The following is a 72,089-nucleotide window of genomic DNA, read 5'->3' as shown; positions in this document are numbered from 1 at the left end:
AATCTGACAACATTCACAATGTCAAATCAATATTTTTTATATTCATTATGAAATATAGTTTCATAAAGTAGATACTTGGTATTATAGATATTGACATTTTAATATAAATTTGGTCAAACTTTAAAAACTTTGGCTTGACACAAATCTTATGCGGAGTAAAAGGACCAGAGGGAGTCTCATGCATGCGGAGTAGGGATTTTTTTTGCTCATTTATAGTCATTCAAAGTACCAAAAGGCATGACCGACCGAGGGGGGCAAAGGTCGTGGGAGGCGCTACGGTTGACGACATGGCGCCGGCATGGCGGGCGAACACGCATAAGCTATACCATCAGGCCTACGATGTGGGTCTAGTAGACATGACATCTAGCGGGTCCCACATAGTACTTGAGAACTCTTTGAGGGCATGCCACCGTTTATCCACCGGACAAGCCACCACCCCATGTTGTTTGCATTCCCTACTTGTCCCCGTATTCTACCTTACAATAGTTCGCTCCCAGTCGTCGCATCTGTTCATAATACACCAGTTCCACTTCTCCTAACCCGCCTAAAAAATCCATGGCCTCCCAAATTTCAATGATTGGTCGCGAGTACAATGTTAGAACCATCAGGGACGATGAGTTCATCATCATCTACACCCGTAGATCCGCAATGGTGGAAGCATGCCTTGGTCGCTTCCTGTCGTGGATTTTTCAAGACAGATGTCCTAGCAAAAGTACTTATGTGTGGAGCCATTGCGGCGTAGTTAGCTTGAAGGTGTTGAACGGGAACAAAAAGACACACATGATTTACCCAGGTTCGGCCCCTCTCAACGAGGAAAAAGCCTATGCCCTGCTTCTAGTTGTATTGATGGAGTTACGATTACAAGGGGGAAACTACGCTTGACCTAGTTCACGATCATTTGTTTCTTGAGTTAACCCACCGCCAAGTCTCGCCTTTATATACACAGGTCGAGGTCCGGCGGTTTACAAGAGTCTGAGTCATATTACACAACATAACTGACCCTATTACTAAATTACCTCGCCTTGTTAGGCAAGATATCATCGTGTGGCTCATGCCTTCGGGTCTTGAGTCGCCTCGGTTCATGGGCCTTCAACAGCCAGCTTCTAAGCCTTCCCGAGCCTTCAATTATAAGTCACCGACAATATGACCCGGCCCCTCCTGGGCAGGTCATACCACGGGGTTATATCGCCAACATTAGGCCCCAGATTGATTTGAACTTGTTCATGACAATATTCAATCTTCCCTCAGCAACTCCTTTAAATTTCCTCAACTCTTAACCTGACAAGGTTTTTTATATAACCCGCCATAACAGACAGATGACATCACATTACAAATCCCCAAAAAAAACCTTATGACATCATAACGGATCTTTGCAAGTTTGCATTAGTCCTTCATTCAGAGAATCGAGGCGCCTTTGTTGTTAACATAATGATCATGCCTCCTTGATTTCCGTGCATGGCATTTACTGTTCACTGTTTCCCTTATAAATATCATGGGGGGGGTCCTCTTTTCCACTTTTTACCCTTGCCCCTATCTCTTCTTCTTCGTCCTCATGCAACAGAAGCCTCCGGAGGTCCGCCAATGCAGTGGACCTCCACAACAGCTCCGACCTAGCCGCCGCATCAACCTGATTCTGTTCAGAAAATACGGTGCCCCTCCCCTGTTCAACAGCATCGACAGGTTTTCACCTTCCCCTGCTTTCAATTCTGCATTAGGGTTTTCTCCGTTCATTAGTGTTTGTCGACGTTCATCGCGCTCACCTATAGTTCTTCCAATACACTACTTGTTTGGATCTCAATAAAACATAAAAACCATGCAGCAGCAACTTTTAGTAACTTCCTTTCATCGCAGATCCATTCCTATATTCCAAGATTCATCTTTCAACACAGTAGCTCGTCCTCCATGTTTTAGTTTTAAGAATAACTTTTCTGTTCTGAACTGTCATAGATCCATGAATATAGCTGCGATCTAGGAAATCTGTTTATGCAACACTTACCTGAATTTCTAGTACTTTCATCTTCATAAATTGCTGACCCGCCGTACCACACACGGCGGCTTATATAAACTTCTTATAACCCGCCAGCTTCTGGCCGTCTTAAACTTAGAAACAGCTCTGTGCTGCAATATTGTATTTACTGTATTTATTTCCTGCTCACAGCTTTGTTATCTCCGACTCCCCTTGACTAAGACACCCGTAACATGCGATTGGATCCCTTCCCAAGTTACTGAAGGAACCCTCAATGAGTAAGTGTCCATGGGTGTTTTACCTGCCAAAGAAGTCATTCATTGGCGGGTTCCTGGTCCTGAATGCCCCCCCAGAACCTAAAGAAGGTGAAGTCATAGTTTTCACAGATCATTGATAAGCCACAAGTATGGGTGATCGCAACAGTTTTTGAGGGTAGGGTATTCAACCCAAATTTATAAATTCGACACAAGGGGAGCCAAAAAAATATTTGCAAGTATTAGCAGCTGAGTTGTCAATTCAACCACACCTGGAGATTTATTATCTGCAGCAAAGTGACCAGTAGCAAAGTAGTATGATAGTTTTGATAGAATGGCAACATCAATGGTAACAGTAATAGTGACAGTAACAGTTTCATAGCAATAGTGATAGTAACTTAGCAAGATCAATATGTAGGAAAATCGTAGGCATTGGGTCGGCAATTTGTTGTATGATATTCATCATGTAATAGTCATAACCTAGGGCGATGCGACACTAGCTCAAGTTCTTAAATATAATGTAGGCGTGTATTCTATAAATAGTCATACGTGCTTATGGAAAGAACTTGCATGACATCTTTTGTCCTACCCTCCTGTGACAACAGGGTCCTATTTGAAGCTAAGGGATATTAAGGCCTCCTTTTAATAGAGAACCAGACCAAAGCATTACCACACGGTGAATACATGAACTCCTCAAACTACAGTCCTCACCGGGAAGTGTCCCAACTATTGTCACTCCGGGGTTGCCGAATCATAACACATAGTAGGTGACTATAACTTGCAAGATCGGATCTAGAACATAGATATAATAGTGATAACATAAATGGTTCAGATATGAAATCATGGCACCCGGGCCCAAAGTGACAAGCATTAAGTACGGCAAAGTCATAACAACATCCATCTCAGAACATAATGGACACAAGGGATCAAGCCCTAACAAAACTTACTTGATTACATGATGAATCACATCCAACTCCTCACTGACCAGAGAGCCTACGAAGGAATTACTCACTACCGGTGGGGAGCACTATGGAATTGCCGATGGAGAAGGGTTGGTGATGAGGAAGATTGAAGATCGCTCTCTCTCGAGCCCCAAACGGTCTCCATATCTTGCCTCCTGATGAAGAACATGAGGCGGCGGCGGCTCCGTCTCGTGAAATGCGATAATTCTTTCTCCCCCATTTTTTTTGGAAAAATGTGAATTCATAGCGTCGGTTTCAGGGTCTGCGGGGCCACCAGGTGGGGACAACCCAACTGGGCGCGCCTGGAGGGGCCGCCCTGGAGGGCTGTGCGCACCCAGGTGCTACCTTCCGGTGGTTCTTGGCTCCATTAATTTTCTTTTATTGTGAAATAATTCTCCAAAAAATTTCGTTCCAATCCGAGAACTTTTATTTCTCCACAAAAAAGAAACCATGGTAGTTCTGCTAAAAACAGCGTCCGTCTGGGTTTGTTTCATCCAAATCATGCAAATTAGAGTCCAAAACAAGAGAAAAACATTAGGAAAAGTAGATACGACGGAGACGTATCAACTCCCCCAAGCTTAAACATTTGCTTGTCCTCAAGCAATTCAGTTGATGAACTCAGAGTGAAAAAGAAAAACTTTTATGAACTCTTTTGCTCTTGTTTACATAAATAAGCTTAAGTAGCACCCAGGCTTTCAACCAAGATTATAACTAACCATGTCGACAATACCTCGTAAAAATTATATTGACTCATATCAGTGACATAATCAACTAGCAACCAATAATAAGATATCTCAAACAACAACATGTTGTCAAAACAACCAAGATATAATATGAAAATAGTGGTATCTCACTAGCCCATTCTAAGACCGCAAAATGTTGGTGCAACAGACCCTTGGTATGTTGCCCTGACTGTGCACAGGTGCGGGAACAAGATTGTGGCATCAGGACAAGCCAAAGTACAAGAGATCAAGATCTTCAGTGGACCAGCATGGAGAACAAGAGGACCAAGATCCAGCCAGAGGAGCCAGATACCACCGGGAGAAAAACCTCCCTTGCCGGGAAAACATACCTGGAAAGGGAAGAGCTTCCCATGGAAGAAAGCAACCAAGACATCCCGACAGGGCCTATCGGGACTCATGGAAGCCAGAGACACCTCATCAACCACTCCCCCGCAACCCATGTCGTGAATCAATGCGGTTTTAAGCCGCGAAGTGATTAATTGGCAATCACTCGCCACATGGCAGCCCCTTTCTACAGGAAAACCTACAAATGACACAAGGGGAGCCAAAGAATATTTGCAAGTGTTAGCAGCTGAGTTGTCAATTCAACCACACCTGGAGATTAATTATCTTCAGCAAAGTGACCAGTAGCAAAGTAGTATGATAGTTTTGATAGAATGGCAACATCAATGGTAACAGTAATAGTGACAGTAATAGTTTCATGGCAATAATGATTGTAACAGCAGCAGTAGTACCTTAGCAAGATCAATATGTAGGAAAATCGTAGGCATTGGATCGGCAATTTGTTGGATGATATTCATCATGTAACAGTTATAACCTAGGGCGATGCGACACTAGCTCAAGTTCATAAATATAATGTAGGCGTGCATTCTATAAATAGTCATACGTGCTTACGGGAAGAACCTGCATGACATCTTTTGTCCTACCCTCTCGTGACAGCGGGGTCCTCTTTGAACTAAGGGGTATTAAGGCCTCCTTTTAATAGAGAACTAGACCAAAGCATTAACACACGGTGAATACATGAACTCCTCAAACTACGGTCCTCTCCGGGAAGTGTCCCGACTATAGTCACTCCGGGGTTGCCGAATCATAACACGTAGTACGTGACTATAACTTGCAAGATCGGATATAGAACATAGTTATAATGGTGATAACATAAACGTTTCAGATCTGAAACCATGGCACCCGGGCCCAATGTGACAAGCCTTAAGCATGGCAAAGTCATAACAACATCCATCTTAGAACATAATGGATACTAGGGATCAAGCCCTAACAAAACTAACTCGATTACATGATGAATCACATCCAACTCCTCAACGACCAGCGGGCCTACGAACGAATTACTCACTACCGGTGGGGAGCACCATGGAATTGCCGATGGAGAAGGATTGGTGATGAGGAAGATTGAAGATCCCCCTCTCTGGAGCCCCAAACGGACTCCATATCTCGCCTCCTGATGAAGAACATGAGGCGGCGGCGGCACCGTCTCGTGAAATGTGATACTTCTTTCTCCCTCATTTTTTTGGAAAAATGTGATTTTATAGCGACGGTTTCAGGGTCTGCGGGGCCACCAGGTGGGGATAACCCACCTGGGTGTGCTTGGAGGGGGGCGCCCTGGTGGGTTGTGCGCACCCAGGTGCCACCTTCCGGCGGTTCTTGGCTCTAGTAATTTTCTTTTATTGTGAAATAATTCTCCAACAAGTTTCGTTCCAATCCGAGAACTTTTATTTCTCCACAAAAAAGAAACCATGGTAGTTCTACTAAAAACAGAGTCAGTCCGGGTTAGTTTCGTCTAAATCATGCAAATTAGAGTCCAAAACAAGAGAAAAACATTAGGAAAACTAGATACGACGGAGATGTATCAATTCCCCCAAGCTTAAACCTTTGCTTGTCCTCAAGCAATTCAGTTGATGAACTGAAAGTGAAAAAGAAAAACTTTTACGAACTCTTTTTCTCTTGTTTACATAAATAAGCTTAAGTAGCACCCAGGCTTTCAACCAAGATTATAACTAACCATGTCGACAATAACTTGTAAAAATTATATTGACTCATATCAATGACATAATCAACTAGCGACCAATAATAAGATATCTCAAACAACAACACGTTGTCAAAACAACCAAGATATGTCGGATTTCGGGTTCCGGTAGACCCTCTAAATTCGAACACTGGGGTGCGCACGGAGATTTCGCCCACCACCTACCTGCACCTCACCGCCTTGCAACGATCTAAGCAATCAAAGGAACAACACAAGCACAGAGTTTATACTGGTTCAGGCCACCATTGTGGTGTAATACCCTACTCTAGTGTGTGGTGTGGTGGATTGCCTCTTGGGCTGATGATGAATAATACATGGAATAACAGCCTCGCGAGGGTCTATTCTTGGCTAGTGCGATGAACTGCTAGGGAGAGTTCAGTCGCCCTTTCTACTGGTTTCCTGGTGATGATCCCATGCCTCTACCTTGTGGTGGCTAGTCCTATTTATAGGGAAAGGCCCTGGGCCTCTTCCCAAATATTGAGCGGGAAGGGCGCTAACAATTGGCCATTTTGAAGGGGAACATCTAGTACACTTATCCTGACTAAAGTTGGTCCTCGCCTGTCAAAGGCTCCGATGATGACGCCTTCCTGGGCTCCACCATGACCTCCTTCCTGCCGTTCCGACGGTCTTGGTCTTGTTGCACCGAAATGGATGCCTTTGCTTGATGCTCTCGCCTGCGCTTGCTCCCTTTGCACCAAAGAGGAAAGGAGGACATTGCGCGGGCTGGCACCCACCTGGCGCCCTTGGTCGTCATGGCTTGCGTCATGGGCACCTCGCGAGGTACCCCGCCTTGATCTCTCCGCCTCCTCGCGAGCCAGCCTGACGAGGCCGTGCCTGAGGAGGTTCCTTGTCGTCCACCCCGCGAGGCTTGGCCCCTCGCGAGGGTCTTGAGCTCGTGCTGATGAAGATGGGTCGTGCTGGGCCACCCCTAGCCATGCCGCAGGCCGCAGGCAGGCAAGTCTGGGGACCCCCGTACCCAGAATGCCAACAGTAGTCCCCGGGCCCAAGGTGCGCCCGGACTTGGCTGAGCAGAGAAGCGAAGGGGCAAGTGTGAAGCGCCGCGGGCCCTAACAGCCTGCAGCCTCGGGCGCTGCGTAGCGATTGATTGGACGTGGGAGGCCCCGCTCCCCCATGACGCCTCGACAACTATGCGAACTGACAAGTCCCTACATGCAAAGCGGGTCATGATTACCTATGGTCGTGGAGGCCAGCGGTTGGCCTCCCCTGGCCATAAGTACGGGGCGATGCCTGCCCTTCCGGTCCATCCCTTCTTGCTTCTCCTTTTTCTTCATGGCTCCGCCAAAAAGGTTCTCGGCCACGGAGAAAGGGAAGGCCCGCCAGGTGGAGCTTGACTCTCCTCCACCCAAGCGCGGTCGAGGCCGTCCCCGCAAACACCCTGCGACTCCCATGGTGGCTCCCTGTGGTCGCGGAGGCGATCCTCCGCATGGTGAAGGGCAGCCGGCCGCCGTTGGGGGACGTGCTACGGCCGTGCGACCCCCTAGGACGCGCTCCCACTCGGCAGAGGTACTGCCGGAGTTTGTTGTGTGGGCGGCGGAACCGGCCAGCACCCGACTCCAACTTCCTCGCTTCCTCCTAGGTGAGCTTCTGGCTGGCGCCCCGGGCGGCCTCTGGCTTCAAGCAGACGGTTGCTGCGGCCGAGCCTCCTGGGCTTCGCTGGAGGTCTCTGCAGCCGGGAGCTTGGCCCTGACCCGCGGCTGGCAAACATTTGCCCGCGCGCGTGGTCTGATCCGGCAGTGCACCCTGCACTTCAAGTTCACCGGCGATGCCACCCTCTACGTGAGGGTGTTCGGGGAAGACGGTCGCCGCACTGGGTGTTGCCCAGAGAACAACGACTGCGGCAGTGGGTCCAGCCCCGGCGACGATGAAGACGACAGCGCGCGTGTGGTCGGTGGCGGTCGAGGTTCATCGAGCTTCGATGGCTCTTCTTCGGGCAGCGGCTCGTCCAGCGGTGGCCGCGATCAGCCTTCACGTCGCCGCGCCCGCATGGAGGGAGGTAGCGGGTCCGCCCGTCGTCGCGCCTCGATGAAGCGCGAGATGGAGTCCTCCTAAGCTCCGGAGGCAGTTCGAGTCTCCCCCGCGAGTTGGTGTCGGGCGAGTCGCGCCTGTTTTGTTCTTTTTTCCTTTCCCTGAGCAAAAAGATAGTAGTGTAGGGCCCCGCGAGGGTGTGCTTGGACTATTGTTGTTTAATTATCGTATTGCTTCTGCTATTCTAGTATTGTGCCTTTGTGCCGCACGCCTGCGTGCAGAAATTACTTAGCTCGAGGGGAGGGCTTGTCGTGACCCTTGCTTCCCGAGGCCGAGGCTTCGTCGAACGTTCCATGTCCTGCGAGGGTTAGTCTGGAGAGGTAGTTCCCGGCCTCAGCCGTGGAGGCGATCGACCCAGGTCCTGTGTTCGTGTCGCAGTGCACGTGGGGCATGGACTGGAGGGGTGCTCCGGTAGTGGACTCGGGTTGGGAAGCCTCGAACGACAAGGGCAGAAAACACTCGCGAGGGTGCCCGCGGTGCTCCCTCGCGAGACTTGCGCGAGAGAAATCGGGGCAGGAGAGCGAAAAAGGCAAAGAGTCACAAGCCAAAGACGAGAACAACTTCAGCAAACCCTCGAATGGGGATGAACAATCCAACTTCAGAAAGAAAATGAGAAAAGCCGCGTCCGGCTCCTAATCTAGTCTTCGACGTCTTCTCACCAGCGCGGAGCTAAGTGCTGCCACTTGGTATGGGAGGGAGCCCCAGGGCCTGAGGCCGGCGCTCCTGAGACTCCGGGGCATGTACAGCCCCAACTCATTATTATGTGAGAGTGTCACGGGCGGCAAGCTTCACAGGCATTGGCCTTCTTCACAGGCTCCGGGCCTTTCTCGGAAAGATAAACCTCACAGACGTTTGCCTTCTTCACAGGCTCTGGGCCTTTTCCAAAACGCAGCATCTTCACAGGCGTTCGCCTTCTTCACAGGCTCTGGGCCTTTTCCAAAACGCAACATCTTCACAGGCGTTCGCCTTCTTCACAGGCTCTGGGCCTATTCCAAAACGCAACATCTTCACAGGCGTTCGCCTTCTTCGTAGGCTCTGGGCCTTTTCCAAAACACAACATCTTCACAGGCGTTCGCCTTCTTCACAGGCTTTGGGCCTTTTCCAAAATGCAACATCTTCACAAGTGTTCGCCTTCTTCATAGGCTCTGGGCCTTTTCCAAAACACAGCATCTTCACAGGCGTTCGCCTTCTTCACAGGCTCTGGGCCTTTTCCAAAATGCAACATCTTCACAGGTGTTCGCCTTCTTCACAAGCTCTGGGCCTTTTTAGGGGTAAAACCTCCGGAGGTGCTGAATGTTCCACGCGTTCTGGATGGGTACCCCCTCCTGAGTCTCCAAGCGCGCGGAGCCGGGCCTGGAAACATGAACAACCTTGAATGGGACCTCCCACATGGGAGAGAGCTTATGCAGTCCCTCCCTGGAGAGGACCCGCCTGAGCACGAGGTCCCCTACCTCGAGAGTCCTTGGGCGGATGTTGCAGAAGTGGTATCGCCGCAGCGCTTGCTGGTATCTTGCCTCTCGGAGCGCGGCTTCCCGTCGACACTCCTCCCCCAGCACGAGGTCCGTCCCCCGCATGGCATCCTGCTGCACCTCGCTGAACGCCAGGACCCATGCGGAGCGACGTCTGACCTCATGAGGGAGGACTGCTTCAACTCTGTAGACCAGGAAGAATGGGGTATCACCGGTTGGCTTGGTCGCGGTTGTGCGGATGGACCACAACACGGCCTGAAGCTCATCTTACCAACCTCGGCCGCAGGCCTCCAACTTCTTCTTGAATGTCCTGGTCTTGAGTCCTCTCAGGACCTCCGCGTTGGCCCGCTCGGCCTGACCGTTGCTCCAGGGGTGCGCCACTTAAGTGTAGCATATCTACGTCCCAAGGTTAGCACAATATGTTTTGAAGAGGTTACTGGTGAACTGCGAACCATTGTCGGTGATGTTGCAGTTCAGCACCCCGAACCGGCTCACGATGCCCTTGATGAACTTGACCGCAGAACCTGCGGGGATGGTGCAGACGGCTTCCACTTCAACCCACTTAGTGAACTTGTCCACGGCGATGTAGAGGTAGCGGTAGCCCCTAGCACCCGAGGAAATGGGCCCAGGATATCCAGCCCCCAGACTGCGAATGGCCATGAGAGGGGTATAGTTTGCAGACCTCCAGCCGGCTGATGGATCTGCTTGGCGTGGGATTGGCAAGCCTCGCAAGCCTTCACCAGTTCGACGGCATCATTGAGCGCAGTGGGCCAATAGAATCCACTGCGGAACGCCTTGCCAACGAGGGTCCGCGATGATGAATGATGCCCACAGTCTCCATCATGTATATCCGCCAGCAGTTCCTTCCCTTGCTCCCTGGAGATGCAGCGCAGGGACACATCATTCGGTCGCCTTTGGTAGAGCTCTCCATCCCTGATGCAGTATGCTGTGGCCTGCCGCGCCACGCGCTCTGCTTCCTCCTCCTTCTCTGGCAAGGTCCCTTGCATCAGATAGCTCCGGAGCTCCGTGATCCAGCACCCCTCCCGAGGCTCCATCGTCAAGAGCAGACGCGCCCCTGAGGCCGGGCCACAGACCGGGGCTCCCGAGGCTGGCGGCTAGGGGAGCTCCTCTCGAGGCTGCACTGCGCTTGATAGTGATGGCGTGGCCGAGGGCTTGAAGAGCCGCTCTTCGAAGACGCCAGGCTCCTGCGGTAATCACCTGGATGCTCGTTTGGTGATGTCGTCGGCCTCCTGACTGGTGCCACGGGGCACGTGCTATAACTCTAGCCCCCAGAACTGCTTCTCCATCCTCCGGACCTCCGCAAGGTAGGCTTCCATGTGCTCATCCCTCGGCTCGTATACTTTGTTGGAGAAGTTGACGAGGAGTTGTGAATCACCCTTGATGGTAAGATGCTTTACGCCGAGGGCGGCCGCGGCCTTCAGGCCTGCTATCAGGCCTTCATATTCTGCTATGTTGTTGGAGACCTTTTCTCTATGCTGGAAACAAAGTTGCACGACGTAGTAGAGCTTGTCTTGGGTAGGAGATATAAGCACCGCACCAGCCCCCGCACCGTGCCTGGAGAACGCCCCATCGAAGTACATGACCCAACCGTCCGGTTCCTCGCTTCCCAGGGAGAGGGATCGATCCTCATCAGCCTTGAGGCCCGGCACCTCCGTCCACTCTGCCACGAAATCTGCCAAGGCGGCCCCCTTGATGCCTCTGGTTGTGCTGTATTCGAGCTGAAACGCTTGCAGTTCAATGTTCCACTTAGCGACTCTTCCAGCTGAGTTGGGGCTCCTGAGCACTCTTTCCAAAGGGTACGCTGAGACGACCTTGATGGGGTGGCCCTGAAAATAATGCCGCAGCTTGCGCGAGGCCACCAATAGCGCGAGGAGAAGTTTCTAAGGCATGGGGTACCGCGCCCTTGCCTCCCGCAACACTATGCTGACGAAGTACACAGGATGTTCAACGAGGTTGGGAATGCTGGTGTTGATGGCGCCCTCCGGGGACCGTGGCGCCTCCTGAGATAGGGGAGCCCCCAGCGAATGGTTGCTAGGGGGAGGGTTTCCGCTGTCTCGAGTGTGTTCCCCAGCGGCGGCTGATCCTTCTTGGCTGTGGCAGCAGTCTCTGCGGGTCTTCCTTGTTCACGCTTCGCCTCGACCCGGGCAGATGCCGTGGCTTTGTTCCGACACTCCTCCCTAACCGCCACCAGGGCTGCGCTGGCGGAGTAGGAAGTGGCTGCAAGGTAGAGCACCAGGGGTTCCTGAGGGCGCAGGGCCACCGTTACCGGAGGGCTGGTTAGGTACCTCTTGAGGTCTTGGAACGCCTTGTCGGCCTCTTCAGTCCATTCAAAGGGTCCCTTTTTCTTCATCAGCTGGAAGAAAGGCAGCACTCGCTCCCCCAACTTGGAGATGAAGAGTCCTAGTGCTGTCACGTGCCCAGTGAGCTTCTGCATTTCTCTGAGGGTCTTTGGTGGGCTCATGTCCTCGACCGCCTTGACCTTTTCTGGGTTAGCCTCGATGCCTCGGTGGGACACAAGGAAGCCCAAGAGCTTGCCTGAGGGGACCCCAAACACACACTTCTCTGGGTTGAGCCGCAGGCTCACGGCGTTGAGGCTCGCAAAGATTTCCTCCAGGTCTTGTATCAGGGTCTTGGCCTCGCGAGACTTCACCACAATATCATTGACGTAAGCCTCAACGTTCTTCCCGAGCTGCGGGCCCAAGTTGATGTGCATCAGCCACTGAAAGGTCGCCCCTGCATTGCGCAACCCGAACGGCATGCATGTGTAGCAGTACACCCCACACGGGGTTAGAAAGGCCATTTTTTCCACATCTTCTACCGCCATCTTGATCTGGTGATACCCAAAGAAGGCATCCAAGAAACACAACAGGTCGCACTCGGCGGTGGAGTCGACAATCTGATCGATGCGGGGGAGCGGAAACGGATCTTGCGAGCAAGCTTTGTTGAGGTTGGTGAAGTCGACACACATACGTTCCTTCCCCCCTTTCTTTGGCACAACGACTGGGTTGGCCAACCAATCCGGGTACCGGACCTCGCGAATGACCCCTGCAGCTTCCAACTTGCGGGTCTCTTGAACAATGAAAGCCTGCTTTTCCGTGGACTGCCGCCTTGCTTTTTGCTTCACGGGTCGGACATTGGGGCACACATTGAGGTGGTGCTTGACTACGCCACTAGGGATCCCCGCCAGCTGATCGGGCTCCCATGCGAATACCTTCTTGTTCGGGCGCTGGAACTTGACCAGGGCCCCCTCCTGCTCGGGCTCGAGGTTGGTGCCTATGGTGAAGGTGGCGTCAGTGGATCCGTCCTTGTCAACCAGCATTTGCTTGGTTTCTGCCTTGTCTTGGGTGAACAACTGCTTCTTCTTGGCCGGCGCAGCCCCCTTGGGCTCAGGGGCATCCGAGTCGGCAGGCTGCGCTGACGCTGCCGCCTTGAAGGCGAGCTTGAGCACTTGCAACGCATCCCCGGTGTCTCCGCACACGGTGAGGACGCCGCTGCTCCCGGACATTTTCATGAGGTTGTACGCCGGGTGAGTCGTAGCCATGAATCGGGCCGGCACCGGGTAGCCGAGGATGGCGTTGTATGGGAGGCCGATGGGGGCGATGTCGAAGTCGATTAGCTCCGTGCGGAAGTTATCATAGGTGCCGAAGGTTACTGGGAGACGGATCTACCACAGGGAGCTGGAGGACCCACCCTCGACGCCCAAGAAGGGCCGGCTGGGCCAAAGCCGCTCCGGTGGTACGTGGAGGAGGCTGAAGGCTTGAATCGAGAGCACGCTGAGGCCCGAGCCCCGTCGATGAGAGTCCTAGTGACGGCCACCTGGCAGATGGTGGGAGTGCACAACATCGGGAGCACGCCCGAGCAGGCCGAGTTGGAGGGGTGGTCCTTCGAGCTGAAGGCCAGATCAGCCTTGGGCGCCGACCGACCTGAGGAAGCCCCCTGCCGCGTGGAGGCGGCGCCGACCTGGCGGACGAATGGCTTGACGTGGCGGCCCGAAGGTGGCGCCTGCGAGCCGCCCAGGAGTGCCGCGACGACCGGGGGTGCCGGCGCAGTGTGTCTGGTGAGGAAGAGGCTGCACAGCTCTTCCCAAGGCGCCACGGAAGCCGCCGGTAACTTGTTCGGCCACCGCACCTGTCGCAATGCTGGGGCCAAGGCTCGGAGCCCCCTGGCCCCCGCGCTAGCGCTAATGACCAGAGCGGACGGCGCCCCGCTCATCGTAGGGCGAGTCGTGGTGTCGACGGAGAGCGTGTCGGCGGAAGGAGAAGCTCCGACGCACCCCTACCTGGCATGCCAAATGTCGGATTTCGGGTTCCGGCAGACCCTCTAGATTCAAACACTAGGGTGCGCGCGGAGATTTCGCCCACCACCTACCTTCACCTCACCGCCTCGCTACGATATAAGAAATCAAAGGAACAAGACAAGAGACACAGAGTTTATACTGGTTCAGGCCACCATTGTGGTGTAATACCCTACTCCAGTGTGTGGTGTGGTGGATTGCCTCTTGGGCTGATGATGAACAATACAAGGAAGAACAGCCTCGCGAGGGTCTATTCTTGGCTGGTGCAATGAACTGCTAGGGAGAGTTCAGTCGCCCTTTCTACTGGTTTCCTGGTGATGATCCCATGCCTCTACCTTGTGGTGGCTATTCCTATTTATAGGCAAAGGCCCTAGGCCTCTTTCCAAATATTGAGCGGGAAGGGCGCCAACAATTGGCCATTTTGAAGGGGAACATCTAGTACACTTATCCTAACTAAAGTTGGTCCTCGCCTGTCAAAGGCTCCGACGATGACGCCTTCCTGGGCTCCACCATGACCACCTTCCTGCCGTTCTGACGGTCTTGGTCTTGTTGCACCGAAATGGATGCCTTTGCTTGATGCTCTCACCTGCACTTTCTCCCTTTGCACCAAAGAGGAAAGGAGGACACTGCACGGGCTGGCGCCCGCCTGGCACCCTTGGTCGTCATGGCTTGCGTCATGGGCACCTCATGAGGTACCCCGCCTTGATCTCTCCGCCTCCTCGCGAGCCAACCTAACGAGGCCGTGCCTGAGGAGGTTCCTTGTTGTCCACCCCACGAGGCTTGGCCCCTCGCGAGGGTCTTGAGCTTGTGCTGATGAAGATGGGCCCTGCTGGGCCACCCCTTGAGCCACGCCGCAGGCCGCAGGTAGGCAAGTCTGGGGACCCCCGTTCCCAGAACACCGACAAGATATAATATGAAAATAGTGGTATCTCTCTAGCCCATTCTAAGACCGCAAAATGTTTGTGCAACAAACCCTTGGTATGTTGCCCTGACTGTGCACAGGCGCGGGAACAAGATTGTGGCATCAGGCCAAGCCAAAGTACAAGAGATCAAGATCTTCAGAGGACCGGCATGGAGAACAAGAGGACCAAGATCAAGCCAGAGGAGCTAGATACCACCAAGAGAAAAACCACCCTTGCCGGGAAGACATACCTGGCAAGGGAAGAGCCACCACCGGAAGAAAGCAACCAAGACATCCCGGCAGGGCCTACCGGGACTCACGGAAGCCAGAGACACCTCATCAACCACTCCCCCGCAACCCATGTCATTGATCAATGCGGTGTCAGGTCGCGAAGTGATTAGCTGGCAACCACTCGCCACATGGCAGCCTCTTTCTACATGAAAACCTACAAATGACACCCGTTCCATGACGTGTCAAACAATCAGGTGTGGAGGTGGCACAATAAGCCCAGCAAGGCTTGCCGGGTGAGCAACAATGCGACGTTGAGTGGTGCATTTAAAACGCCCTATCAGCCTGTAGAGTTAGGTATGATAGCATTGTTTGCTATCTTATTAGTGTCTAATAACTGATTTGCCATTGTGGTGAACCCTTAGCCTATAAAAGGAGGCCCATGGCAACCGTAGAAGGGGTTCGGTTCGGCCCCTTCGACTCGCGAGGCTGAAGAGTTAGACGCCCATATGCGCGTAGCCACTGCCTCCCCTGCTGGGCAATTGTACTATGCTCCACCACCACTCTTCCACCATCAATCCACCAAAGCAGGACTAGGGTTTTATGCCTCTCGATGGCTCGAACCTGGGTAAAATTGCTTGTGTGATCCCTGCCATGCTGCCCCACACTGCTCTGCTCTTTGTGCAACACGACATCCTCCCTGCTGAACCAGCAAGGGGCCGCTTGGTCCCATAGGTGGCCATGGTTTGCCGCGACACAAAACATAAGTGCAGAGCACCTCCAAAGTTCAATCAGCGAGTAAACATTGTAATTAATGGTAGAAAAGATCCAGTCATGACGCACCCAACATTAGGTAAACACAATGCATCAAGATGACAGTAGTGCTCTCAGGTTTTGGCACTTGTTTGAGAAGGTGATGACACAACATAAAAGTAAATAGATAGTTCCTTCGCAGAGGGAAGCAGTGATTTGCAATGGTGTCAGAGCTCAAGTTTTTAAGACAGACGTGTATGAAATTTTGAGAAATGTACCCTTCTTGTTTACTGCGTGACCATTAGTTATCGGTATCTTCCATGCTAAACACATTAGTGGCGGTTCCCAAGCACTAAAAGTAAAGGTTTACTCCCCCGCCACCAACAATCACACTCCACGGCTTGTCCGAAACAACGAGTGCCGTCCATACCAACAATAGTCCCGGGAGAGTTTTGTTTAATTATTTGCAATTTGAATTCGGGACTGGGAATCCCTATTAGCGACCCTCTCGTGCAAGGACGAGTGAATAAACAGTCATCTTGAGAATAACCCGCTTAGCATGGAAGATACTGACTACCTCCTGTAGCTCTATGAACAATCCAGGAACACAAAAATGATATTTATTTGAAGTTTTAGAGGTGGCACATGCAAATATATTTAGGACAGCAGGGTAATACCGCATATATGTAGGTATGATGGACTCACCTGGAATAACTTGGGTTTCATGATATTGATGCACAAGTAGAATTCCCGCTTAGTACATGCGAAGGCTAGCACTTAGGTTGGGAAGAGGCCAACTAGAGAGCGAAACGGTCTTGAACATGCATTATGCATAAGTAACATTGGATACTAGCATGAGCAGGATAGAACACCATGAACATAAATATCATAGAGGTTATGTTTGTTTTGATTCAACTACGTGCATGAACATGTGCCATGTCAAGCCACTCGAACATTCAGAGGAGGATACCATATCGTTATACTACATCACAATCATTTTAACACAATGTTGATATTCAAGATAAATCATTATCCACTCCTAGCTACTTATGCATGGCATGAGGAACTATAATCTCTAATTGTCATTACAAATATGCTTTATCATAATAGGCTGAATCATGGATACTAGGTTAAACATATTTAAAAAAATAGAACAAGTCAAGTTCATACCCATTTCTCTCTGCCACATCCAGTTCATCAAATATCATCATTATTGCCTTTCACTTGCATGACCGAACAATGTGAAAATAATAATAGTGCAACAGTGCCATGGACTAAGCTGGAATCTGCAAACCTTTTATTCCAAAGGAGAAGATAAGGTAATATGGGTTCTTTATTAGATCAACAGTAATGCATATGAGAGCCACTCAACATTTTCATCGTGGTCTTCTCCTCAGTATGACTCAATAGAAAGAAAAGAAATTCAGTGAAACACACTGAAATATTTTTGGAGTTTTTGGTTTTTCTTAAACAAGCAAATAAATGGAAAATGAAAGCGAGAAAAACTATTTACAAAGGAAAACTCCCAACAAGCAAAAGAAGAACCAGGAAATCTTTTTGGGTTTTCTTTTTAGATACTACAACTAACTACTCTAGAAAGAAAAATAAAAAACAAGGATGAAATGTTTTTGTATTTTCTCGAAGTTTTTCAAGCACACAAGAAGAAGGAGAGAAAATAAATCTAGCATGGATAATATAATGAAAAAGTGTGGACACTGACAACTGGAATGAAATGTGTGATCATGAAAGTAATGTCAGTGGAAATACGTACTCCCCCAAGCTTAGGCTTTTGGCCTAACTTGGTGTAAGGCCACTGATAGAAGCCGTGAGGTCCTATGTTGAAGTGCTGGGGAGCGGGGACCTGAGGGTACCACTGCTAAGGCTCCTCCTGTGTTGCAGCTAGGTTGTTCCGGTAGGTGACAATGTCCTCAGGCATAATCCTGTATCCACCCCTGGCAATAGGGTCAAACAAAGCAGGTGCAGGTAATGGAATAATATCACGAGTGTCCACACTGAAAACCAGGTTATAAGGAACATGAATGTTAGTGTTCCTGCCATCAATAAACTGATGGTGTTCCATAGCCATGTGATCTAGGTAAACCTTGGGCAAAGGATAATCATGCTGGCGTATCTGAACGTTAAAGTGACTCACTAAGTGAGTAGCATAAATACCACCATGTATTTTACCCTTGGATCTATTAAGGTGGAGGCGACGTACCACTATAGCCCCCAAGCTATTAGTGTTGTCGTCGTAAAGTGCACGACGTAAAGCCGCAAAGTATGGAGCACTAAGTGCACCTACTTTCTCTCTAGCAAGTACACCCTTAGTAATGAAAAGAGCAAACTAATGCGCAACAGGAAAGTGTAAACTAGTGGCAGTGATACTCGATACCCCTGTCTCATCCCCTACTGTCAGAGTACAGTAAAAACCATCAATCTCTGCGGGCCTAGGTTCTACTAAACTACCATCGGAAAGAAGCATGCTTATGTCACAAAATTCAGTAAGTGGTATCTGATGGTGTTTAGCATATAAGTTAAACTGCTCCACGGGGGATTATTCCTACTCAAGAAATGAAAACTTTGCACAAAGGAATTTGTGTGGAGATGATACTGTTCACATCCAGCTGCGATGAAGTTGGTGAGGCCGACATTAGCAGCATATTGTGCAAACTCCTGAAGGATTCCGACCCCTTCCATGAACGAGTTGTGCGGCCTTTCACACGATCGTACCTCCGCCATTCTCTGGGTATGGAGATCACTGTCATATGACTCCCCAATAACTACCTTGGAGTTCTTCTTGGAAGCAAGCTTCCTAAAGATACTCATATTTTTCCTATGAACATAATTCTAAAAAATTTAGTCCCCAAAATTTTCTCAACAAAGCTTCAAAAAGTTGAAAGCAACTACTCATAGGCATGCATAGAGGCCATAGCAAGCATTCAAAATACATAGAACTCTAAGAATTCAACATGCAAGCTCATCTACAGCAGCACCAAGAGTAACTAATTATTCAAAATATAAACCTCTAAAGCAAAAACTAAATGGACCAATGGAGGAGTCACATACCAAGCAACAATCCCCCAAAATAGTTTCAGAAACGAAGCTTCGAGCAAAGAGATCGAAATCGCGCTTCCGGGAGCAAGAACATGAGAGAGAGAGAGAGAGAGGAATGGTGATTTTTTTCTGGAGGTAGGTGGTGATGTGGGATGAAGAGATAAGTGAGGGGGGCCACATGGGGACCACAACCTACCAGGGCGCGCCTGGGAGTCCTGGTGTGCCCAGGTGGGTTGTGCATACCTGGTGCACCTCCCTCTGGTATTATTTGCACTAGAAATTCTTAAATATTTAGAAAAAATCGTATTAAAATTTCAGAGCATTTTGAGAACTTTTATTTTTGGGTCATTTTTTTATTGCATGGAAAACTCAGAAACCAGACAAAACATGGCATTTTATTTTATTTACCTAATAAAAACAAAAAACAAAAGGTAGATATAGAATGTAGTGCTCACTAAATTCATCAACTTCATACCTCTAAAAATGATTCATTAGTAAGGTTGATAAAATCTTATTAACAACCACTTTCGATCAGCATGAAACTGAAGAACTTCCATAAATCACTAAGTTACCTCAACGGGAATATGAATGTCCCCAACAATGAGCATTTAATATTTATTTTTAATAGTAGGTAGAGGTAACTGAAAACTTCCAATAGTGATTGTCAGAGATTTTTTAATAACATTGATACCATTCACTTGGAATTGTTTCTTCGAAAAGTGCACCGTATGCTCATTACCATTGATATGAAAAGTGACCTTGGATTTATTGCAATCAATAACATCTCCTGCAGTATTCAAGAAGGGTCTACCAAGGATAATCAACATGTTGTCGTCCTCGGGCATCTCAAGTATAACATAGTCAGTTCAGATAGTAACATTAGCAACAACAATGGGCACATCCTCACAAATACCGATAGGTATGGCAGTTGATCTTCAGCCATTTGCAAAGATATTTCAGTTGGTGTGAGTTTATTCAAATCAAATATTTTATATAATGAGAAAGGCATAACACTAACACCAGCTCCCAAATCACATAAAGCAGTTTTCACATAATTTGTTTTAATGGAGCAAGGTATAGTTGGCATTCTCGGATCTCCAAGTTTTTTAGGTACTCCATCTTTAAAAGTATAATTAGCAAGATGATGTCTACTACACAACCTTCTTCTTATAGACGTTGTTGGGCCTACGAGTGCAGAGATTTATAGGACAGTAGGAAATTTCCCTCAAGTAGATGACCTAAGGTTTATCAATCCGTGGGAGGCATAGGATGAAGTTGGTCTCTCTCAAACAACCCTTCAAACAAATAACAAAGAGTCTCTTGTGTCCCCAACACACCCAATACAATGGTAAATTGTATAGGTCCACTAGTTCAGCGATGAGATGGTGATACAAGTGCAATATGGATGTAGGTTTTTGTAATCTGAAAATATAAATATAGCAAGGTAGCAAGTAACAAAAGTGAGCGAAAACGGTATTGCAATGCTAGGAAACAAGGCCTAGGGTTCATACTTTCACTAGTGCAAGTTCTCTCAACAATAATAACATAATTAGATCATATAACAATCCCTCAACATGCAACAAAGAGTCACTCCAAAGTCACTAATAGCAGAGAACAAACGAAGAGATTATTGTAGGATATGAAACCACTTCAAAGTTATTCTTTCCGATCAATCCATTGGGCTATTCCTATAAGTGTCACAAACAGCCCTCGAGTTCATAGTAAAATACAGCTTAAGACACACATCAACCAAAACCCTAATGTCACCAAGATACTCCAATGTCACCTCAAGTATCCGCGGGTTTGATTATACGATATGCATCACACAGTCTCAGATTCATCTATTCAAACCAACACAAAGAACTTCTAAGAGTGCCCCAAAGTTTCTACCGGAGAGTCAAGACGGAAACATGTGCCAACCCCTCTACATAAGTTCACAAGGTCACACAACCCGCAAGTTGGTCACCAAAACATACATCAAGTGGGTCACGTGAATATCCCATTGTCACCATAGATAAGCGCATGCAAGACATACATCAAGTGTTCTCAAATCCTTAAAGACTCAATCCGATAGGATAACTCCAAAGGGAAAACTCAATCCATTACAAGAAGGTAGAGGGGGAGAAACATTATAAGATCCAACTATAATAGCAAAGCTCGCAGTACATCAAGATCGTGCCATAACAAGAACACGAGAGAGAGAGAGAGATCAAACACATTGCTACTGGTACATACCCTCAGCCCCGAGGGTGAACTACTCCCTCCTCGTCATGGAGAGCGCCGAGACAATGAAGATGGCCACCGGTGATGGATTCCTCCTCCGGCAGGCTGCCGGAACAGGGTCCCGATTGGTTTTTGTTGGCTACAGAGGCTTGCAACGGCGGAACTCCCGATCTAGGTTTCTTTTCAGGGGTTTCTGTATTTATAGGAATTTTTGGTGTTGGTTTCACGTCAGGGGTCTCCAAGTTAGCCATGAGGTAGGGGGCGCACCCAGGGCAGTAGGGCGCGCCCTCCACCCTCATGGATGACTCGGGACTCTTCTGGCCCAACTCTTTTGCTTCGGGGGCTTCTTCTGGTCCATAAAAAATCATCGGGAATTTTCAGCTCGCTTGGACCCCGTTTGATATTCCTTTTCTGTAAAACTCAAAAACAAGGAAAAATAGAAACTGACACTGTGCGCTAGGTTAATAGCTTAGTCCCAAAAATCATATAAAATAGAATATAAATGCATATAAAACATCCAAGATGGATAATATAATAGCATGGAACAATAACAAATTATAGATACATTGGAGACGTATCAAGCATCCCCAAGCTTAATTCCTACCCGTCCTCGAGTAGGCAAATGATAAAAATAGAATTTTTGATGTTAAATGCCACCTAACATATTTATCAATGTAATCTTCTCTATTGTGGCAACAATGTTCAGATCCATATGATTCAAAACAAAATTTTAATATTGACATAAAAACGATAATATTTCAAGCATACTAACAATGCAATTATGTCTTCTCAAAATAACAAGGCCAAAGAAAGCTTATCCCTACAATCATATAGTCTGGCTATGCTCTATCCTCATCACACAAAATATTCAAATCATGCACAACCCCGGTTTCAGCCAAGCAATTGTTTCATACTTTAGTATTCTCAACCTTTTTTGAACTTTCACGCAATACATGAGCGTGAGCCATGTATATAGCACTATAGGTGGAATATAATATGGTGGTTGTGGAGAAGACAAAAAAAGGAGATAGTCTCACATCAACTAGGCGAATCAATGGGCTATGGAGATGCCCATCAATAGATATCAATGTGAGTGAGCAGGGATTGCCATGCAATGGATGCACTAGAGCTATAAGTTTATGAAAGGACAACAAGAAACTAAGTGGATATGCATCCAACTCGCTTGCTCACGAAGACCTAGGGCAATTTGAGGAAGCCCATCATTGGAATATACAAGACAAGTTCTATAATGAAAAATTCCCACTAGTATATGAAAGTGACAACATAGGAGACTCTCTATCATGAAGAAAATGGTGCTACTTTGAAGCATAAGTGTGGTAAAAGGATAGTAGCATTGCCCCTTCTCTCTTTTTCTCTAATTTTTTTTGTTTTTTTGGGCCTTCTCTTTTTTTGGCCTCTTTTTTCTCGTCCGGAGTCTCATCTCGACTAGTGGGGGAATCATAGTCTCCATCATCCTTTCCTTACATGGGACAATGCTCTAATAATGAAGATCATCACACTTTTATTTACTACAATTCTAGAATTACAACTCGATACTTAGAAAAAAATATGACTCTATATGAATGCCGCCGGTGGTGTACCAGGATGTGCAATGATTCAAGAGTGACATGTACGAAAGAATTACAAACAATTGCTTTGCCACAAATACAATGTCAACTACATGATCATGCAAAGCAATATGACAATGATGGAGTGTGTCATAATAAATGGAACAGTGGAAAGTTGCATGGCAATATATCTCGAAATGGCTATGGAATACCATAATAGGTAGGTATGGTGGTTGTTTTGAGGAAGGTATATGGTGGGTGTATGGTACCGATGAAAGTTGCGCGGTACTAGAGAGGCTAGCAGTGGTGGAAAGGTGAGAGTGTGTATAATCCATGGACTCAACATTAGTCATAAAGAACTCACATACTTATTGCAACAATCTACAAGTCATCAAAACCAAGCACTATGTGCATGCTCCTAGGGGAAGGGTTGGTAGGAGTTAACCATCACGCGATCCCGACCTCCACACAAAGGAAGACCATCAAAAAATAAATCATGCTCCAACTTCATCATATAACGGTTCACCATACGTGTTTGCTACGGGAATCACAAACTATATCACAAGTATCTCTCAAATTCAAAACTAATCCACTAGCATGACTCTAATATCACCATCTTTATATCTCAAAACAATCATAAAGAATCAAACTTCTCATAGTATTCAATGCACTTCATATGAAAGTTTTTATATATCCCTCTTGGATGCCCATCATACTAGGACTAAATTCATAACCAAAGAAAATTAACATGCTGTTTATGACTCAAAATAATATAAGTGAAGCATGAGAGTTCCACAATTTCTTCAAAATAAAACTGCCGCCGTGCTCTAAAAAGATATAAGTGAAGCACTAGAGCAAATGACAAACTACTCCGAAAGATATAAATGAAGATCAATGAGTACTCGAATAATTATGCAACTATATGTAGACTCTATAAAATTTAAGAATTTCAGATCTTGATATATTGTACAAACAGCAAGCAAAACAGAATAAAATAAAATGACGCTCCAAGAAAAACACGTATTATGTGGTGAATAAAAATACAACTCCAAGTAAGGTTACTGATGAACGAAGACGAAAGAGGGGATGCCATCTGGGGCATCCCCAAGCTTAGGCTCTTGGTTGTCCTTAAATATTACCTTGGGGTGCCTTGGGAATCCCCAAGCTTAGGCTCTTGCCACTCATTATTCCGTACTCCATTGAAACTTCACCCAAAACTTGAAAACTTCACAACACAAAACTCAACAGAAAATCTCATAAGCTCCGTTAGTATAAGAAAATAAATCACCACTTTTGGTACTATAGTGAACTTATTCAAAATTCATATTGGTGTAATATATACTGTATTCCAACTTCTCCATGGTTCATACTCTCCGATACTGCTCATGGATTCATCAAATTAAGCAAACAACACATAGAAAACAGAATCTGTCAAAAATAGAACAGTATGTAGTAATCTGTAACTCTCGAATACTTATGTCACTCCAAAAATTCTGAAAAACTTAGTTCCGCCTGAGAGATTTGTGCACCAAACCATAGCAAAAAGAATCAGGTGAAAAGAACGTTTTAATAAGATTCGGTAAATTATTTACTGAATGCAAAAGTTTGTGATTTTCAGCAGGAGCAACACAACTATCACCACAAGCTATCCTAAAGGCTTCACTTGGCACTTTATTGAAACAAAAGCTATAAAACATGATTAATAAAGTAGCTTAATCATGTGAACCACAAAAAAGTAGGGGTTAATATTGGGTTGTCTCCCAACAAGCGCTTTCTTTAATGCCTTTTTAGCTAGGCATGATGATGATAAGGATGCTCACATAAAAGAAAAGAATTGAAACATAACGGGAGCATCATGAAGCATATGACTAGAAAATTTAAGTCTAACCCACTACCTATGCATACGGATTTTGTGAGAAAACAACTTATGGGAGCAAGAATCAACTAGCATAGGAAAGCAAAACAAGCAGGGCTTCAAGATTTTCAACACATAGAGAGGAAACTTGATATTATTGCAATTCCTACAAGCATATATTCCTCCCTCATAATAATTTTAAGTAGCATCATGAATGAATTCAACAATATAACAATCACATAAAGTATTATTTTCATGATCCCCAAGCATATAAATTTTCTTACTCTCCACATAAGCTAGTTTCTTCTCATAAATAGTAGTGGAAGCAAACTCAACAAAATAACTATCATGTGAGGCTTAATCCAATTGAAAATTAAAATCATGATGGCAAGTTTCATGGGTATTGTCAGTGTCAAAACCGGCGGATCTCGGGTAGGGGGTCCCGAACTGTGCGTCTAGGCGGATGGTAACAGGAGACGAGGGGCACGATGTTTTTACCCAGGTTCGGGCCCTCTTGATGGAGGTAAAACCCTACGTCCTGCTTGATCAATATTGATGATGTGGGTTACAAGAGTAGATCTACCACGAGATCAAGGAGGCTAAACCCTAGAAGCTAGCCTATGGTATGATTGTTGTTCGTCCTATGGACTAAAGCCATCCGGTTATATAGACACCGGAGAGGGCTAGGGTTACACAGAGTCGGTTACAAAGGTAGGAGATCTACATATCTGTATCGCCAAGCTTGCCTTCCACGCCAAGGAAAGTCCCATCCGAACACGGGACGAAGTCTTCAATCTTGCATCTTCATAGTCTTGGAGTCCGGCCGATGATGATAGTTCGGCTATCCGGACACCCCCTAGTCCGGAACTCCCTCAGTAGCCCCTGAACCAGGCTTCAATGACCTCCTACGTCACGGAGGGGCATATCCAGAAGCTGTGCAGTGCCGTATACTTGTCCAGCGACATCGCGCATCGGCTCCCCGAAGAGGGAGAGCTCATCCCCACCCCTAGGCCCCATGAGAGGGTAGTATTCCTTCCCCATTTCCTCCGCGGACTAGGCTTCCCACTTCATCCCTTTGTCCGGGGGCTCATGTTCTATTATGGCCTAGATTTCCATGATCTGTCCCCAAATTTTATTCTCAACATCTCGGCGTTTATCGTCGTGTGCGAGGCCTTCCTCTGCATCCAGCCCCACTTCGGCTTGTGGCTCAAGACCTTCAGTGTCAAGCCGAAGGTTGTGAAGGGCAGCCAAGCGGAGTGCGGAGGCGCCATGGTGGGCAGGATGTCCCACGTTACATGGCTGGAGGGCACCTTTGTGGAAACCATCAAGGGGTGGCAATCGGGGTGGTTCTACAACACCGAGCCGCGTGATCCCGAATGGTCAGTGACCCCCGAATTCAGATCCGGCATCCCCACACGGCTCACCTCCTGGAAAGAGAGCGGCCGGATTTGGGGCGATTCGGAGGAGCTGACCAGACTCCAAGCCTGCGTCCAAAAGCTGGTGGACAAGAAGCTTAAGCTTGTCAACATAGTCCAGGTCATGCTCATCCGCCAGATTCTCCCGTGCCAACGACGGGGCTTCAATATGTGGGAGTTCGATCCGGCGCAGCACCAGACTTTGAATGGGCTCTTTGACACTACGTACGAAGAGGTCTGGAAGGTGCTGTTCAAGGGCGCCGAGGCTCCCGCATCCGCTATCGAAGATCGCGGATTCAGCTCGCAGCGTCCAGCTGACGAGGTAAGTGATATTGTCCTTTACGGGATGCTTGTTATTCATAGTTTAATTCTATGCGGAATCTAAACTCCCTTTCCTTTGACAGGGCTGGCTGAAGAAGGCCGCACAGGCTATCTGTCCGGCCCCATTGCCAGAGGACCCAGCTGACGCCCGCCTAACGGGGTTGCTGGCTCCGGCACTCCACGTGGTGCCGGAGAAGAAGGCCAAGAAGAAGGCCACGGGGACTCGGAAGAGCTCCCGTTTTCAGGTGCTATCGAACGATGAATCCGAGGCCGACTCCTCCCACCAAGGCGAGGAGGAGAAGAAGAAAGCCTCTCCCCCAGCGGGGGGAGGGAAGAAAAGGAAGGCCTCCCCAACAAGGGAGGCCGAAGGGTCCAAGAGGGAAAAAACTCTTCCCCCGGACTGTTCCGCTAACGCCAGTGACGACGACAAGGACTGGCCTCCAAGGGCCAAGCCCCTGGCGAGATCGTAAGTATCCGAACTCCCGAATAACTTCAAGGTTTTCGTTTTCCGTCACATTATGTCTTTCTAATGCCGCATACAACCCTGCAGTCCGCCTAAGGATGATCTCCCCACTTCGTCGAGCGGGTCCTTAAGGGCATCAGATATGGATTCTCTTCCGACTGCCTCCACCCCCCGTGATGCGGACGATGCCGAGGTGGGATCCCAGGAAAGGACCCACCAGGAGGAGAGGGCCCCGGAGGTGTCGCAGGACAACCTCCCGGACTTTGCACCGGACTCAGCCCCGGAACCCATAGTGGCTCCGGAGTCCAGCGGGCGACCCCTTCCGAAGAAAGGCAAGACCGCGACGCCGGCTGCCTCCGTCCAACTGGAGGTGCCGGATAATTTGCTGGAGGCGCTTAACAGCGCCTCCATCGAAGAGGAACACCGCACTGTTATGAGTGCGGTGATTCAGAAGGTTCAGCTCGCCAAGAGCGGGCTGACCGATGCCTGCAACAGCCTTCTAACAGGCTTTGAGGTAAGAATTTCAATATATGTAAAATGGTATCAAATAGATAGTAGCCCCTGATGCTCGGTTCGGTGTTCGGAAAGAAAAGCCGGACTGAGGATCTTTAGAAAGATAAACGCAGGAGTCATGAAAATATGTCAATATAGGATTGCAGGCTGTGCTGCTGACCTCTGCCGCACTGACTGCGGAGGTCGAAACTTTGAAGGAAAACCTCGAGCGGTCCGAGAACGAGCTCGGCCATGCCAAGAAGCAGCTCGAGGAAAAAGAAGGTGAGTAATACCTTATGAAAAGTGTACCTTACAGAAAAGGATTTTGGTTGCAAGAAAAATGACAAGGATAACTGGGGTATTGCAGGGGCCACTGACGAGGTGGCGACCCTGAAGGAGGCGGTGTCCGCGGCCGAACGCAATGCGGCTGCGGAGCGCACCGAGCGAGAGAAACAGGAGGCGCGGGTGGCGGAGGTACAGCAAGAGCTCCAGGATCTCGTGAAGAAACACGAGAGCCTGGAGCGTGACTCGAAGACTCGAGAGTCTAAGCTTGCAACGGCTCTTGAGAGTGCCAAAGCCGCTAAGGCCTAAGCCTACAAGGCCCTCCAAGAGATAGAAGCAGTGAAGAAAATAGCAGCGGATAAGGCATTTTTCATGCAAAGTAAGCATGTGAGTGTTAATTACCTGTTGCTTACCCGAATTCGGAGCTCTCCAGGGGCGTTCGCAGATCTTCCCCGCAGCATGTCCGATGCTGCCGCATTCTACCGGGCCAAGGAGGGGAGCTCAACGGAGAAGGTCTTCTGGTCTCAGTATGCTGAGGCCGGACATCCGGTGCCCCTTAGCGACCAGCTGAAGCAGCTGGTCGAGCTCCACAAGGCGGCCGAACAGGCCATGAAGGGCCTCATAGTTCGGCTGTGGCCTAAGGAGGCTATGCCTGGGAGCTACTTCGGCCTGGTGCGGCGGCTGGTGGACGCGTGCCCGTGGGTTGAAGTTATCAAGCACTCCGCCTGTATCGAGGGTGCGCGTCGGGCCCTTGCCCGCGCAAAGGTGCACTGGGGCAAGATGGATGCCCAGAAGCTTGTGACGGACCCCCCACCAGAGGGCAAGGAGCATCGCACGCCCGAGATGTATTATAGGAGTGTGCTGAAGGGCGCCCGCACTATTGCGGGTGAGTGCTCCAAAGATGTAATATTTGAGTAGACTCGCATTTTGTTATCCTGTGCGCTGAAAACTTGGTTCATATGCGCTAAGCAACGCTTGTTAATTTAAAATATTACCTTCTGTGCGGCTGTTTATCAAATCTGAGAGATGGCAAGTCGTCGGCTTCAGCCCCCATGCCACGAGTGCTGGGGTGTTCGGGATAAACTTGAGCGCTCTTGTTCCCATTTTTGGGTCCATCTAGGGAGGCGCTCAACACAACGAACAAGGCAACCGGACTTATAATGCTTGAACACTCTCACTTAGCCATAGAATTCTATAATTTTAAATTTCGGCGAAGCCCCTAGTTTTCGGAAGGCCGAATTTGGGGCGCTATCCACGCCTTGACCGGACAGAATCCGGCTCCTCGCTCTAAGCGGCATAAGTCTTTAGGGACTCGCAAAGAACCTCTCGAACAGCGACCAGCTCTCGCCTCATCATGACGGTCAGTTTTAGCTTTCTCCACTGAGGCGTTAACCCAGCTCAACTGGGGCGCAATCGCAGTGGTTCTCCCAGTGCTACCTTAGCCGATAAAACGGAACGTAAGGTACCAAAACATGGGAGCCGGGCAAACCCAACTATTGACCCAAGAACATGATTCGGAGCCGATGCATATAATGCTATAAGTTCGGGGTGCCGCACTTGTGAAAGTGTTCGGACTTATCACACCATAACGCGGGAAACATAAGCCCCTGGTGTATTTAGCCGTACCAAAACGTACGGATGCAACATGTCATAGATGAACATATGTGTAAGAAAGAAATGCAATTAGAAGCAAAAATGTGCTGCATTGCTTTATTCAAATAAAAACTGCTGTAAGTGCAGGACGATACAAGTGGTGCGGTAAGCAAGGGATGGGACTGTTTAACATGTCCCCCTCCAGGGGTAGGCTACGGAATAATGCATAAAACAGATTTAATGCTCATAATGGAGACCACCTGGATTTTCGTTGTAGCCTTTCTCCTTCCCTGGCTGTTGTATCGTGGGTTCGGCATGTCTGCTGCCGGACAGGGCCTCTGACGAACGGAGTCCTGTAGGTAAAAAATAAAAGGAAAAGAAAAAGAAACGACACACTTAAGAGCCCCTGGTGCGGTTGAGCCGCAGTCTGGGCTTATCGTGGTCGAGCCCCTTGCCCCATGCCCATGGTATCTTCAGAGCATAATGGAGTACGCGAAGGGTCTGTCTTAATGTTTTACAGGGGCTGGGGTTGGGGCCGCACTGCTACGCGTGCTCGGAACGTGCCAGGTGGTCGTGTTGTAGGTTACTCCGGGCACGCTTAGCTGTGTCCGGCCGCTTGGCAGCCGGACTCGAGAATTGCCTTAAAAGGCTGCTTTGTACTTCTGCCGCGAGAGCCGCTGTATGTTCCTCCGTTCGGAGGGAGCGTTCAGTGTTTCCGTTGACCGTGATGACTCCTCTAGGGCCTGGCATCTTGAGCTTGAGGTATGCGTAGTGCGGCACCGCGTTGAACTTTGCGAACGCGGTACGTCCGAGCAAGGCATGATAGCCGCTGCGGAACGGGACTATGTCGAAGATTAACTCCTCGCTTCGGAAGTTATCCGGGGATCCGAAGACCACTTCCAGTGTAACTGAGCCTGTACAATTGGCTTCTACACCTGGTATGACGCCTTTAAAGGTCGTCTTGGTAGGTTTAATCCTTGAGGGGTCTATGCCCATTTTGCGCACCGTGTCCTGATAAAGCAGGTTTAGGCTGCTACCGCCGTCCATCAGGACTCTGGTGAGATGAAATCCATCGACGATTGGGTCTAGAACCAATGCGGCGAACCCACCATGGCGAATGCTGGTGGGGTGGTCCCTTCGGTCAAAGGTGATCGGGCAAGAGGACCATGGATTGAACTTCGGGGCAACTGGCTCCATCGCGTATACATCCCTGAGTGCACGCTTCCGCTCCCTTTTGGGTATGTGCGTGGCATATATCATGTTCACCGTCCGCACCTGTGGGGGGAAACCCTTCTGTCCTCTATTGTTCGGCGGTCGGGTCTCTTCCTCGTCGTCGCTATGTAGCCCCTTGTCGCTGTTTTCGGCAATTAACTTGCCTGCCTGCTTGAACACCCAACAGTCCCTATTGGTGTGGTTAGCTGGCTTTTCAGGGGTGCCATGTATCTGGCACAAGCGGTCGAGAATTCGGTCCAAATTGGACGGACCCTGAGTTGTTCTTTTGAATGGCTTTTTCCGTTGACCGGGTTTAGAGCCTCTGAATCCGGCATTGACTGCCGTATCCTCACTGTTATCGCCGTTAATGCGGCGTTTGTTTTTGTAGCGACGCGACCTGCCACTACGGTCCTTGATATCCGGACTGCCAGAATTTTTGTTGAGGTTGTTGCTGCGTGCTAGCCAGCTGTCCTCACCCGCACAGAAGCGGGTCATGAGTGATGTAAGGGCTGCCATGGATTTCGGCTTTTCCTGTCCCAGGTGCCGGGCAAGCCACTCGTCGCGGATGTTATGCTTGAAGGCCGCGAGGGCCTCGGCATCCGGACAGTCGACGATTTGGTTTTTCTTGGTTAAGAACCGTGTCCAGAATTGTCTGGCCGATTCGTCTGGCTGCTGAATTATGTGGCTTAGGTCATCTGCATCTGGTGGTCGCACGTACGTGCCTTGGAAGTTATCGAGGAATGCGGCTTCCAGGTCCTCCCAACTCCCGATTGACTCTGCTGGCAAGCTGTTAAGCCAGTGCCGGGCTGGTCCTTTAAGTTTGAGTGGGAGATATTTGATGGCGTGGAGATCGTCTCCGCGGGCCATGTGGATGTGGAGGAGATAGTCCTCGATCCAGACCGCGGGGTCTGTTGTGCCATCATAGGATTCAATATTGACGGGTTTAAACCCTTCTGGGATTTGATGATCCATTACCTCATCTGTGAAGCACAGTGGGTGTGCGGCGCCTCTGTACTGGGCAATATCGCGACGGAGCTCAAAAGAGCTTTGTCTGTTGTGTTCGGCCCGGCCGGACTTACTGTGTCCGGGGTGACGGTGATCGTCACGTATCGTGGGGCGCCCACGTGATCCATAGATCGATCTTGATTGTCTTGCCTTATCCTCCAATATGTCGCGCAGGTCCGGAGTGTTCCCCTGTGGCCTTGTGCTTTTCGAGCGATGCCGGGGTACGGGTCTAGTGAAGGGCCTTGAGGCCTCTCTGTCGCGACCACGGGGTGGTCGATCAGCCGTATTGTCTCCTGGTGAAGCGGGATCATATGCCTCCACCTCTAATCGGGGGAGCAGCTTACGTTTGGGGTAGCTTTTGGAGGGGCGTTCGAGTTCATGCTCTTCGGCCGCGAGGACTTCGGTCCATCTGTCGGCTAGCAGATCTTGATCAGCTCTAAGCTGCTGCTGCTTTTTCTTGAGGCTGTTTGCCGTGGCCATAAGCCTGCGTTTGAAACGCTCCTGTTCGACGGGATCCTCAGGTACGACGAATTCGTCGTCGTCGAGGCTTGCCTCGTCTCCGGAGGGAGGCATATAGTCCTCTACCTCTTCTTCGGCCGCTCTCTCATGAGGGCTGGCGTCCCCCTCCTCCTGTGCTGGATCTTGCTGGAGTGGGTTGTCTTCGGCGCTATCCGGTGTATTATTGTCTCCGGTGCCGGAATCCTCATTCTTGCTATGGCGGGATTTAGAGCGGCGCCGCTGACGCCGGCGCTTGGGCTGTTTCTTGGAGGGGTCATCCTCCGCTATTCCTTCGCCGTTCCCATCCTTTGGGATATCCACCATGTATATGTCGTATGAAGAGGTGGCTTTCCAGTGCCCGGTGGGCGCTGGTTCTTGGTCGTCTCCGGCATCGTCGTCCATACCGTCGATGTCCTCAGAGTCGTAATCTAGCATGTCGGTTAGATCGTCGACAGTGGCTACCAAGTGGGTGGTGGGTGGGCTCTGAATTTCTTCGTCGTCCGCATCCCAACCGTCCTGGCCGCAGTCCGGCCAGGCCTCTCCTGATAACGAGAGGTACTTTAGCGAACTCAAGATGTCGCCAAAAGGTGAGTGTTGAAAGATGTCCGCCGCGGTGAACTCCATGATCGGCGCCCAATCGGATTCGACTGGAGGGGGCGCGGGAGGTCCGGAGTCCGGCAAGGAGTCCGGCACCTCGGAGTCACGAGCTTCATGGGGGACAAGATCGGTGTTCGGCTCTATCGCCGTAGAGGTTGCAGCCCCCGAGGTGGTGTCTAGCCATCCATCCTTGGTCTGCGCAGCCGGCTCCGAGTCGAAGATCGGAGCGGGTTCGAGTGCGGCCTCCAAGGGTACTGTCCGGCTGCAGAGCTAAATCATGCCCATCGTGACAGTACGGCACGCTCGGCTGTGGCTCGAATCCGTCGAGGATCAAGTCCCCGCGGATGTCAGCCGTGAAGTTCAAACTTCCAAATCTGACCTGACGGCCAGGGGCGTAGCCTTCGATCTGCTCCAGCTGGCCAAGCGAATTGGCCCGCAGTGCGAAGCCGCCGAATACGAAGATCTGTCCGGGGAAGAAGGTCTCACCCTGGACTGCATCGTTGTTGATGATCGAAGAAGCCATCGATCCTATCGGTGACGACACAGAGGAACTCTCAATGAAAGCACCAATGTCGGTGTCAAAACCGGCGGATCTCGGGTAGGGGGTCCCGAACTGTGCGTCTAGGCGGATGGTAACAGGAGACGAGGGGCACGATGTTTTTACCCAGGTTTGGGCCCTCTTGATGGAGGTAAAACCCTACGTCCTGCTTGATTAATATTGATGATGTGGGTTACAAGAGTAGATCTACCACGAGATCAAGGAGGCTAAACCCTAGAAGCTAGCCTATGGTATGATTGTTGTTCGTCCGATGGACTAAAGCCATCCGGTTTATATAGACACCGGAGAGGGCTAGGGTTACACAGAGTCGGTTACAAAGGTAGGAGATCTACATATCCGTATCGCCAAGCTTGCCTTCCACGCCAAGGAAAGTCCCATCCGAACACGGGACGAAGTCTTCAATCTTGTATCTTCATAGTCTTGGAGTCCGGCCGATGATGATAGTTCGGCTATCCGGACACCCCCTAGTCCGGAACTCCCTCAGGTATCATTATTCTTTATAGCATACATGTCATCACAATAATCATCAAAGATAGCAACTTTGTTCTCATAATCAATTGGAACCTCTTCTGAAATAGTGGATTAATCACTAAATAAAGTCATGACCTCTCCAAATCCACTTCCATGATTATCACAATAAGATTCAACACCCTCTAAAATAGTGGGATCATTAGCTAAAGTTGACACTCTTCCAAACCCACTTTCATCAATATAATCATCATAAATAGGAGGCATGCTATCATCATAATAAATTTTCATATCAAAACTTGGGAGACTAAAAATATCATCTTCATTAAACATAGCATCCCCAAGCTTGGGCCTTTGCATATCATAAGCATAATCACTCTCATCATTAATAGTATGGATAGCACCAATAGTATAGCAATTATCATCATCACAATGAGTAATAGGAGCAACATCATTTGGGAGGGATACCTTTTTACCTTTGCTTCTCCGTCTTTCCTTTTTATTCTTCACATTATGTGTGGGTTTAATCCTATTTTTGGAGCTCCTTATTAATGATATTGGTTGAATAGAAAGCTCCTCCTCGTTACCTGATTCATCATAAGAAAGAATAGTAGGATATTGGGAAACCACTTCCCTTTCATTAGTATTCTCTTCATCTTCTATTTGTTTTCTTGTCTTTATGTAATTGGCAATATAAGGATTTTCAATGCAATTCACCATATGATACACACTTTATGTAATTGGCAATATAAGGATTTTCAATGCAATTCACCACATGATACACATAAATTTCCTCTAGGTCAAAATCAAGAACTCTCTCAAGGGAAAATTATAGAATATCCTTAGTTATATGTTTCATTTCTTCATAACACAGAAGCAAACTAAGTTCATTATGATGCGCAAGGGAAATCAAGTCATCACAATTTTTCAACACGATTCGATCATGACAATTTGCATTGGAGATCTAAATGACCACGTTCATTGCAAAGTTCACAAGTATGACAAAGAAAATTTAAATTTTTAGAACAAACATCTAGCCTTTCTTGCAACCATTTAGTTTCTAAATACTTATGCTTCTTGCAAAATCTATCTTCCCTATTTGGTGTGTACTTGCAAACTCTATGCACTCCACAAAAATTGACATGCTTATAAGAATCATTTTCACCATGACTAGTGCAATCATCATTAGTACTATGGATATTCAAACAGTTCATACCAACAACATTGCAATCATGCTCATCATTCAAAGATTTAGTGCAAAACATTTTAATGAATTCTTCTTCTAATACTTGGGCACAATTATTGGAATCCTTATTGTCACGAAAGACATTAAAAATATGAAGCATATGAGGCATCCTCAATTCCATGTTTTTGTATTTTTATTTTATAAACTAAACTAGTGATAAAACAAGAAACTAAAAGTTTCGATTGCAAGATCTAAAGATATACCTTCAAGCACTAACCGCCGCAGCAATGGCGCCCGAAAAGAGCTTGATGTCGACCACACAACCTTCTTCTTGTAGACGTTGCTGGGCCTCCAAGTGCAGCGGTTTGTAGGACAGTAGCAAATTTCCCTCAAGTGGATGACCTAAGGTTTATCAACCCATGGGAGGCATAGGATGAAGATGGTCTCTCTCAAACAACCCTGCAACCAAATAACAAAGAGTCTCTTGTGTCCCCAACATACCCAATACAATGGTAAATTGTATAGGTGCACTAGTTCGGCGAAGAGATGATGATACAAGTGCAATATGGATGGTAGATATAGGTTTTTGTAATCTGAAATTATAAAAACAGCAAGGTAGCAAGTAACAAAAGTGAGCGAAAATGGTATTGCAATGCTAGGAAACAAGGCCTAGGGTTCATACTTTCACTAGTGCAAGTTCTCTCAACAATAATAACATAATTAGATCATATAAGAATCCCTCAACGTGCAACAAAGAGTCACTCCAAAGTCACTAATAGTGTAGAAAAATGAAGAGATTATTGTAGGGTATGAAACCACCTCAAAGTTATTCTTTCCGATCAATCCATTGGGCTATTCCTATAAGTGTCACAAACAACCCTAGAGTTCATAGTAAAATACCACCTTAAGACACACATCAACCAAAACCCTAATGTCACCTAGATACTCCAATTTCACCCCAAGTATCCGCGGGTTTGATTATACGATATGCATCACACGATCTCCAATTCGTCTATTCAAACCAACACAAAGAACTTCTAAGAGTGCCCCAAAGTTTCTACCGCGGAGTCAAGACGAAAACGTGTGCCAACCCCTACGCATAAGTTCACAAGGTCACAGAACCCACAAGTTGATCACCAAAACATACATCAAGTGGATCACGTGAATATCCCATTATCACCACAGATGAGCACATGCAAGACATACTTCATGTGTTCTCAAATCCTTATAGACTCAATCCGATAAGATAACTTCAAAGGGGAAACTCAATCCATTACAAGAAGGTACATGGGAGAAACATCATAAGATCCAACTATAATAGCAAAGCTCGCGGTACATCAAGAGCGTGCCATATCAGGAACACGAGAGAGAGAGAGCGAGAGAGAGAGAGAGAGAGAGATCAAACACATAGCTACTGGTACATACCCTCAGCCCCGAGGGTGAACTACTCCCTCCTCGTCATGGAGTGCACCGGGATGATGAAGATGGCCACTGGTGATGGATTCCCCCTCCAGCAGGGTGCCGGGACAGGGTCTTGATTGGTTTTTGGTGGATGCAGAGGCTTGCGGCGGTGGAATTTCTGGTCTAGATTTCTTTTCGGGGGGTTCTGTATTTATAGGAATTTTTGGCGTCAGTTTCATGTCAGGGGTTCTCCAAGTCAGCCACGAGGTAGGGGGCGCACCCAGGGGGTAGGAAGCGCCCTCCACCCTCGTGGATGACTCAGGACTCTTGGGCGCGCCCTCCACCCTCGTGGATGACTCAGGACTCTTCTGGCCCAACTCTTTTGCTTTGGGGTCTTCTTCTAGTCCATAAAAAATCATCAGGAATTTTCAGCCCGTTTGGACCCCGTTGGATATTCCTTTTCTGTAAAACTCAAAAACAAGGAAAAAACAGAAACTAACACTGGGCTCTAGGTTAATAGGTTAGTCCCAAATATCATATAATATAGCATATAAATGCATATAAAACATCCAAGATGGATAATATAATAGCATGAACAATAAAAAATTATAGATGCGTTGGAGAAGTATCACAAGCATGGTGGAGATTTCAGCTTCCCGTATCTTTATCTTAATGGTGATGATGTCTTTCATGTACACTGCGTAAGGAGGCATATTTAAGATATCAGTCAAGCGAGTATGCAAAAAGATTGGACTCAGTATTTCAGCAAAGCATTCAAATTCTTCATCATCTTTCTTTTTAGTTGACTTAGGTGGAAAAGGCATAGGTATTTGTACCCATGGTTCTCTTTCCTTACTATGTTTTGAAGCAACAAAGTCTCTTTTATCATATCTTTTATTCTTGGGTTGTGGGCTATCAAGATCAATAGCTAGTTCCATCTCAACATCATTGTCTAGTTCTTTATTATTTGGTTGAGTGTCTTCATGAACCTCATCATTATCTTTTTCATTATCTGAAGGTGAGTGTTCACTACCAGATTGAGTTTCAGCATCAGAGATAGAAACTTCATTATCATTATCATGAGGTTTTTCTACTCCAGGTTCACTAGAGGCTTGCAAAGTCTATCATTTTTCTTCTTCTTTTTCCTTTTAGAAGGACTAGGTGCATCAGTGTTAATTCTTAGAGAATCTTGTTCAATTCTCTATGAGTGTCACTCAGGATAAAGTGGTTCCTGAGTCGTTTTACCTCCTCTAGTTGCTACTCTAACATCAAAGTCACTTATATTATTATTCATTTCATCAAGTAATTCTCTTTGAGATTTAGCAACTTGTTCTAATTCAGTTTGAACCATAGAGGCATGCTTTTCCTACACCTCTAACATCATTTGAGATTCTAACAAGCAAGTCACTTAAGCGAGCAATCATATCAGAGTTGTATTTCAATTGTTTCATTACATTTGCATTGAAGTGATCTTGCTTTCTAATGTAATTATCGAACTCATAAAGACATTGGCTAGGATGTTTATTATAAGGGATATCACTATCATTGAATTTCATTAAACAATTTACCTCTACCACATTAGATGGTGGAGGTGTATCAAGCCCATGTATTTCTTCAATAGGAGGTAAATTTTTGACGTCCTCTGCTTTAATACCTATTTCTCTCATAGATTTCTTGCCTCTTGCACATCTTCAGGACTGAGATATAAGATACCCCTCTTCTTCGGAGTGGGTTTAGGCGGTGGTTCAGGAAGAGTCCAATCATCATAATTTTTCAATATGTTACTCAAAAATTCAAGCACCTTGCCCAGTAGTTCGTTCCCTGAAAACACAACCAGCACAACTATCTAGGAAATCCCTAGAAGCATTGGTTAGTCCATTATAGAAGATATCAAGGATTTCATTTTTCTTAAGAGGATGTTCAGGCAAAGCATTAAGCAATTGAAGAAGCCTCCCCCAAGCTTGTGGGAGACTCTCTTCTTCAATTTTCACAAAGTTAAATATTTCCTGTAAGGCTGCTTGTTTCTTACAACCAGGAAAATATTTTCAGAGAAGTAATAAATCATATCCTGGGGACTATGCACACAACCAGGAGCAAAAGTATTGTACCATGCTTTAGCATCACCCTTTCATGAGAACAGAAATAACTTGAGAATATAATAATAGCGAATCTTATCATCATGAGCAAAAAGGGTGGCTATGTAATATGTGCCACAACAGTTTCACTTTCATAACCATGGAAAGGATCAGATTCAACCAAAGTAATCAACTCTGGGTCGACAAAGAATTCATAATCCTTATCATTAACAAAGATAGGTGAAGTAGAAAACTGAGGATCACTTTTCATTTTAGCATTCAGAGTTTTTTCTTTATACTTGCACAATAATTTTTCTAGATCATCTCCATCTTTACAAGCAAGAATATCTCTAGTTGCCTCCTAATTCATAACATAACCTTCCGGTACCTTTGGCAATTCATATCTAGGAGGACTAGGTCTAATAGGTGTTTCAAGATATTCAGTTCCAAGCTCTTCATCAGTTCCAACAATCTCAAGCTGTCTTACTCTAGCAATTTGTTCATCAAGAAATTCACCTAGTGGCACATTATCATCAAGCAAGGTAGTAGCATCATTGAGAGTAGCATTCATAGCCGAAGTAGCATCATCAATAACTTGCGACATATCAGAATTGATAGAATGTGCTGATGTTGCAAGTTTACTTATAACGGAATGTGAATCTAAACCGGAGCTGGATGTAAGTTCCTTACCTCCCCTCGTCTTAGAGCAAAAAAAATCTTAGTCTTAGCGTCCTTCAGATTCTTCATAGTAATAATTTGATAATAATCCCACGTGACTCCACAAATATATCTATGCTCCCCGGCAACGACGCTAGAAAAAGGTCTTGATAACCCACGAGTATAGGGGATCGCAACAGTTTTTGAGGGTAGAGTATTCAATCCAAATTTATAGATTCGACAGAAGGGGAGCCAAAGAATATTTGCAAGTATTAGCAGCTGAGTTGTCAATTCAAGCACACCTGGATATTACTTATCTGAAGCAAAGTGGTCAGTAGCAAAGTAGTATGATAGTTTTGATAGTAATGGCAACAGCAATGGTAACGATAACAGTTATAGTAATAGTTTTGTAGCAGTAATGATAGTAACAGCAGTAGTAGTAACTTAGCAAGATCAGTTGTAACACCCACGATGCGGCTATATCTCCCACGTGTCGAAGCACGACTTTGAGGCATAACTGCATGGTGGTTTTGTCGCAAGAAGGGTCATCTTCACACAATCCCATGTAATGAACAAGAATGGGATAAAGAGTTGGCTTACAATCGCCACTTCACACAATGAACATATAATTCATACATCATTCAGAGTACACACATAGTCCGACTACGGACGTAGACAAAAGAAAAGAAGATAACCCAACTGCTAGATCCCTGATCGTCCCAACTGGGCTCCACTACTGATCATCAAGAAACGAAACATAGTAACGACCAAGGTCCTCATCGAACTCCCATTAAGCTCGGTTGCATCACCTGCACTGGTATCATCGGGACCTGCAACTGTTGTGATAGTATCTGGTGAGTCACGAGGACTCAGCAATCTCAAAACCCGCGAGATCAAGACTATTCAAGCTTATGGGTAGGAAGTGGAAATGAGGTGGAGTTGCAGCAAGCACTAAGAAAATATGGTGGCTAACATACGCAAATAAGAGCGAGAAGAGAAGCAATGGAACGGTCAGAAGTTAGAAGTGATCCTGAAACTACTTACACACAATAATAACACAAAGACCATGTTCACTTCCCGGACTCCGCTGAAAAGAGACCATCACGGCTACACACACGGTTGATGCTTTTTAATTCGAATCTGGTGTCAAGTTCTCTACAATCGGATATTAACAAATTCCCATCTGCCACATAACTGCGGGCACGGCTCTCGAAAGTTTATACCCTACAGAGGTTTCCCAACTTAGCCCATCACAAGCTCTCACGGTCAACGAAGGATATTCCTTCTCCCGGGAAGACCCGATCAGTCTCGGAATCCCAGTTTACAAGACATTTCGCCAATGGTAAAACAAGACCAGCAAAGCCGCCCGAATGTGCCGACAAATCCTGATAGGAGCTGCACATATCTCGTTCTCAGGGCACACCGGATTGTCCAAATTTCCGGTAGGCCAGCCAAGAGTTGCCCCTGTTGGCCAACGGCGGCTGACAGGTTGGACCAACACTCAAAGGAGCACTGGCCCGGGGGGTAAATAATGATGACCCTTGAGTCTGCAGAACCCAAGGGAAAAAGGCTTAGGTGGCAAATGTTAAAACCAAGGTTGGGCCTTGCTGGAGGAGTTTTATTCAAAGCGAACTGTCAAGGGGGTCCCATAGATCACCCAACTGCCTAAGGAACGCAAAATCACGGAACATAACACTGGTATGACGGAAACTAGGGAGGCAAGAGTGGAACAAAACACCAGGCATAAGGCCGAGCCTTCCACCCTTTACCAAGTATATAGATGCATTAATTAAATAAGATATATTGTGATATCCCAAAATATCCATGTTTCAACACGGAACCAACTTCATCTTCACCTGCAACTAGCAACACTATAAGAAGGGCTGAGCAAAAGCGGTAACCTAGCCAAACAACGGTTTGCTAGAAAAGGATGGTTAGAGGCTTGACATGGCAATATGGGAGGCATGATAAACAAGTGGTAGGTAGCGCAGCACAGCGATAGAATGAAGCAACTAGCAAGAAAAGATAGAAGTGGTATCGAGGGTAATGGTCATCTTGCCTGAAATCCCGCAAGGAAGAAGAGCGAGTCCATGAAGAAGACAAACGGACGTAGTCGAAAGAATCTTCACAACTCCGGAACGAAACCGAAGCTAACGAGAGAAGCAAACCGGAAAGAAGCAAACAACATGGTAAACACACAAGCATAAACATGTAATGATGCACAAACAAGTATGATGCATGTCTAGTTTAATGAGCCATGGCATGGCAATATGCACAAACAACACTACAAGTTAAGTGGAGCTTATTATGCAACGAGTTGCATGTTAATGAAACACCACATCAATTCTTTAGTTCTCTCTCGTTTAGGAACACAACAATATTACATGTTGTTATAAACATGGCAAGAGGTAAACACAATTAAACTACCTATCTAGGCAAGTTTAAGTGAGGTCGGAAACGACAAACAACAATTCCGGAAATCCCCATATGTTATTTAGCAATTTAACGCAAGCAACAATTTTAAACATTTTATTTGTTGTTATCATGATGCAGATGACATATGCAAGTTTTATGCAATTTTATGAAAACGTTGACATGAGCATGCTATGAAGCATTTGTCACCGTGCCGGAACGAAAGGGGTGCCACGGCAACTACAACGGAAATGGTGCCACGGAAACATTCCGATGATCCGACAACACATTGAGATACCGGTGCAAAAGAGCAAGTGTGCGGATGTGCGGAACATGCAAAAGATGGTGGGGTGATCCCGGTTACCGGGTTCCCACGGGTCGACGACATGGCAAACGAGGAGCAACGTGCATGAAGCAAACGGGCATGATGCAAACATACGGTTCATCTCAGACAACATGCATTCATCCACGGGTCATCGTCTCGGCAGTTATACCTTTGAAGCGTGCATTTCAGGGCAGTTCAAAATCGTCGAGGGAAGTAGTCGTTCACGGGTCGTAGGGGAAGTAGTCGTACACGTTTCGTAGAGGAACTTGTCGTTTCGGTCTGTAGTCGTCCGAGCATCCTTGTGGTCTTGCCGGTGGGGTAGTTGGCGATTCCAGAGGTATTGGTGGTGTTACTTGGCGAATCCATGCTCGGTGACAGTTGGACTTGGCGTTAACAGCAACAGGGGCACGATGCAGAGAGTTGGCGCGATGCAGGGGGCTGGTTTCTAGCGGGACTTGCAGCGGCAGCGGCGGGAACTTGGCACGGCGGTCTCGCACGACATGGGGAGGCTCGAGACGGCAGCGTCAAGGAGGAAGACCGGCGATGGAGCTGCAGGAACCGAGAGGCGTGGCTCCGACAGACAGGGCCGGAGGCGAGGTGCAGAAGGGCGGCGAGGGACTCGGCGACGGGGACGGCCTGAAACTGTTGCGGGTGGCGCTCGTGGCCATGGAACACGGAAGCCAAGGTCTAAGGCGAGGCGCGGGGAAGGTCCGGGCGTGGTGTCGGCGAGAGGGTGCAACAGCTCCTGCTGCTGCCGGCGGCGAGGTCGAGGCGGTTTGGTGGCGACGAGGAAAAGCAGGAGGAGTGACAGCGCGGGAGGAGGAGAGGGTCAGGCGCGGGGCGTTGGCGGGCGACAGGAGCGGTAGATCGGGCGGCGAGGTCCCGCGACCCGGCGACGTGGCACGTTGGCGAGGAAAGGAGCAGGCAGAGGGGATCGAGACAAGGGCGCGGTGCTGCTCTCTCTCTCTCTCTGCGACGGCGCATCGAGGGAGGAGGGGATCAAGAAGGGCTCTCCCTGGCTATGTGCTTGTTGCGTGTGGCGGCACAGGAGGGAGAGATCGATGGGAGATGAGGGGAACGAGCACGGGAGTCTAGGGTTTACAGCGGGGCGCGGCTGGGCCTTAGAGGCCGGCCCGGTAGAGAAGGAAGTGGCCAGAGGCCTGGATGGAGGCATGGCTGAGCTGCTGGGCTCTCTTCTCCCTCTCTCTTATTTTTCCAAAACAGTAAAAGAATAGGAAGAAAGAAAAGAGAGAAAGGGAAAAGGTTAGAGGAGGGACTTTGGCATGCGGATAATTTTCCCGGGCTCACCTAAATGATCTTGAACCAGGAAAAATAGAAGTGGGCATGACCAAAAGTTTAAATTCAAACTCATTTGATTTAAATTCAAATGGTTTGAATAGGAAGTGAGGGTTGGGAAGGTCCAAAAATGTTGAGAATTCTGGTGGGGCTTCGATAGATAAAGAAAGAATTATAGACAAGGTTAGAGAGTCAAAACATGAAGAAGAAAAGGCCAAGGGATTTAACATGCACGTGTGTTGTGGTAAATTCCAAACTAATGGAATATTTATAATAGCTCCATAAATATTAGGAGGATATGTTATAAAGAGAAATCACCATGTGAATTCCCTTGATTTAAATAGATCAAAAGATCTATGCAATTTATTTAGTTGAGGTTTTAAAAGTTAAATGACATGCTGGCATGATGAAATGATGCAATGCAAAAATAAATAGAGCAAGCACAAATAAAAACACATGGAGGTCACAAAATATGGAAGTCTTCAGGATCGTCGGTCTTGGGGCATCACATCAATATGTAGGAAAATCGCAGCCATTGGATCGGCAATTTTTTTGATGATATTCATCATGTAACAGTAATAACCTAGGGCGATGCGGCACTAGCTCCAGTTCATAAATATAATGTAGGCATGTATTCCGTAAATAGTCATACATGCTTATGGAAAGAACTTGCATGACATCTTTTTTTCTACCTTCCCGTGGCAGCAGGGTCCTATTGGAAACTAAGGGATATTGAGGTCTCCTTTTAATAGAGAACTGGAACAAAGCATTAACACATGGTTAACACATGAACTCCTCAAACTACGATCATCACTGGGAAGTGTCCCGACTATTTTCACTCCGGGGTTGCCGGATCATAACACATAGTAGGTGACTATAACTTGCAAGATCGGATCTAGAAAACAGATATAATGGTGATAACATAAATAGTTCAGATCTGAAATCATGGCACCCGGGCCCAAAGTGACAAGCATTAAGCATGGCAAACTCATAGCAACATCAATCTCAGGACATAATGGATACTAGGGATCAAGCCCTAACAAAACTAACTCGAACACATGATGAATCTCATCCAACTCCTCACCGATCAGCGAGCCTACAAAGGAATTACTCACTCCCGGTGGGGAGCATCATCGGATAGGCGATGGAGAAGGGTTGGTGATGATGAAGATCGAAGATCCCCCTCTCTGGAGCCCCAAACAGACTCCATAGCCTCACGATGAACACTAGGAGGCGGTGACGGCTCCGTCTCATGAAACGTGATAATTCTTTCTTCCTGATTTTTTTGGAAAAATGTGATTTTATAGCTTCGGTTTCAGGGTCTGCGGGGCCACCAGGTGGGGACAACCCACCTAGGTGCACCTGGAGGGGGCGCGCCCTGGTGGTTTGTGCCCACCCAGGTGCCCCCCTTCGGTGGTTCTTGGCTCCAGTATTTTTCTTTTATAGTGAAATAATTCTCCAAAAAGTTTCGTTCCAATCCGAGAACTTTTATTTCTGGATGAAAAACAACACCGTGGTAGTTTTGCTGAAAACAACATCAATCCGTGTTTCTTTCATTCAGGTCATGCAAATTAGAGTCCAATACAAGAGAATAAGCGTTAGCAAAAGTAGATATGACAAAGACACATCAATCATCTGCTCCGCGGCTTTTCCCCACTGTAGGACCTTGAAGTATGTCTCGAGGGGGGGGTGATTAGACTACTTGACCAATTAAAAACTTAACCTTTTCCCAATTTTAGAGTTTGGCAGATTTTAGCTATCTTCGCACAAGTCAAGCAATCTTCACACAATTCAAGCAAGCATGCGAAGAGTATATGAGCAGCGGAATTTAAAGCATGCAACTTGCAAGAATGTAAAGGGAAGGGTTTGGAGGATTCAAACGCAATTGGAGACACGGATGTTTTTGTCGTGCTTCCGATAGGTGGTGCTATCGTACATCCACGTTGATGGAGACTTCAAACCACGAAGGGTAACGGTTGCGTGAGTCCACGGAGGGCTCCACCAACGAAGGGTCCATGAAGAAGCCACCTTGTCTATCCTACCATGGTCGTCGCCCACGAAGGACTTGCCTCACTAGCGGTAGATCTTCACTAAGTAGGCGATCTCCTTGCCCTTACAAACTCCTTGGTTCAACTCCACAATCTTGTCGGAGGCTCCCAAGTGACACCTAGCCAATATAGGAGACACCACTCTCCAAGAAGTAACAAATGGTGTGTTGATGGTGAACTCCTTGCTCTTGTGCTTCAAATGATAGTCTCCCCAACACTCAACTCTCTCTCATAGGATTTGGATCTGGTGGAAAGAAGATTTGAGTGGAAAGCAACTTGGGGAAGGCTAGAGATCAAGATTCATATGGTAGGAATGGAATATCTTGGCCTCAACACATGAGTAGGTGGTTCTCTCTCAGAACTGGTAAGTTGGAAGTGTAGGTTTGTTCTGATGGCTCTCTCCACGAATGAAGAGGAGGTGGAGGGGTATATATAGCCTCCACACAAAATCTAACCGTTACACACAATTTACCAAACTCGGTGGGACCGAATCAACAAACTCGGTCGGACCGATTTAGTAAATCTAGTGACCGTTAGGATTTTCGGTGGGACCGACATGCAACTCGGTAGGACCGATATGGTTAGGGTTAGGGCATAACGTAATCTCGGTGAGACCGATTACACAAACTCGGTGAGACCGATTTTGGTAATTAGCTAACCAGAGAGTTGGTCAGGTAAACTCGGTGGGACCGATTCGCTCTTTTCGGTGAGACCGAAATGTTACGAAAGGGAAACAGAGAGTTTACATTGCAATCTCGGTGGGACCGATCGCTCACTTCGGTTAGACCGAAACGTTACGAAGGGAAACAGAGAGATTACAATCCCATCTCGGTGAGACCGAGATCCCTATCGGTGAGACCGATTTGCCTAGGGTTTGTGGCAGTGGCTATGACATTTGAACTCGGTGGCGCCGGATAGAAAGAATCGGTGGGACCGATTTTGACTTTGGGTTTAGGTCATATGTGGATGTGAGAAAGTAGTTGAGGGTTTTTGGAGCATATCACTAAGCACTTGAAGCAAGAGGCTCATTAAGCAACACCTCATCCCTCCTTGATAGTATTGGCTTTTCCTATAGACTCAATGTGATCTTGGATCACTAAAATGTAAAATGTAGAGTCTTGAGCTTTTGAGCTTGAGCCAATCCTTTGTCCTTAATATTTTGAGGGATCCACTTTCATCATCCATGCCATGCCATTCATTGAGCTTTCCTGAAATATTTGTCTTGGAATAGCATTAGCTCAATGAGCTATATGTTGTTATGAATTACCAAAACCACCTAGGGATAGTTGCACTTTCAATCTCCCCCTTTTTGGTAATTGATGACAACATATAGATCAAAGCTTCGACAAATGATAATAAGATTGAAAAACATCGTCGCTTTGAGAAGTATGTGATAAGCAAGAGCTCCCCCTAAATTTGTGCATAGTTTAAGATTTGCTTTGGACTGCAAATGCACAAGGAATTAGGCTCATGGGTTACTCTTCCATGTCACATACATCTTGGTGGAGCGCTCAAAATAATAAAGATTGAATACATGCACTCATCACCAAGCAAAGTGAATGATCATATAAGGATAAGTAAGATAATATCATCTAACAAGCATAAGTGTAGCTTATGATCAAACACATGATCATCAATGTCTCACAGATAATAGCATAGTATCTCAAGCAATCAAAAGCAAACAAAGTTCAACCAAGAAGACAAGAGAGAACAAAAGCAAACTCTCTCTCTCGAAGCCTATGATCTATACATTTTTCTCCCCCTTTGGCCACAAGTTACCAAAAAGTTCCTAGAAAATCCATAGTACTATGTCGTCTCTCAGGCTTGGTCTTCAGTTGGTGGTGTAGAGATGGCTCCTTGGACGAAGACTTCAGTTGATTTGGATGGAACTGAAGGAGTTGGTGCTGGAGCTGGTTGCACTGGAGCTGTAGCTGGTGCAGATGAAGTGACTCTGGTGTCTGTTACTGGCTCTGCAGCTGATCTCTGAGCTCGAGGCACTCTAGCAAATGCATTTGTAGTTGTCCTGCCCTTCCTCTCCTGCATGTCATCCTGTAGCTGTTCCACAACTTACTGAATCTCAGTTACTTTGACATCTAAATAATAGAATTTTTGTTCCATGATTCTTTCCAGGCTCTCCTGGTTTTGAGTTAGGGTGGCCAACCCTTTCTCAATCCTCAGAGTTGATGCTATCAAGTAACCAAGCTGGTCCTGCTTGTTCTTCAAAAAGTACTCAGATGCCTCCTCTTGAGTTGGCATCTTGGCAGTCTTCTCTTTCTTTGCTTTCTCCTTCTTCTCTTGAGCTTGTACTGATGATGGTTCATTCTCATTCATCACAACTTGATTGTCCTCAAAGTCTGGATAGAGAACAAAGTGTTCCTTATCCAACAGATATTTTCCTGTGCCCATCTTTGAGTTAATCAACTCCTGAATTTGTGGGGCATATCCACAACTTCTCTTTTGGTCTGCTGCTGTCCTCTTGATAGTCTCAACCATGAGGCTCATGACCTTGAATTTCTGTGGCACATCAAATATGTGTAGCAAATTAATTGCATGCCCTCTGATCATGTTGTGGTCACCTGACTTGGGCAAAAGAGTGTGCCTTAGGATCCAGTTGATCGTTGGCAACCCTGACAGAAGAAAGTGGACTGACCCAAACTTGAAAGTCTCAAGAGCTTTGTCTGGGATCTCCTTGTACATATGTGACATAGAATTGTGATCCATCTTTTTCTTGGCATAAATGTCCAAGTCATCTTCACTCTCCTTTGGGGCATTGATCAGATTTGCCCATTCCTCAATAGTTGATTGGTATATCGTACCTTCAGACATCCAAACTATCCTGCCATCTGGATAGAAATGTCCCGTGGAGTAGAATTCCATAATGAGCTCATCATTCCAGTTTGTGAGCTTCTGCCCAACAAAGTCTGCAACTCCACACGCACTGAAGCTGTCATACACTCCAAGATAGTGTTCTTCATTCTCCTTCATGTAGGTCCAGTCGACCCACCTCATATCACACACTATAGGCTTCTCGTCCAACAAGATTGTCTCATAGAAATCCTGATGTTCCTTTGTGTGGAACATGTAATCAACAGCCGTCCTTCTCCTGGTGGCATATGGATCTGACTCTCTCCATAGCCTCAACCCTGAATCTCTCCTGATTTTCATGTTCTCAGCCACAGGATGAGCATCATTGTGGTCTGGAATCTTGGGTTCAAGCTTCCTCAGGACTTGTCCTCCATCATCCTCAGCAGCAACTTCAGGCACTGGGGCCTTGTTCTTCTCAGCAGCTGGTATACTCCTGGTATTCCTCTTTGGTGCATTCTTGGGCTTGGAGGAAGCTTTGGGTGCTTCTTTGGGCTTTGATGTTGCAGCCCCTGACCTTATAGCATCACCCATCAGCTTTTGTGCCTTGGGTGCTGGTGCAGCAACCTCTTCTTCCTCCTCCTCAGAGTCTCTCATAGAGGGATTGCCAAGAACTTTGGCAGTAGTTGTTATGACTCTCTTTTTCTTTTTGTCCTGACCAACAGCTTCATCTTCTGACTCAATAGTAAACTTCATGGTTTCTCCAGTGGCAACCTTCCTTGGTTTGGAAGTGGGAATCCTTCTTGCAGGTGCCTTCTTCTGCACTACTGGCTTAGTGGCTGCAGCTGAACCATATTCTTTCTTGACCACCTTCTTCTTGGAAGTGGCCTCATCTTCAGCTGCCACATAGTCTTCATCCTCATATTCTGAGGTTTTCTTCCTTCTGGCTCTTGTGGCTGCTTTAGGCAAATTGCTAGGAGTGCTCCTGCTGCCATCATCTGAAGTGCTAGTGGGACTAGTGCCCTCACTCATCTGAATCTACTCTTCTTCCCTGTTCTGGCTGTCACTTTCGTCTGACATGATGCAAACACTGACTGCTGACCCTGTGAATAGTTATAGATGAGATAGAGTGGATGAGCATCACAAAATGCAGAGATTTTTGCAAAAGAATGATTCCAAAACTTAGTTTTAGTTTTCCACAGAAAGCATTTCGGATCAACCGATTTTCAAACTCGGTGATACCGAAGCAGTTTTGGAACCTAAACTAGTGAACTCGGTCAGACCGAGTCACAGTTCGGTGGCACCGAGACTGCTAGGGTTTCACAAAGTTCTAAAATCGGTCACACCGACTAGCAATTCTCGGTCAGACCAAGAGTTACTGGTGCAATGGCGTTAGCCGAATCATTGGGACCGAGTTTTTCAACTCGGTGGGTCCGAGATGGTTTCGGCGGAAACCTAACCCTAAATTTTCAAATCGCATCTATTCTAAGGATTGTTTTGACTGGATAGAGGTGTTTCAATCATGGCAAGAATCATAATGAACACAATGTGCTGAGAATCAGACGAGGATAGCACTGTGATCGAGTTCATACCCTAGTTCGGCGATGAACTCGCTACGGCGGCAACGGCGGAGATGAAATCCGTTGACGGCGGCGGAGACCAGCGACAGGAGGCGGCTGGCGATGAAGTCGACGATCCGGAGACCTAGAAGGCAGAGCGAGCTATGCGCGGGCGAAGAGGTTTGGAGAAAGTTTTCCAAATTTTTGCCCGTGTGAATATATAGCCCGACACTGTCGGTGTGACCGAGTGGAACGACTCGGTGGCACCGAGATGCATAACTGTTGACAGTTACAGCAACTCGGTGTGACCGAAAAGTTCAAATCGGTTGCACCGAGATTGAAAACCTAGATCGACTTAGTGATCTCGGTATGACCGAAATGGAAGAATCGGTCAGACCGAAAAGCACAAAGAAGTTTTGGAAGTTTAAGTCTATGACGAATCGGGGACTCCGAGTGCTCCTCACACAGAGTGGTTCGAATCTGACTTGATCAAAATTTGTGATGTAGCATGAATAGAGTTTGAGACGAGAAAAGCATAGATAGCTAGAGAAGGTTCTTAGGCATTCTTGTCCATCCACTTGGCCAAAGAAAAAGAAACCAATCAATCAAAACAACAAGTGGATGTCCTCGAATGAGTAAAATATGCAACCAACATGCTCACACAATAAAATGGCAAATGAAATATGTGGCAAAGCATGCACAACAAATTCTAGCATCTATCAACCAATTGGCGATGACTAGGTCATCTATATATGAGTATATTGACTTAGGAGTCAAATGAGAACATTTGATCATAGGTCATACTCATCGTTTAAGCTCAAGTGGGGTTACCACTTTTACATAATGCATTGATGTGTTCACATCATTAGAGTTGCTTTGACTCAATTCTTAGAGTTAAGCTCCCCCTAGATGTGAGATCCCCCCTTAGAGGGATGAACTAACCTTGGGTTTTGTCGATGAGGACTTCATGTAGGTGTTGAAGATGTGGACGCTCAATGTTGATGTAGATCATTTGGAGCAATCCTTTGGAGTGAGTTGCACTTTCAATACCTACATGGGTTAGTCCCACAAGGAACAAACAAGAATATCCATAGACATAGAGTGATGCACACACAAATGATGTCCATGAAAACATTAGGTTACCTTGTCCCTTGCTTTACCAACATGAGGGTTTGTGACTCCTTGAACTAGTGCAAGATAAGGAAGTTGATTGCACTTGTCCTTGCCATAATGATATGAGTGAAGAATGTTGGCGGAGTCACCCTCAAGAACACTCTAGTTCTTCTTCTTCGGGATCCACATCATCTTGATGGGAATCCTTGGAGTTGTAGTTGTACTTGATGAAGTAGAACTTGACGTAGTCTTGGGAACCCACTTGACCAAGGCCTTAGGTGCTTCTTCAAATGCATAAATCTCCTCTTTAAGCTTGTCCTTGCCTTTGTTCTTGTGGTCTTGTGGTGGAAGATCATCTTATGCTTGTGTTCCCTTGAAGGAAGTAGGATCATACTTCTCTTGTTGAGGAACAAACTTCGTCTTGGGGTATTGATCTTCTTCCCACTCAACTCCATTGGCATTGAACTTTCGTTCAAAACCAACACCTTGATTCTTCCGGTGCCTTCCTTGCTTGCGTACAATTTCCTCGAATTGCTGACTCCCGGCAAGGCTCTTGTATACACCTTTCACTATAATTCCCTTCAATAAGCTATTTTCTTGCTCAAGTGTAACTTGGCTAAGAGAATCATTAGTGGAATCAAGAGAACTACTAGAAGCAACAATATTGGATTTGGCATTATTATTGTTACTACTAGAGGAAGAATCTTTCTTGTTCTTGTTACTAGACTTGACTTGAGGCATGTAAGTAGATAAGAGTAAACGCTTGGCAATGTAAGAAGAACTTTTCTTACGGAGATCATCATTGATTGCCTTTAAGAACTCATGCTCTTGCTCAAGATTGAGCTTTTCAAAGCGTAACTTCTCATGAGCCCTTAAAAGTTCTCGATGATCTTCGAAGATAGTTTCATGAGCTAACTTAAGAGTGTTTAGTTCTTTAGTTAGAAACTCAATCTTCTCCTTATCATTGTCATTCGTTTTATCTTGATTAGCATGATTAATTGACGTTTCATCATAGTATTCATTACTAGAGTTGTCAATAAGTAAATCATCATCACCTAACAAGTCATCTTCATCACTATTAAAATCAACATACTCGGGGTGTGTTACCTTAGGACCTTTGGCCATGAAGCATCTTCCAATTCCTTCATTTGGTGAATCAAATATGTCGTAGGAGTTGGTTGACACAAGTGCTAGACCGGCAACACCTTCATCTTGAGTATATTCGGAGTCGGAGTGATAGCTTCTCTCGGAGTGATTGTCGGAGTCGGAGCCGGATACCCATTCACCAACATGAGCTTGATGTCTTTGTTTTGTGTAGCTCTTTGATGACTTGTCCTTCCTTTCCGAATCCTTGCTTCTCCGTGAGGGTCTTCGTTCATAACGATCATTTCTACTCCTTCTCTCTCTTGGTGGTGATTCTTCTCTTCTACTTCTTCTTTTTGGAGAATCTTCTCTTCTTTTGTAGGGTGCCGTACACTCATTGGAATAGTGTCTGGGTCTCCCACAATTGTAGCAATTTTGCTCTCGACTAGAAGATCTTTTGTCATTGTAGGACCTTGACTTAGAGCTTCTTTCTTTGCTTCTACTCTTGTAGAATTTGTTGAAGTTCTTCACCATTAAGCTCATATCTTCATTGAAGGTTTGTTTCTCACTTGATGATGTGGGGGCTTCACATGAGGCTTTGTAAGCACCACTTGACTTGTTGTGAAGTTCCTCCTTATCCTTGAGTGACATATCATGAGCAACAATTCTTCCAATGACTTCCATTGGAGATCCTATTAATTTGGCATCATTTGGATCAATGTGCACACGGTATCATTTTTCCATCCAATGCTCTTAGGATCTTCTTGATGATGAATCTGTCGGTCATTTCAGCGACACCTTCACCATCCTTCATTTTGAACTTGTCAAGCTGACTTTGGAGCACATCCAACTTGGATTCCTTGACGGAGTCAGTACCTTCATGCATATCAATCAAAGTATCCCAAATTTCCTTTGCATTCTCAAGACGACTGATTTTGTTGAATTCTTCGGTGCACAAGCCGTTGAAGAGGATATCACAAGCTTGAGCGCTGTATGGCAGCATCTTCAATTCATCCGCGCTAGCTTCACGGTTCGGTTCTCTCCCATCAAAGAATTCACCTTGCAAGCCAATACACACAATAGCCCAAACGGAGGGGTTATGTCTGAGAATATGCATTTTCATCTTATGCTTCCAACTAGCAAGATTAGTGCCATCAAAGTAAGGACCTCTACGGTGATAATTTCCCTCGCTAGACGCCATACTCTCCTAGGTTGTGAAACCAAGGCTATGACCACCAAAAGCTATGGAAATCAAAGCAAATGGAGACCAAAGATCCGATACCACTTGTAGGACCTTGAAGTATGTCTAGAGGGGGGGTGATTAGACTACTTGACCAATTACAAACTTAACCTTTTCCCAATTTTAGACTTTGGCAGATTTTAGCTATCTTTGCACAAGTCGAGCAATCTTCACACAATTCAAGCAAGCATGCAAAGAGTATATCAGCAGCGGAATTTAAAGCATGCAACTTGCAAGAATGTAACGGGAAGGGTTTGGAGGATTCGAACGCAATTGGAGTCACAGATGTTTTTGTCATGGTTCCGATAGGTGGTGCTATCGTACATCCACGTTGATGGAGACTTCAACCCATGAAGGGTAACGGTTGCACGAGTCCACGGAGGGATCCACCCTCGAAGGGTCCATGAAGAAGCAACCTTGTCTATCCCACCATGGTCGTCGCCCACGAAGGACTTGCCTCACTAGCGGTAGATCTTCACGAAGTAGGCAATCTCCTTGCCCTTACAAACTCCTTGGTTCAACTCCACAATCTTGTCGGAGGCTCCCAAGTGACACCTAGCCAATATAGGAGACACCACTCTCCAAGAAGTAACAAATGGTGCGTTGATGATGAATTCCTTGCTCTTGTGCTTCAAATGATAGTCTCCCCAACACTCAACTCTCTCTCATAGGATTTGGATCTGGTGGAAAGAAGATTTGAGTGGAAAGCAACTTGGGGAAGGCTAGAGATCAAGATTCATATGGTAGGAATGGAATATCTTGGCCTCAACACATGAGTTGGTGGTTCTCTCTCAAAACTGGTTAGTTGGAAGTGTAGGTTTGTTCTGATGGCTCTCTCCACGAATGAAGAGGAGGTGGTAGGGTATATATAGCCTCCACACCAAATGTAATCATTACACACAATTTACCAAACTCGGTGGGACCGAATCAACAAACTCGGTCAGACCGATTTAGCAAATCTAGTGATCATTAGGATTTCCGGTGGGACCGACATGCAACTCGGTATGACCGATATGGTTAGGGTTAGGGCATAACGTAATCTTGGTGAGACCGATTACACAAACTTGGTGAGACCGATTTTGGTAATTAGCTAAATAGAGAGTTGGTCAGGTAAACTCAGTGGGACCGATTCGCTCTTTTCGGTGAGACCGAAATGTTACGAAAGGGAAATAGAGAGTTTACATTGCAATGTCGGTGGGACCGATCGTTCACTTCGGTTAGACCAAAACGTTATGAAGGGAAACAAAGAGATTACAATCCCATCTCGGTGAGACCGAGATCCCTATCGGTGAGACCGATTTGCCTAGGGTTTGTGGCAGTGGCTATGACATCTGAACTCGGTGGCGCCGGATAGAAAGAATCGGTGGGACCGATTTTGACTTTGGGTTTAGGTCATATGTGGATGTGAGAAAGTAGTTGAGGGTTTTGGAGCATATCACTAAGCACTTGAAGCAAGAGGCTCATTAAGCAACACCTCATCCCTCCTTGATAGTATTGGCTTTTCCTATAGACTCAATGTGATCTTGGATCACTAAAATGTAAAATGTAGAGTCTTGAGCTTTTGAGCTTGAGCCAATCCTTTGTCCTTAATATTTTGAGGGATCCACTTTCATCATCCATGCCATGCCATTCATTGAGCTTTCCTAAAATGTTTGTCTTGGAATAGCATTAGATCAATGAGCTATATGTTGTTATGAATTACCAAAACCACCTAGGGATAGTTGCACTTTCACCCACCCGGCTAATAATTATTTCGAGATGTTCTACGCTTTTATAACCTTCATCCTCATGATATTGGTCCCAATTTTGTCTCCAATATATGCAATTTTCAAGTTTTCTATGAGGTATACCTTGGCGAAGAACCGTCTATATATCTGTTCAAAGATCATTGTTACATCAACCGCCAAACTGAGATGCCTGGCGGGCTTAGCTATCACCTTGGAGGTGTTTCAATCCAAAGGCGGAGAGATGTGAGATTCCTAGCAGCCGCCCTGCCGAGTCATCCCATGGACTGGAATTTCACCTGGTTCTACTGCAAAGATACCTCTCTGGAAGGATAAAACCCCCTTCCGGGTTACCGTCCATATCGTCTTCCTACCAGCGGCCCACTACCAGGCTGGATGACTGTTAAAGAACGTGGTCTTTATTCTTCCACCTTTTCAAAGATCCATGCCTTGATTGCAAATGGCTTAAGTGGAATTGACCTTGCTCGCTGCTGGGTTTCAGGGAGGATTCTGCCTTTAAGCCGCCGCTCGAGCTTAATGTGCGAATATACTAGAAATACCACAGATCCATTGCGTTACAATTCCACCGAGCTGTCTAAAAGGGAAATCAATGAGGCTGCCAAAACACTTCTTGGCGAGTCATTGGAAAATTGCAGCAAGACGGACCTTGCCCCTTATTATACCCTTAACCCGCAACCAGTTGTAAGTATCCTTTACATATTGCTTATTTGTCGATTTGCCTGGTTTCCATCTTAATGTTTACATATATCCAGGCTGACTCTCCTTTTTGGAAAAATATGATACCAACCACTATTGCTCCATAAAAATTGATCAAAACAACCGGTCATGGCTTGGGTCGTCCCAAGAAGCCTACAACACAAGAAAAACTTGCACTAGACGACTCAGAGGTAGAACTTGATTCACTTGGTATTTTATGTATGCAAGTTATTGATGTTAATTCTCCTCGGGAGGAAACAGAGACAAGCCAAGCTGACGGCGCTGAGGTAATCCCTATCTCCTCTGACTCAGAAATTTTACCAAGAGAGAAAACATGGCGGGTTGTCAGAATAGTACGGTTTTCCCATGCTCAAGCTCACTTAGATCCAAAATTTCTTTTGAAGAAACAACATCACGAGTCTAGAAGGCACACTCGAAACATCGGCCAAGAAGAGCTTATCACCGGCTTACTCAACACGCCGGTTCACAAACATCGTCACTAGGTGCCTCATAGTCGTACCTCTTCTCTTTCACAAGCCGGTCTTATACATCAACCACTTAATTAATCTGACTCAGCATATCAGGATACTTCTCATTCTTCTGGCAACTCAAACGACTCACAACTCCCCACATTTGTGGTTTACCCGACATGAGTATTATTACTTGTTTGAAAAAATTATCTTACCTTTTCATGCTTATCAAACTGAATGATACGCCTCACACGGCTAAGGAAAAGACGGGCAAGAAACAAAAATCTGGCCCTTCAAAGATTGTTGAAACTTCTGAACAAGAGAATCAATCACCAAAGACTGGTGAAGCTCAAACCCATGAGCTTGTAGATCCTGAGAGCCGGCAGGATGACCCGCTGCCTCAAGCTGACTTTCTCAATCCTGATTCAGCTATAGGTCTTAATAATGACCCGACGACCAATGAAGACCTGCCAAGCCCTAAGCCGCCCTGTTGATGACAATCTTGAAGTGGTAACCATCACTGGATCAGCTTCTCAACCACCTAGCGTCTTTACCGTCTTGGCCAAAAATTCCACTAAAGAGGAAACACACTTATCAGTCAATAATAAGCCTACTCTTGATCTTGAGAGCTGTGTAAAATTAAACACTAGTGAATTGTATTCTGGCTATTTGAACTGGTTGCATACAAGACGCGACCTGGAGGCCAACTTGGTCAATATGATGCGGTAGAAGTATGAGGTATGAGATAACCTCCTCTCTTTAATATTATGTATATATCCATATGTTTATCTAGCCCCCAAGTCTCTAAGCATATGAAAAGATCAATCCATATGCTTAAGACTTTTCTGTAATATGTAACTTTAGAATTTCAGGCCATGACCTTTTAAAACCGTCTTGCACAAGCCGTATAAACCATGCTATCAATTATTCTTCGCAAAAGTAGCCCATTAGAACCCTCTGAAACCGGCTTATCATGGAAGGGTGAGACGAGCCTTACATATAACCTTTTGTATTTCAATGTTGTAACCTTCAAGGACCAGCTTATATTGACAAATGAGCCGTGTCTATTTTATGATAAATCTGTTTGAGAATCGCCATGCATAACCCTCCAGGCCCAGGTCATCTTATGAAGATGAGCCGGATCTTATTGCACTGAATGTACTTAAGAAGAGCTTCATCACACATTAGCCCCCAAGTGGCAAGTATAATGCTTGCAATGTTCTTGGGACTTGAGAATACTCCTTATCTCCCTGCTGAACAGTATTCCTGGTTTTCAATGCTCATTTTCAGGATGCTTTGAGCATGAAGGATTCTGAACTTGGCGAGTTAAGAAAACTACTCAAACACCAAGAATCTGAAACACAGAAGGGTGATACCAGGCTGACCGTTAGCTTGGAAGAAAATGAGAAGCTCAAGGCCAATTTTAACAACAAAAGAGCCACCTTAGAAGAAAAAAGAACTTCCTTATTGCAAAGGAAAGAAACTGCCGAGTCTTCTTTGAAAAGCATGACTGCTGAATTGTCTGGCTTAAAGCAAAGAATTTCACAGATGACCTCTGCTATTTTTGCTAAGCACCCCAAAAAATTGTTGACTTTTCAGGAAATTTTTATTTTGACTCGCCTGTCAACTCATCTGTATGTTTAATCAATAGGCCTCAGGAGCTCCAATCTTGGCCAAGATATGGTCGTGAAGCTCAAGGCCGTGTACGCCCTAGTTGAACAACTATATATTAGCAATCAGCGAACTCTTGTGGCTATATCCAACGGCGAACAGCCGCTGATGCTCATCAAGGATGTGCCATCCAAACTGTGTATAATGCGCAAGAAACTGGAAGAAATAAAACTTTCATCCACCCGCTTTGGCGCCATCTTCCCTCTTAGCCGTGCCAAAGCATGGCAAGCATAATTAGACCCAGAAGAGATGGCCACCAGCTTTCTAGACTTCAAAGAAGACTGGTCTCCTTTTGATCAGGCGGATTTCGCGAGGTGCATAAAGGAGATGCGTCCCTTGGCATGCAAGCTGGCTGCAGAAACTGACTTGTCCAGATACCAGCCGACATATAACATGGAAAACGTGAAGGTTAAGGCGTAGTTTATGACGTCGTGGAACTCACTCCTCCCGATTATCAATGATGAGCTATATTCGAAGCCTTAGCTGGCATCGACTGGGTGTCACCTAACCTCTAGATGGGAGAAGAAGAAGAGCCGAAGCGGGATGACCCCGAGTCCTCAACCCACCGTGATGAAGATAACTGATACCAGGCGGGTCCTAAATCAGGACATAGACACCCTGTGCTGAAAAACACTTTCATCCAATTATGTACGTCCATGGTGGCCTTGTAATAGGCTAGATTTGAAAATCATGATTTGTCATGCCATCATGCATGTTAGCTTTAGCTGCTTAAACTGCCTGTTTGATATTTTAGGATTCACCACTGAACTTTCTAATAATATCATCATCTATGTGGGTTAGATCAATATTTTCACATTTTCCTGCACACAAGTTAAACGGAATATGCCCTGGCGGTTTAAGCCAGGGCGGGTGATACACCCCGATATAATTGTCTTTGAAGAATTTAATAGAAAGACTAGAGTAAAGGCTATCTAAGCCAAAACATTCTGGCGACTTAAAGTCGAAAGCCAGGCCAGGTTACCAAACCCCAAATATTCATAAGATTATGGAAAGACATACCTGTAAATCGATACCATGGTGATGCTTTGATAATTATAACTTGTAGGCATGAATTATCATGATGTTGATTGCTCAAGGCAAATATCTTGGGTACTTATAGTCTGCTATCAGGGCGGGTTATTAACCCCCAAAAATGCTCAAATATGAGACATATAGTTAGGGTTGCATGGCCCAAAATACTCAGAAAAACATAAATAGAAAAATATTCGAGGCTTTCATAGGCCGCCAAGCCTAAACCCCAAGTGTTTTCATGGGCGCACAGCCACTAAGTTATTCCTTGCTATCCATAAGCTGGCCCTCACATGACAAGCCGTAATTTTAACCTTAATGAGTTTAGGTTCTTATTTAAAAGATTGACTATTAATAGTACAGTACGACTTGTCATTCATTATTACGTGGCGGAGCAGCATCGACATACATGCAGGATAACCAGGAATTCGGCGTTTTACAACTGGTCAAGAGGGTATGAAAGCTAAACCCGGTGGGTTGGAAGCCCCCAAGTGACCCCATGAACAAATAATAAAGACTCAGATGCTCATAGATGAAACGACAGAGGCCCTGAATTATCAGGGTGTGGTGGCTTTATTAAATTGATTATAATATATACATTGATAGATGTATGTACAATTACAAGAGTCGACAGCTCATGTGTACTAAGGCTAAAGATGAGAGATGTTCCAAGGCCGGCGGGTCTCCTCCTCCGACTTATGTGAATCCTTGTGTTCTCGAATATGAATGAGGTAATATGACCTGTTGTTTAGTTTTTTGCTGACCACAAAAGGTCCTTCCCAAGGTGGGGATAACTTATGCATATCTGTTTGATCTTGGATTAACCAGAGCACTAAATCACCTTCTTGAAAGGTTTGGGTCTTGACTTGCGGCTATGATGTCGATGCAGATCTTGCTGGTACATCGCTGAACGAGCTGCTGCAATGTCACGCTTGTCACAACACATCAAGTGCATCTTGACATGCTATCTCATTAGCAGCCTCAACATAAGGCGCCAAACGAGGCGAGTCATGACAGATATCACTTGGGAGAACCACCACTTCCCCATAGACCATGAAGAAAGGCATATAGCCTGTTGTCCTATTGGGGATGGTGTTGATACTCCAAAGTACTAAGGATAATTCCTCCACCCAACAACCAGGTGTCCTCTGCAAAGGGACCATAAACCGGGGCTTTATACCTGTCAAGATTTCTTGATTTGCCCTCTCGGCTTGACCATTAGATTCTGGATGAGCCACCGAAGAAATATCAAGACGAATATGCTCTTTTTGACAAAAATCTCTCATATCACCCTTAGACAGATTGGTACCATTATCAGTTATGATACTATGAGGAAAACCAATATGGAAGATTACTTTCTTTATGAATTGAACCGTCGTTGCTACATCACACTTGCTGACCGGCTCTGCCTTAACCCACTTGGTAAATTTGTCAACTGCCACCAAGAGGTGGGTCTTTTATCTTTAAACCTCTTAAAAGGTCCAATCATATCAAGCCCCTAGACTGCAAACGGCCAAGTAATCAGAATAGTCCTTAATTCTTGAGCCGGCACATGAGCCCATCGGGAAATTTCTGATAGCCATCACACTTACCCCGATATTAGCTCTCAGCAGTTAAGCAATTCCGAAATCAGTTTGTTGCCCTGCAAAGTCTTTGACCTAACAAGATCATCGGCATCAGCATGAGCCATCAACCAATAAAATCCATGCCGGAAAGCTTTAGCCACCAGAGATTTAGAGCCGGCATGATGACCACAATCGCCTTCATGGATTTCCCTTAGAATCTCACGCCCTTCTTCAGGAGAGGCACAACGCTGGAACATGCCCGTGACACTGCATTGGTGTAACTCGCCATTGACAATGGTCATAGACTTAGACCGCCAGGTTATCTGCCTGGCCAAAGTTACATCCTTAGGTAACTCTCCCCGGGTCATATAAGCCAAGTAAGGGACTTTCCAATCAGGAATAACATGGAGAGCCACCACCAACTGTGCCTCCGAGTCAAGAATAGCTAGATCCTCGTCAGATGGCAACTTGGCTGAAGGATTATTCAATACATCAAGAAAAACATTAGGGGACACCGTCTTACGTTGAGACCCAAGCCGGCTCAAAAGCATCCGCCGTCTCATTCTTCCTTTAATCAAGATGTTCCACTTGATCACCTTTGAAGTGACTAGCAATGTTATCAACCGCCTAGCAATAAGCCACCATGAGCGGGTCTTTGGAATCCCAAGTACCAAAGACCTGCCGAGCCACCAAATCTGAGTCGCCAAAGCACCTGGCCGGGCTTAAATTCATCTCCTTAGACATCCGAAGACCATGGAGTAGAGCCTCGTATTCAGCCGCATTGTTAGTACAGGGAAACATTAACCTTTATACATAACAAAACTTGTCACCTCGATGGGGAAGTCAAAATAACTCCAGCCCCCGAACCTTCTAACTACCTGGACCCATGGAAATGAATAGTCCAATATGTGTTATCCGGCTTCTCTTAAGGAATATGCAATTCTGTCTAGTCATTAATGAAATCCAGAAGAGCCTGACACTTGATTGCTATCCTCGGCATATATTTCAAGCAATGGGGTACAAGCTCTATTGCCCACTTGGCAACCCGGCCAGTGGCCTATCTATTTTGAATAATATCTCCTAATGGAGCAAAACTGACCACGGTAATAGGAGGGGCCAGAAAGTAGTGCTTCAGCTTTCGGCTTACCATAAACACTCCATAAACCAGTTTCTGCCAATGTGGGTATCACTGCTTGGACTCAATTAGTACCTCATTTACATAATAAGCCGGCCTTTGGACTAGGTACTCCTTACCCGTCTCCTTTCGTTCCACTAAAATCACCACACTGAAAGCTTTACTGTTAGCCGCCACGTATAAAAGCAAGGGTTCTTTCTCAATGGGATCCACAAGCACTGGCAACTCAGCTCACTGTTTCTTGAGTGCCTCAAACGCCTCATTAGCCGCATCACTCCAAACAAAATGGTATGTTTTCTTCATCATCTGGTATAGAGGAATTGCCATTTCTCCCAGATGGCTTATTAACCGTCTCAAGGCGGCGATAAAACCCGCCAAGCACTGAACATCATTGACACAAGCCGGCTTAGCCAATGAAGTCATGGCCTTAACTTTCTCCGGTTTAGCTTGAATACCTCTCTCCAAGACCAGAAAACCCAAAGCTCGCCTGCAGGCACACCAAAAACACATTTAGCCGGCTTAAGCATCATTTTGTAGACCCGGAGATTAACAAAGGTCTCCTTCAAATCATCTAACAGAGTCTCCTTCTTCCTAGACTTCACAATAATATCATCTACATAAGCGTGAACATTGCGTCCAATCTAGCTACGATGACAGTTATGCCCACATAGACACATAGTAGAAAGCTCCAAAAGGTGTGATAAAAGTCGTTTTCTCTTGGTTTTTAACCCCCATCTTAATCTGATAATAACCATAATAAGCATCCAGGAAACTCCAACACTCACAACCCGCCGTGGCATCGATGATCTGATCAATGAGGGGAAGAGCAAAAGGATCAACCAAACATGCTTTATTGAGGTCTGTATAATCCACACACATAAACCAAGTGCCATTTTTCTTAAGTACCAGCACCGGGTTAGTCAACCAGTTAGGGTGAAATACTTCAACGATGAACCCACATGCTAAGAACCGGGCCACCTCTTCTCCAATGGCCTTACGTCTTTCTTCATTAAAATAGTGAAGGAATTGCTTGACCGGGTTAAACTTAGGATCAACATTAAGAGTGTGCTCAGCGAGTTCTCTCGATACACCTGGCATTTCTGAAGGTTTCCATGCAAAGACATCCCAATTCTCACGGATGAACTCGATGAGCGCGCTTTCCTATTTCGGATCCTCATTAGCACTGATTGTGAACTGCTGAGATGAGTCGCGAGGGACAAAATCAACATGTTTGGTGTCACCCGCTGAATTAAATTTCAACAAAGGCTCTTGCTCCGTGGTAGGCTTCTTCAAAGGGCCATACCCGTCGGGTCAACATTATCTTTATAAAACTTGAGCTCCTCCGTGGCCCAAACAGACTCAGCATAAGCAGCATCACCTTCTTCACACTCCAAAGCAATCTTTCTATTGCCATGGACTGTAATGGTGCCTTTACGTCCTGGCATCTTAAGCTGCAGATACACATAACAAGCTCGTGCCATAAACTTGGCATATGCCGGCCATCCAAACAAAGCATGATAAGGGCTTTTAATGTTAACTACTTCAAACCACAATGTCTCTGCCCTGTAATCATAATCATTGTCAAAGGCCACTTCTATGGCAATCTTACCAACTAGATGCCGACTTACCAGGTACCATGTCGTGAGAGACTGTAGAGGACGGCTTAAGATTTTTGTTAGTAAAATTCATGCGGCGAAAAGTATCATAATAAAGGATATTGATGCTACTGCCTCCATCCATGAGCACCTTAGTGAATTTATAACCCTCAACCTGAGGATCTACCACCAATGTCAGTTGACCCGGATTGTCACTCGAGGCGAGTGATCCTCACGACTCCATCCAATTGGCTGCTCTAACCATCACAAATATCAGGGCACCACCGGCTCAACCACATTGACCACACATTTATGAACCTTCTGATCTCACTTACACAGGCTTGAGGTGAAAACATGATATTAGCCACTATTAAGCTGCTTGGAATTACTATGGAATCCTGACTGTTGCTAACTAACCTGACTGGACTGCTGATTATAACCGCCCTGATTACCTTGTCCTTGATATCTAGAACTCTAGCCGCCGCCCCCGAAGCCGGGCCCGTATGAACCGGATCCTGACCCGCCATGGGGGCCATTATTATTATGATGATTCTGATGAAAGCCAGAGTTCTTATATACCTTCATTATAAAATAGTCCATCCATAAATGACTCGAAGGCTTACTCGGAAAACTGTGCTTCGGGCAAGGTTCATTTAACATTGCCTCAAGGTTAAACCTTTGTCCTCCAGACTGAGGTGGTTTTCCCTTACGATGACGATTGTTATTATGTGCATTGGTATTAGTCACAAAATCTGACACACCATCGGCATGCTTGCGCTTACTTTTATTACCCGGATTATGTCCTGTCATATTTTGCTACTGACCTTTACCTTTGACATTCTTCTACCCCTTGTTGGATTTTCCCACATCGGACCCAGGATCCTTGGTGTTATCTAAGTCGGCATACTTGATTAGAGCTGCCATGAGCTCCCCCATATCGTTACAATGACGCTTAAGCCGCCCCAATTTTTTGCTTGAGGGGTGTGAAGTGGCAATTATTTTCTAAAATCAAAACAGCAGAGCTGGCTGTAATGCTATCCAATGAGTGAATAATAGCTGAAACCCGGTGAACCCAATGGTGGGCTGACTCATCCTCGCGCTGCACACAAGCGTCCAGATCAATAATTAACAGAGGCTGCTTGCACGTGTCTTTAAAATTCTGAATAAAGCGCGCCTTCAATTCAGCACATGAACCGATGGAGTTGGCGGTTAGCCCTTTCAACCAAGTTCGAGCCGGCCCATCCAACATCATGGTGAAGTATTTGGCACACACGACATCATTAACATACAACATCTCCATAGCCAGCTCGTAGCTCTCAATCCAAGCCTCGGGTGGAAGATCTACGGTGTAATTAGGCACCTTACGAGGGCCCTTGAAATCCTTAGGTAGACGCTCATTGCGTAGAGCCGGCACTAAACACGGCATCCCAACTGACCTGGAAGTCATCCCAGCTTCCATAGATGCCGAAGGGTTTTGCTGAAGTTGTTGATGAGCCGCTAATTGAGACACCAGTTCCACCTCTTGACATGCTCTCGTCTGATCCCTAAGGGCATGAACATTGTTATCATCATGGGGCGGGTTATGCATGAGGCGGGTTGGAAACTGCTGGCGGCTCAACGCGTCGACTGTAACTTCGACTATGGCATGGAGTTGAGTGAATTTGCTCTCGGCTGTATGAGTAAGCCGCCTGTTGAGCCATCACTGTCGGAAGAAGTCCACAATGTTCCGGGTCTCTATCGCAGCAGGATACTCGCCTTCAACTAGAAGAGCCGCCAACCGTGAAGCCGCGACAATCATGTTGTCTAGTGGGTTGGAGTAATGACCTGGAGCTGTCGGCACTTGCTGAGGCGGTGTCAAATCCACATGTGGCGAGTCTGTCAAATGAGGCTGAGCCGCCGCCCTGGTCACAGGCGCCTCAGCATCCTGGGTCACACCGGGCGGGTTACTTGGTCATGCTCCAGGTGTATTAAAATGATTCCCGCCCTCAAACTACGGAGGTAGACGACTCTTGTGCCTCCTTTGCAAAACATCATTTGACGTGTTCTGGTCCAGACTTAGACGAAAGACCTCCGCCCTTATCCGTTGCGTCTCAGCCTAGGCGGCTCGCTCCATGGCCATCCTGGCATTTTCTGCCTCATGATCCTCTTGGGCCTTGGTCACCTCGTCTCGCAGTTTTGCAACCTACGCAATATGCTGCACTTGAGGTGCCGGAGTCACCTATGCAGCTAACAGAGTCGCAAAAGCATCTAGGAGTTCAGATAAGACTTGTGTTGGTGGACGCGCAGAGCTACTCGCACCAGCCGTTGGAGCAGCAGTTGAGCCGGATGTCATGGCCGCAACAGTTGACGATTGTAACACTAGTTGTGTGCCAGCCATGAAAATTGCAGCCCTGCTTGTCGGCTCATAGGGCTTCGGAATATTGTCGCCATCAGAATAGACCCCAAGCCTATCGTCTTGCAGTTGGTAGACCAATTCGGTTTTGCCGGTTGAGGACTCATCACCTTAATAGATGGTTTTATCTCCACCAGACACTTAACCTTCCTCGAGATCGCCCCATGAACAAAGCCAATGAAAGCACACTTTTGGATAGGTTGGACCTTGGCAGGTCATGCACGCTGAGCCGTCTCGATGACGTTGGTGCAGGTGTCCGGCTGAGGCTCTGACCTGCCAATTTTGTCGTTGAAGACGTGAATTCCGCCAAAGGGGACCATGTACCCATACTCGATTGAGTCGGCTTCGGGACCCTAGCTAGCGTCGTCGATGTAGATATTACGATGACAACTCTTGGTCTTCCGGCCCATGGCATATCCCTTGATCCATGAGAAGCTGCCCTTAAAGAACTTGAAACCACCGTGCTCAGGCCCCACGGTGGGTGCCAACTATCCTCGATTTTTCACGGCATATGTCCTAGCAAAAGGACTTAGGTGTGGAGGCATCACAATGTAGTTTGCTTGAAGGGGTTGAATGGGAACAAAAATACACAAATGATTTAGCCAGGTGCGGCCCCTCTCAACGAGGTAAAAGCCCACGGCCTGCTTCTAGTTGTATTGATTGAGTTTCGATTACAAGGGTGCGAATACACTTGACCTAGTTCTCGATCGATTGTCTCTTGAGTTAACAAGCCACCGGGTCTTGCCTTTATATACATAGGTCGAGGTCTGGTGGCTTAATAGAGTCCGGGTCATATTACACAACATAACCGACCCTATTACTAAATTACCTTGCCTTGCTAGGAAAGCTATCATCAGGTGGCTCACGCCTTCGGGTCTTGAGTCGCCTCTGGGTCATACCACGAGGTTATATCCCCAACACTTCCTAGACAAGTTCGAAAGTTCAAAGGATGACTGGGTTGCTGGTCTAGATATTGAGTACACCTTAGTCCTGGAAAAGGAGAAGCTTATAAAGGAGGTAGAGATGAAGAAGCCCAGCGTGATCCAGGTTTGCGTACATAACATGTACTTGATCTACCATATATGCCATGCCGACGATCGGTGCCAGGACTTTGAGGCCATCCTCAAGGACAAAAGAGTGAAATTCGTTACTGTAGACTTGACGAACGACAGCAGAGTCCTGGGTCAAATAGGCCTCTATGTAGGCCAACCCTTCGATCTCTCCAAAAGGAAAGCTTGATGTCCTCCTCTCAGACTTTAATGCTGACCCTGGCACTGCAACCTCTTGAGCATGCGTTGGTTTTCCCTTGAAGAGGAAAGGGTGATGCAGCAAAGTAGCATAAGTATGACCCTCAGTTTTGATAACCAAGGTATCAATCCAGTAGGAGACGACACACAAGTCACCTATTACCTGCACAAACAATCAAGAACCTTGCAACCAACATGATAAAGGGGTTGTCAATCCCTTCAAGGCCAATCGCAAAAGTGAGATCTGATAGAGATAATAAAGTAAATATTTTTGGTATTTTTGTTGTATAGATTGGAAAGTAAAGATTGCAATAAAAAGGAACGCAATAGAAATTGGCAAGTTGATTCAATATAACAGAAAAGAGACCTGGGGGCCATAGGTTTCACTAGTGGCTTCTCTCAAGATAGCATGTATTATGGTGGGTGAACAAATTACTGCCGAGCAATTGATAGAAAAGTGCATATTTATGATGACATCTAAGGCAATGATCATGAACATAGGCATCATGTTAGTGTCAAGTAGACCAAAATGATTCTGCACCTACTACTATTACTCCACACATCGACCGCTATCCAACATGCATCTAGAGTATTAAGTTCATAAGAACAGAGTAACACATGAAGCAGGATGACATGATTTAGAGGGATAAACTCAAGAAATATGATATAAACCCCATCTTTTTATCCTTAATGGCAACAATACAATATGTGCCTTGCTGCCCCTACTTTCACTGGGAAAGGACACCGCAAGATTGAACCCAAAGCTAAGCACTTCTCCCATTGCAAGAAAGATCAATCTAGTAGGCCAAACTAAACCGATAATTCTAAGAGACTTGCAAGGATATAAAATCATGCATATAAGAATTGAGAGAAGAAACAAATAATATTCATAGATGATCAAGTTCATAAATCCACAGTTCATCAGATCTCGGCAAACACACCGCAAAAGAGTATTACATCGAATAGATCTCCAAGAACATCGCGGAGAACTTTGTATTGAGAATCAAAGAGAGAGAAGAAGCCATCTAGATAATAATTATGGACCCGAAGGTCTATGGTAAACTACTCACGCTTCATCGGAGAAGCAATGGTGTTGATGTAGAAGCCCTCCATGATCGATTCCCCCTCTGGCAGATCGCCAGAAAAGGCCCCAAGGTGGGATCTCACGGTATAGAAGGTTGCAGCGGTGGAAAAGTTGTTTCGGAGATCCCGCAGATGTTTCTAGGGTATAAGAGTATATATATAGGCGAAAAAAGTATGTTGGTGGAGCTAGGAGGGGCCCATGAGGGTGGGAGCGCGCCTACCCCCCTGGGCGCACCTTCCTACCTCGTAGCCTCCTCGTAGAGTTCCACACTTAAACTCCAAGTCTTCTGGATTGCTTTCTGTCCAAGAAAGATCCTCGCGAAGGTTTCATTTCGTTTGGACTCCGTTTGATATTCCTTTTCTGTAAAACACTAAAATAGGAAAAGAAAAAACAGAAACTGGCACTAGGCCTCCGGTTAATAGGTTAGTCCCAAAAATTATATAAAAGAGCATATTAAAGGCCATTAAACATCCAAAACAGATAACATAATAGCATGGAACAATCAAAAAATATAGATATGTTGGAGACGTATCAGGCAGCAACCATAATTGATCCTCCGTATAATGAACAGAAAAACCTCACCCCATATTTCATCATGCATGGGAGTCGAAGACACTAGATGAAGATCACAACGTGTACGCGACAACGGATGCCTACCTTTGTTTAAATATCTACAAGGCTTGGATGAAGAAGCAGAGCCTAGTGTCCAGTTCAAGCGAAGAAGTGTCAGCGAAGAGGAAGAGGAAGAGGGACGAGGACGAAGTCGAGGATGTGGACGAGGACTCCGAGTAAGGTGGCAGTGTCATTGCTCATGCTGGTTCTACTGTAATATCGAGCGGACTAGTTGCTTACTTTTATTTCAGGGGTGTGTTCTACTGCAATGCCATGTTCTTTCTCGTTATTTGTACTCTTTAGTAGTATGAACTAGTAGGTCTTACTTATGTTCTTCTTCTAGTTGGTACTACTACTCATTTCTTCGCATTCCTACTGTAATTAATACGTACTAGTAGTATAATTTAGGTCGGTCGATTTGTGAAAGAAGAAGTTCGCCAGAGCAAAGGAAGAAGACGACAGAGAAGCTACCCAGTAGTATCTATATTAGGGTGGCAGGGTGCCCATGATCTATCTTATGAGTGTCGGGTGTGGAATGCAGTTCGCTAGAAAAAAATGGATCGTGCCCAGGGTTAAACGGATGGAGGTGGTGGGGGAGCATGGCGGTGGCAGACCGCTTAGGGGAGGGCGGGGCGGCGGCGGCAGGCGGTTAGGCTTTTGGCGGGTTAGCGGCTCGATGGTTGAGAGAGAAGATGATCAGTGCATCATTTTCTACATCTTCGTCACACAAAATGTTCAAATCATGCACAACCCCGGTTTCAGCCAAGCAATTGTCTCATGCTTTAGTATTCTCAAACTTTTTCAACTGTCACGCAATACATCACTACAAAAAAAATACACTTCCGTGATGATACGTGTTTGTCACAGTAGGTCTCTTTTTTGTCATGCATGTACATCCATGACAAATTTATGACAGAATCAAGATAGTCATACCTGTGCTGTCATAGAAGTGTTCCATGACATTACCAAAATTATCATCACGGAAGTGTCCACTTCCATGACGATAAATCGCGCGTCACAGAAGTGCTTTCGTCAAGGGTGACCAAAACGTGGCATACACCGTAACGAAACGCCGTTAAGCTATCGGGTCGGGTTTTGGATCCGATAACCCATTAACAGCCCTGACCAATGGGGATTTTCCACGTGTAAAATCATCATTGGCTGGAGGAAACACGTGTCGGCTCACTGTTGGGACAGATGTCATCCACTCATTGGACAGAAGGCGCCTATGATACGTCGACACGTGGCACGGCCCAACAGAGGCCCATTCCTGTGAAAAGGCCGGCCCGTTTGACTTGGTCAAAAGGTGACGGGTCGGCCCATGGAAAGCCTGTTAACGGCCTGTTCGCATATAGCCCATTTACAGCCCGCTAACCCAAGGCCCGTTACGCCCTACCTGAATTAGGCCTAGTAGCATCATCTGGGCCATCCAATATTATTCCAGCCCGTTTTCACTTCTGGCCAATGTATGGCCCATGACGTCTTTCGGCCCATATGAGGCCCTATGTAACTCTTGGCCTATTAACGGCCCGTGGTGAAACTGGCCCGCAATGAACAGTGTATCACTTTAGACTCATTAACAGTCCGTGGTGAAACTAGCCCGTAATGAACAGTGTATCACTTTATACTCATTAAGGGACCGTTATTTAGTTGGGCCATTTCCAACCCATGTTATCTTTCGGCCTTCTTAGAGCCCATTTATTCTTGGCCTCATTTCGAGCATTCGTTTACTTATGGCCCGTTACTGTCATTTTCTGCTTGTGGGCCAAATTCAGCCCGTGGTTACAGTCGGCCCGTTTGTGGTCCGTTAATACATTGGGCCGTTTTCATAGCGTCATCAAATACAGCCTATTAACGATGGCCTGTTATGGTCGGCCCATGAATGGACGATTCCAACTCTAGCCCGTTTATGGCCATAATGCGGCTTGTTATTGGCCCATGTTTGGCCAATCGATCATACGTCCCGTATAAGGCCCATTGATGATACGGCCCGTAGAAGGCCCATTGTTTCTACGGCCCGTAGAAGGCCCAATGTTTCTACGGCCCGTAGAAGGCCTACTGTTTCTACGGCCCGTAGAAGGCCCACTGTTTCTACGGCCCGCAGGAGTCCAAGTGTCACTACAGTAAATATTAGCCCATGGTTATTGTGGCCTAGTTTTTAAAAATAGGTTATTGTAGCCACTAGCAAACCACGAAAAAATAACTACATTGGATACAAGCAAACAAATAAACAAGACAACAATGAAATAAATAAGCAAGCAACTTGTGCTAGGCTATCACGGCTATTACACATATTACATCCACTGCGCATCAAAGTTCACCACCAGTGCAAATATAGGGAACACATCAGCATATAAATGTGTAGGACCTTGAAGTATGTCTAGAGGGGGGGTGATTAGACTACTTGACCAATTAAAAACTTAACCTTTTCCCAATTTTAGAGTTTGGCAGATTTTAGCTATCTTAGGACAAGTCAAGCAATCATCACACTATTCAAGCAAGCATGCAAAGAGTATATAGGCAGCGGAAATTAAAGCATGCAACTTGCAACAAAGTAAAGGAAACGATTTGGAGGATTCAAACGCAGTTGGAGACACGAATGTTTTTGGCGTGGTTCTGATAGGTGGTGCTATCGTACATCCACGTTGATGGAGACTTCAACCCATGAAGGGTAACGGTTGCGCAAGTCCACGGAGGGCTCCACCCAAGAAGGGTCCACAAAGAAGCAACCTTGTCTATCCCACCATGGCCGTCGCCCATGAAGGACTTGCCTCACTAGCGGTAGATCTTCACGAAGTAGGCGATCTCCTTGCCCTTACAAAGTCCTTGTTTCAACTCCACAATCTTGTCGGAGGCTCCCAAGTGACACCTAGCCAATCTAGGAGACACCACTCTCCAAGAAGTAACAAATGGTGCGTTGATGATGAACTCCTTGCTCTTGTGCTTCAAATGATAGTCTCCCCAACACTCAACTCTCTCTCATAGGATTTGGATCTGGTGGAAAGAAGATTTGAGTGGAAAGCAACTTGGGGAAGGCTAGAGATCAAGATTCATATGGTAGGAATGGAATATCTTGGCCTCAACACATGAGTAGGTGGTTCTTTCTCAGAAATGGTAAGTTGGAAGTGTTGGTTTAGTCTGATGGCTCTCTCTACGATTGAAGAGGAGGTGGAGGGGTATATATAGCCTCCACACAAGATCTAACCGCTACACACAATTTACCAAACTCGGTGGGACCGATTCAACAGACTCGGTCAGACCGATTTAGTAAACCTAGTGACCGTTAGTGATTTTCAGTGGGACTGACATGCAACTCGGTGAGACCGATTCGGTTAGGGTTAGGGCATAACGTAATCTCGGTAAGACGGATTACACAAACTCGGTGAGACCGATTTTGGTAATAAGCTTTCCAGAGAGTTGGTCAGGTAAACTCGGTGGGACCGGTTTGCTCTTTTCGGTGAGACCGAAATGTTACAAAAGGGAAACAGAGAGTTTACATTGCAATCTCGGTGGGACCGATCGCTCACTTCGGTTTAACCGAAATGTTACGAAGGGAAACAAAGAGATTACAATGCCATCTCGGTGAGACCGAGATCCTATGACATTTGAAATCGGTGGCGCCGGATAGGAAGAATCGGTGTGACCAATTTTGGCTTTGGGTTTAGGTCATTTGTGGATGTGAGAAAGTAGTTGAGGGTTTTGGAGCATATCACTAAGCACATGAAGCAAGAGGCTCATTAAGCAACACCTCATGCGTCCTTGATAGTATTGGCTTTTCCTATAGACTCAATGTGATCTTGGATCACTAAAATATAAAATGAAGAGTCTTGAGCTATTTAGCTTGAGCCAATCCTTTGTCCTTAGTATTTTGAGGGACCCACTTTCATCATCCATGCCATGGCATTCATCGAGCTTTCCTGAAATATATGTCTTGGAATAGCATTAGCTCAATGAGCTATATGTTGTTATGAATTACCAAAACCACCTAGGGATAGTTGCACTTTCAATCTCCCCCTTTTTGGTAATTGATGACAACATATAGATCAAAGCTTCGACAAATGATAATAAGATTGAAAAACATCGTCGCTTTGAGAAGTATGTGATAAGCAAGAGCTCCCCCTAAATTTGTGCATAGTTTAAGATTTGCTTTGGACTGCAAATGCACAAGGAATTAGGCTCATGGGTTACTCTTCCATGTCACATACATCTTGGTGGAGCGCTCAAAATGATAAAGATTGAATACATGCACTCATCACCAAGCAAAGTGAATGATCACATAGGATAGATAGGATAATATCATCAAACATGCATAAGTGTAGCTTATGATCAAACACATGATCATCAATGTCTCACAAGAATAGCATAGTATCT

This window comes from Triticum aestivum, chromosome 3B (genome assembly GCF_018294505.1).
Source record: "Triticum aestivum cultivar Chinese Spring chromosome 3B, IWGSC CS RefSeq v2.1, whole genome shotgun sequence".
Classification (NCBI taxonomy): Eukaryota; Viridiplantae; Streptophyta; class Magnoliopsida; order Poales; family Poaceae; genus Triticum; species Triticum aestivum.
This window is presented reverse-complemented; position numbering follows the sequence as displayed.